Here is a 55,153-nt window from a genome sequence, read left to right as displayed (position 1 = left end):
TTATAGTGAAAGTTATTAACAAAACATGTAATTAATTATAAAACTTATAATAGAAGCTATATGATGATTTTTATAGATCAATTTAGTTTTTCTTTAAAAAAGAAAATAAAAGCAACTAACATACAAGAAAAACTGCATGAATCAGTACATTGACATAGAATAAAAATATATATATTTACTATATCTATAAAGTGTAATGTATTTCAAAGACTCAAACTAAATAAGAATTTATACTTTAATATCGTATAAATAAATAATTAAACGAGCGTAAAAAATGAGCATATAACAAGAATAGTCAAAGTATAACGCACGTCATGAAAAAGATTTATAAAATAAAATATCTTTATGAGTTATGTTCCTTATGATTTATTTTTACCATTTAGCATGCAATTACTTGCACCATCTAACATCCATATTTTGAATATTAATAAAATAAGCATCATTATCAAATCAGCATACTGAAAAAAGTACAACTAAGATTAAAATTATGATTTCACATATAAATAAATATATTATATATACCTTTTAATAATATCTTTTTATGATATGATAGGATATATTTTTTAAAAAATAAATTTATAAATAGAATATACATAATATTTTATTTAGAGAATAGATAAAAATATATATATTATATTATTAATATTTTTTATTTTTGCATGATCTGATTGAATATATTTTTAAATTTTTACTTTTCAAATTTTGTTTTAAATAAAATAAACATATGTGTAAGATTCACGAACAATTTAAAATTTTAATTTCAAAAATATATAATACTTTATTATATATTTATATATCTATATATATTAAAACTTTTTTGTTAGGTGAGTTTTGAAAAGGGTATTATTTTTAATTATATTTTTTTATTTTTTATTTTTATTTCTTTTTCGTTACTAAATAATTTGTAAGTATTATCATTTTTAAGCATTTCAAAAATTTTAAATTTATATTTTTAAATTTATTTCTAATAAATATATATGATAAGGAGATATTTAAAATTTTTTATTTTTTTCAAATATTTGATTATATTTTATTTATAATTTAAAATATTTTATTTTTATCATGACCCGAAACCATAGGCCGGACCGACACTAGAGTCTAAATAAGCTTAATCCTCTCGAAGCCGTAGTAAGCCTCAACCATCAAAAGTCAACTATCTCAATATGATTTCCAATTACTGAGCCCAATATTATCATGCACAAAAATTAATTATCTTATACTTCCATCATTCTTTGGCCCAAATTTAACATCTCAACACTTCATAAATCGAGCCCAATCTGTACTACATTACTTTCATAATATGGGTTCATGAATTATCCTATCTTATTACATGACTAGTGGTGCATATGACCTAAACTGCGGAGTTCAATAACAGATGTATACTGATAAGTTTTTATACATTTATCTATTTAATGAATTAATACTAAAATTAGAGAATTCTTTTCTAGCAGTGAAGGAAGCAGAGCTTTAGCTGGGATTTATAAAAAGCTACTTGAAAGATTAAATAAAAGAGATGTGAGTTTATTAATGAATAGTAATTATTGCACAATACATGCATTCACATGAATGTGTAAATAATTAAATCTAGTCATCCAATTAGTTATATGATCACGCGAACAATCACACAAATGGCATAATAACAGCACTCACAATTATTAACATCTTCACATAATCACATTAAATGGAAATTAGTCTATGGCATCACCGAAATCTCCGATGAGCCGTCCTCTCACATGGCCCATCCTCTCATGACGTGTGTACCAGGGAGCTGATCCCCCATACAAGGCCGACCGATCTAATCCTCACTTGATCAGCTCTCTCAATTTTTTTTTACACTCTCTTTTCTTTTCCATACCAACAGAAGGCCACCCTGTGGTTTTCCATAAAATCCATATCATCAGGTGCACACGGAGGCGACGACCTCCTCATACATGGCTGACAGTATCGAAGACCGCCCTCACAAACTCATGGTGACCCACTTCATCCAACTCCACACAAACAAGGCATAGCAAAGTCACAACACAAATAATCAAACAATGCAAGTATATCAATCAATTAAATATCATAACGTAAATACATAATTAGACATTCATAATCAAATACAAATAAATACACGGGTATTAATTAACAATATAATATAATTGATTCTTGAAAAATAAATAAATAAATAAGTAATAAAAATAAAAATAAATAAAAGGGCTTATTTTATTTTAAATATATCTAGTTAAAGAATTAATCTAAATAAACCTATTAACTTAATTATTAATTATGACTAGCTTAGATTCCATCGAAATTTCAGCAGAATCTACCCTAAAACTTTACTAAACCACAATTCTCCAGCACATCCATCGTGCAATCAATCAAACTAAATTTCCATCCTCCTTCAATAGCAATATCACCATCCAACCCAAAATTACAATTTAAAATGACCTTCAATTTACAACTTAAAATAATCTCACAACTTATTCCGACAATATTATCAATAGTTCTTTGCTGCTCAAGTTATAAGCGATGTCTTTGAACATTATCATTAGCCATTTGCTATTTACACGTACATATCTTTAACTATAGCTTACTATCTAAGGTTAGGCAAATAAATAAGTATCAATTAAATGTCAGCTATAATTGTCATCTCAATATCAAATTTTCTAATTATAACTAATGTTCATGAAATTATATTTAACAATATTCTAAATTAATTTTGCGTCTTACATTATCCCACTAGCTAATTCCTAGCACAAATTATATCTAATTAATTATTTATTCGAATTCAATTTAATCAACTATTAGTCTTATATTTAAAATTTATGCTAAAATAGTAAAATAGGTCTTAGGTCGTACAGATCGAAAATCGAACCACGTTTCCATGATTAAGGAATCCGCCTCTTGGGACCTGTTGGAGTGTCGCCGGCCGGTCGCCGAACCGACGTCGCCGCCACTGTACACGGTGTCCGGGAAATCAAATATACCCGGAACCAAGTACTTTTCACACCATCTGACTCGATTTGCTGTCAGAAGCCCGTTTCTGTTGGTTGCGTAAGATTGGTCCTCCATCTGGCCGGAGCAAGCTTGGTTGTTGCTGTGCTGACCGGAACAAACAGAGAGAGGAGGAGAAGAGTTACGCCATTGGGGAAGTGCTGGAGCCGCCGACTGCGACGGAATCGACGGAAAACCAGTGGAGGCGCTGCTGCGCCGTTCGCAAACGAAGGGCCGCGGCTTGCCTGGCTACTGCGTTCTCCAGAAACGAGAACCGAAAGAGGAGAGGCGCTACAGAACGATGGTGGCGCGATGGAGGAGGAGGTTCGGTCGGCTCAGGTGGCGGGAAACGGAAACGGAAGAGGAAGAGAGAGGCATGGCGCTGGTGGTGGTGGCGTGCGTGCTGGCGCTGGCCAAGAGAAGAGAAGAAGAGGAGAAGAGAAAAAGAAAGAAAGGTTCCAGAATTTTCTGAGCTATTCCAGTTCGACTCAAACCGGTTTGGCTCAATTCAATGATTTGGCTCAATTTTATTTGGTTTTCAAATTTTTCACTTGATTTTTGAAAAATCAAAGCTGATTTACTGCTTCGGTTTAGTGATAATAAAATATTTTTCCGTTGATTTTTATTGGTTTTTATGATTCTATTTTTAAATGAAAAATTTTCAAAAAAGATTTTTCGGGTCATTTCAATCTCCCCTTATAAAAATTCGTCCTTAAATTTTTGAAGTAGACAAGAGATAAAAATGCATCTGGAAAAGAAAGCGTATAACAAAGGATAAATCATTGTAATGTATACTAGATATCCTAAGCCGGATTACACGCAGGTCATCCATACTAGATATCCTAAGCCGGATTACACGCAAGTCATCCAGGTAAAAGAACTGAGATAAAACACGAATATTAGATAAGTATATGAGAACCTACAAAGAAAAACTGGATGGATATAGATGGATTCCTGTAGCAAGATTCAAGGAAGTCGAATATTTATAGTGTAGGAAATTCATAATCCTGAAATAACTGGTGGAAAGGCATTAAGGAAACCAAAACTTCCTCCTCTAACAGTCTTACTGAGGGTTTCAATAACAACGCATTTAGAACAAAATTTGTTCGACTACTTATCGTCACTTAGCTAAACTTAAACTGATTATTTTATCTTCCAATTGCCTGATTACTTTATCTCCCAATTGCTATCATCAGTCAGCTACTGAAATCTTTAAAAAATCTTTTTTTGGTAAAAATTTTACAAATAAATCAGGTTTAGCATTAAAATGCATAAAATATTATTTTTTTTTTCTCAAGATTATGTAATTCCATTTAAAAATTTACATTTTTTATTAAGCATTTCTTCGTAAAAACCAAAAACATAGTTTACAAAAAGCAAAACAATTAAAAATTAACTCATTTAATTTACATATGTTATTACTAAAACTTTTCTTAATCAAAAGTTTGAAAACTATTACTTTAATCCAAAATTTTAAGAAAAAAATATCATCTTATAACTTTCATTGTCTATAGTATCATTGGGCGCTTTGAGCTTACTCTCTTGGTTCTATCTATACAAGTCTTATTTTTCCTATAATATTCCTACCATATACCAGTTCAACTATCGGACACCTCTTGGACTAAAGGATCTCACTACACTCTATAACTATCTTACCTCTACAGAAATTTTAATGCTTTCTACATAACCATCAATCTCTCTCTAATACTTATTCCTTAAATTACCTTAATTACTTATCTCAAAAAAAAAAAAAAATTGACTTTCATAATAACACCTTTTGCCAATTCACCTTTCAGCTCTCTTAACTCTTTTCTTTTTCATAACTTTTCATTAGACCTATGTTGCTTATTAGCTCATCCTAAAGATATTAAAATACTCTTATTAATTATTTCATTCTCTTGGTTTCTTTTGTACTACTAATCATCATTGTTCATGATTTATCTAATCACCAATATTTTAATCTAATTTTTTTTAACTAATACCCATCAATACTAAGGTCTTCAATAAAATTTCTTAAGTCCCGACCTAATACCTAATGTTATCTTACCACCCCAATATCACATCAAATCAATCTCAATAGCTGCTTATTACCTAATTTATATATACTATTAACTTCTCACTTTTCTGTCCATATCCTGGACTAGAATTTTCCAGACTATAGCCTTTTTGAAATTATATTAACGTAACTGTATTAAATAAGTTTGATTTTAATCAACTTCTACAGATTGAACTACTAATATTTATATTGTAATTATTTGAAAACAACAATTATCATGAATTTTGATTGGCTAATAAATAAATAAATAAATTATTATTTTAAGAAATTTGTAATTTAATTGGTAAAGGACTTATAACAACTTAATTGTACAATAATTACTAACCCTAATACCGTTGTATGCATAAGCATTTAAGGTATGAATTATTTTTTCGTAATTTTTTATCTTCTTCATGTTTGATAGAATAAATAGAATTATCTTTTTAATACAGAGGAAGAAAAAGGCTATTGGCAAGGAGGTGAAATTGTATTTGGTGGTATGGACACAAAAAGGCTATTGGCAGGTTGGCTGGTCATTACCTGTTCAATGGTTGCGCTTAATAAATGTTGCCAATGTATCCTTTAATTATTTTCTAATTTTGTTTAATTATGCCTTTATATATATATATAGCTTGAAATGTGTGATATTCTTATTGGTGGCAAACCAACCGGCATGTTTTTAATATTATTATATTATATTCTACACCCTAATTGATTTTGAATTTAGAGTGACAATATGTATAATATTTTAAGTTGGTGTGTAAAGGGGATGAATGTCAATTTAATGTGTCATTGCAACAAGTTACAAAACTCGAGGTATTTTTATAGGTTAGACCATATATTTATAGTCTATAATCTATAATATATATTAAAATATAGATAACACTGGCTTTTTAAAATGTCTATGCTAAGTTTATAGATTGATAAAAATATCATTGATGACTTTAGTTTTATTAGTTGAAAAATAAAAATAGTTTAATTTTGATTGGTTATGTAAGTTTTCTATTTGAATTTAAATTTTATTAGAAAGTTTAATCTAAATTTTTATTACCTTAAAAATTTTCATTATATTTTTTCACTATTTTGCGAACATATTTAATGCATAATTCATCATCATAATAAGAATTCTTTTATCTATGCAAGAAATGAAAGAATAATTAGATGGATAAAAGTAAAAAATTAATATTAAATTTAATTAAAAAGATTAATATTTATTATATTGGTAATGTTCATTGAAATGCTTGAAAGTTGAAACTAAAAAATAAAAGAGACGCAAATATTTAAAAGTTATTGCATAGTTTTAGTTGAAAATTTTATTATACTTTAATTTTAATATTATATCTATTATTATAATCTTAAAGGATAAATATTTAAAGTATAACTCAATTGGATATTTAGTCTATCAAATAATTATATTTTCTTTGAATACTATTGAGAATTCCTTTACTTTTATTATCAATACTTCGATGAAGACTTTGTATCGTGAAGAGTTTCTTTTCTATTAAGGATATTGAAGACTTCTTATTAATGATTAATGGTACTAATTTTAATTTTTGATATTTTTTATTTTGGGACACTATCAGAAAATTTTGTTTGAATTTGATTACCAAAAATTTTTGTATATACTTATTTTTATATGGGGCGAGACCTCGGATCAACTGTTTATGATTATTTATTTTTAACTTTATAACTATTTCATTGTGTGAAAAAAGTCTCTATCGTAAAAAAATTATTAAAAATTTTTATCAAATACAAGATATGTACAGTGGTGGTTTGCACCAATTTTTATATATGTGATAATTATGACTAAAAATATTGAATTTCTATATTGTCATTGAAAAAATAATAAAAAATTATAATTAGAAGCAATTGTTCAAACGAGTATACTCAACGAATGACAACGTGTATCGCATGTTTTTGAATGCTAATGTGTGTGTCTATATATATATATATATATGGGATTGGCATGGGGAACTTCCGCCAGTTCTGGAGCTAGAGGGTTCTTAATGACCTCCCTCTCGCGAGACTCTGTACATATAAAGGCGTAGTATAATGGTAAGTGCATATATGATTTGAAAATTGATTTAGGTTCGAATTTCCCTACTCTAATACTCAAAAAAATTTAAAAAAAATTGAGTGAGTCTCCATTAAAAGTATAATTGTTTATATATATATATATATATATATATATATATATATATATAGACACACATTATCAAATAGATTCAATTGAAATAAGAAATGCAATATCGTGAGGTCATATGTTAACAGCAATCAAAAGCAACTTTTTTTTTTTTTTATTAGGTGCTATTCGATTTATATTTATATTTTATTTGAACTTCTTTTTATCTCATAAAAATAATTATTGATAAAATAAATTTTTTCATATTAATATTTTTTATCATTTTATTTAAAATTATTTTTAAAAGAATAATTTTCTCTTAAATATTATCATATTAATATTTCGTTTTAAGAGCATTTAGAAGGAATTAATAAACTTTTTTTCAAATTAACCTTATTTATATTAAATACAATAACTATTTTTATAATTTTTTAAAGTGTAATTTAATAAAATTAAATAAATTTTTTTATTATAATTTAGAGAAATTAAATTGTTTCATTAATCATTGTATAACAACATTAAATGATTTGGAAATGATACAAATATATGCATTTGTGCTCCGTATGATACAACCTTAGCATCATGGTTAATCAAATGGAGCACAAATGCATATATTTCAGTGTTACATTAGCACGCAAAATCGAAACTACATTTGATAAAAGTGAAATGATAAAATATAATTCAATTATGAAAATTAGTGTAAGGAAAATAATAATTTAGTCTCTAAAGTTTGACAAAATTAATCGCTTCATCTTATAATTTGGTAAAATTATAATGACATCTTTGCTTCCATCTAATTATATAGTCCTTCCGTAAAAAAATATTGATTTTTCCATTACCTTATTATAAAAAGAATAAAATACCCATGTTTTGGACCAACACCTATCTTTAATTTTGTATTTTTTTTTTCTATTTTGGGATCCACACCCATAGTAATTTAGAGAAAAAAATTTTTTTTTTTTTTTTTTTTCATTTTGGAACCCACACCAACAATGGCAAATCCTATTACGTGGTGCAAGCTCTCATTTCACTGATTCTGAACTTTTTGGCATTGGTATTATTTTGTATCCAGACTCTGTCACATATCCAACTGGTCCTCTTCCTCAAGGACCATCCCTAACGGATTATGGCTTCTCCTCAAATCAAGCCCGTTCAATGAGGTACTAAGAACAATATATGCATATCCCTAATTAAAAAATGAAACATTAATTAATTAAATTTGTAAATTATTTTCTTTATCAGGTGGGACTTAGGAGTAGAAGCTGCTAGGCCAAATCCTCAAGGTTCTTATCACCATGGAAGTATAAATGTGTCACGGACATTAGTGCTTGAAAATGCCGTTATGTTTGATAGAAAGTAAATAGTGTATACTACCAATGGAGTCTCAAATGTGTATCTAAACACACCAGAAAAATTATTAGATCATTTTCGGACCAACGATGTGGTTAAGCCTACACTCATTTTTGAGAGACCATATCCTAGCAATCTCCTATTGCAAGGCATATCAATATTCCAGGACATATTACTAAGGTTGGAGATGTTATCTAGAGATTGGCAACAATGAGAATAGAGGAGACAGATGGAGAGGGAAAGAATGGTGTATAATTATAGTTTTAAATACTAAAATATAATATAAAATCTGATGTTAAATTAAACAAGGTACATGATATAATGTCAAGTTATATTTTCTTTTTCTTTTTTTTTTTTTTTCACAATGCACACCTATCTTATATCAGACAATATACAGATGTCAATAAGTGGGTTTACCTGAAAAATAATTAGACTTGCATGTATCAGTTCTCATAAAGCACATGTGCTGCATAAGTCTTGACTAGGATATATAACACTCTATATACAGCTTGCCAGGCTGCTATAACTAAAAATTGCCTATGTTGCTTTAGTTCTTGAAAAATAATGGGCTATGGTCGAACCACGTTTAACTACAGTGGGCCGCTTATGAGGGCGAAGCCAAACCCGAATTTCATTTTGGATTTCTGGCGGTAACTCATCAATCACGGATGGATCAATCTCATCAATCTTGTAATTCCATGCTTCCCTCTGTAAATTCTGACTTGAACTGTGTCTGTCACCATTTGTCCTGCAATCTGCAAGAAGACCAGGTTTTTAAAGAAAGGAATTAGAAGAAGAAATAAAATAAAAAAGAATTTAAAAATAGAAATAATAAAATATGTGAAATATTAAGTTGATAGCTGATCAAAACATGAGAACTGCTCATTTCTTAGCAATTAGCGAGTAACATAATGGATAAAAATTCGGTTACAAAATGACCAAAATTTTAAAAAACATGAATCTCCTTTAGCAGCTCCACTTGGTTTTGTTTTGAATCTAAATTCAACTCTGGGTAAGAAGAAGAAATTAGATAAAAGTAGAAAGTAGAAATGGGATTTCAAGATAACCGCAGATGAAGAAACTTTAGTACCTTTAACCATGTCAACGTTTTCAGATTTTGGTGAAGAGTAAGTGGGATTACCACTCTTGAAAAACTGGAAGATTGTGCCCTGTTATAAAATAATAAAAGAAACCGAAGAGATAAAAAACATATTAGGAAGAATGGATATACACATGGTATGGAACTAAATTATCCGAGCAGTAGAACTAAATTAATGCAAACTTTACAGAAGCACAAAAATAAATTTGCAAACTTAACAAACAAAGCACACTTACATAGAAATCACAAAATAAATAGACATGTAGGTAAAAGTAACTCTAATAGTGCATATGATAGCAAACCTGATAAAGGAAAAGTTTTGGAAGTATTACAGTTATGCCTAATGATTTTACCAGCCAATTAAAGCGAGAAATTGAGTTAGAAGGCAAAATCAGCTGTGTGAGCAAGTGTAACAATTTACCTTGACTTTCGAAGCATTTGCTTTCTGTTCTGGTTGTTCCAAGCTAGGCAATATAACCCTAGGGTCATCCCTAGAGAAACATCCCTGTGAGTCACTTCGGTTTACTCCTGGGCAACTTTCACTCCCTGAATGAACACTTAACCTTGATTACAATTTGGAACACAAATTTAAAGGTCACTGGAGGAAACATAAGCTATTCCCATTACAATGAGATTACACCTGAGGGCAACAGTTGTGAAGTTTCTGTGGCAAAACCATCTTTTGTTTGTTTGAGTGAAGAGCAAAATAAATCCTGTAAATGTCAGAACCACATATTTTAGACATTTATTAACATTCAGAATATGGAGGAAAAAAGTGAATAAAGTTTCTTCTTTGATCTTGCATTAATTTGTTCACACCAGTTCTCATTTTCAAATTAAATGAGATAAACGAAGGATATCACTCTTAAGAAGTTGGAATTGGTGAAAGACTTATTACTGGCTTTCATATATACATAAGCATGAAATTCACTCCAAACATGGTAAATCAATTTGAGATCTCTCTTCAAATAATGAGACTTACAATATCTGAACAAAAACCAACATATGCAGCAACTGATATGAAAGTTTCCTAATAGAAGAGCATTTAGATATGCAAAATAGATTTTTTTTTTTTTTTTTTTTTTTCCTTCCTATTCAAAGAACCAATTGAATTAAATCATAAAGATGAGACATTTCTATCATATGTAAATATAAAGAGTAAAATGAAAAAGTGAAAAAAGTTTAAGAATTGAAATTATTCTACCAAATGTGAAAATTTATTTCACTTGGACCACAAAACATGAAATATATTAAAACACATCAAAGGTTCAAACTTCTACACCAACAAAATCACATGACTCCATATTTTGATTGTTAATTGAAATGAACTGCAAAAAGAAAGTGCCCAAGTCCTGTGCAAGCATGTTTTTATGATTTTTACAAGTTACAGCTGATTTTCTGGAAATCATATGACATTCCCCAACATGTTTTATATTCAACCAGTATCTATAACGTTCATGAGACTAGCATTCTTCTTTAAAAGCAAAATCATTTATATTCCTATCTAAAAGCACAATCATCAAAGATATTTTTGTTCAGTTAAAAACTAATGAAGCTGCTTTCACTGAAACCTTATCTGTCAATATGATGTTTTCCTTTTCTTGTTGCTCCAAATAGGGGAAATCAATTTTCGGCTCAGTTGATTCTGGTTCTAAATAGTTTTCAGTACCTGAAATGAAATCTTCATTAAATTGTGAGAGGAATATCAGAAAATAAAAAAAAATAAAAAAGAGAGAGAGAGAGAGAGAGAGAGAGAGAGAGAGAGAGAGAGAGAGAACTAAAAAACTAAAATGCACAAATGCCAATGCATAAAATGAGAATCACTTGAGGATGACACTGGTGTAGCTTCTTGAATGAAAGTATTTTGCATTTGTTTTGAAGACGAGTGGGATGGGTGTTGGCCTTGAAAATATTTCGTGATTGAACATGTTCCCTACAAGAAAGAAACATTTGATCAAGATCAAGCCAATCATTTCACTCAAATGAATTAAATTTTCAATACTTGTATCCAAAAAATAACTAAAATTTCTTGTCATTTTGAAACTTCAAATCACTTAATGCACCCTAGGAAAGCTTTAAATCTTTCTGAGCTGTAGGACCATGTTTTATGCTAAGAACACTAAGCAACAGATAACATTTGATTTAGTTATGGAAATATTTGTCTTGTGAACAAAAAGAAAAGGCAGAAAGCAACAAGTAACCAATAATCATATGTCAAGCAAAAGCTTCTTTTCCTTGGATAGGAAACCCATCCGCATGATTTCTTTTTTTTCTCTATAATGTGGGCAAATACCAATGAGCATAACTTGACAGGGAATCCACAAATCACCAAAGTCTAGAAAAACCATTAGATCCAGATATATGACAGACTAGATATTATCTAACTTACGCAAGGTACAGCAACAATTTTACTTGCTGATATAGAGAGAGCTGTTACTCCCCATCCCTTTTGATGACTTCCTTGAATCTTGGTTCCATATGATCCCAAATATTCACGTAATCCAGCTTGAAAAAGGTTGAATGCATCTTCTTGAATCTTGGCAGTCCCATACCTCAAAGGACAAGATTTTGAAGGGAACTTTTTATGTGAATCTGAGTCACTAGACTGCAAGACACCTCTTGATGAGGACAAAATTTTATTGGTAACTTTGCATGGTATTTGATGGGTGAAAAGAAAGTGAAAGCAAGCTACAATAGGCAAATATCATATAAAGTCAATAAACAGGTCAGGTAGAAAAAGCCACTACCTTGTATGCATTAGCATGCAAAGTAAGGGTATGCGCCATCCGCTTGTTTTGGTCCAGATCAGAACACAGCCGTTCACTAAGTTCCTCACAAAGTTGATTGAGCCAATGTTGAACCTGAGATGGAGCAATATGATGATATGCCACGAAATTAGATGGATTTTGTTAATGATACAAAATGCTAAGGTGGAATATGGAAAATCAGAACCATCCCTTACATAAGATTGCCCATCAAAATTCTGTAAACTTATTTATCAAAATTTATACGTTCACTAAATTTAGAAACAAAAGGTAATTGATTTAATTGATCAAGAGGGAGTCATCATGTCAATCATTATTTGAAGAGGTTCCTTAATTAGTAGGGCATATTGTGAGATATGACTGAAGGAATCTATATGAGAAAGAGAGAGACTTTACAATTTTCATCAAAGAAAAAATATGATGGTGCCATATATTTCCCAATATAATACACTTTCCCAAATACCAAGCACGCTTCCAAAGACATTTTGTTTTTTGTTTTCATATTTCCGTGTAGCAAATTATCTAACTTTATAATATAGGAAGCACCCAATAAGTTTCAAACCCAGAGTGGATATTTATGAAATTGGCAGTATCCATGCCACATAGTGGTGACTGGGGAGCAGGCATTAAGATTGATAACAACGGCACAAGAATACAATAAATCTTGCAATGCCAATACTTCAAGCCAAGGGAAACTATATTTAACCAAATTGTGAACTAAAGCAAATTCCAATAAAATTCATAAGAACAATTGTGAAATTACAAAACCTAGTGAACACATTATTTCTTTTGTTTAAAACTTGAATATCAGCAGGAATTAAGATTCATAACAACGGCACAAGAATACAATAAATCTTGCAATGCCAATACTTCAAACCAAGGGAAACTATATTTAACCAAACTGTGAACTAAAGCAAACTCCAACAAAATTCATAGGAACAATTGTGAAATTACAAAACCTAGTGAACACAACTATTTCTTCTGTTTAAAACTAAATATCAAATTAATAAACTTCACATATGATGAGTGAATGAAGAGACGACATACAGCATTGCCAAAAAGAATTTATAGCACTCAAATAAAATCCTTACAGAAACAATTGTCTTTAAAGCCCGAGGACCAGGAAATGACTTTCCAGAACCATGGCTCTTAGGAAGAAGGCGTCCCTGAACTTCTTCCCCATTGATTCCTCTAGCAATGTTCCACAGCCACAAACTGGAGTTCAGGTGAAAATATAGGAATTAGGAATACAATTTTGACAATATTTTGATAACTATGTACACGAAAAACCAACTTGTATTCATCATGCTTAAGATTTGTTCCACAGTATAGACTCAATATAAATAATTTGAAAAAAAAAAAAAGTTGTTAAGAACATCAAAATGTTTGAGAAGAAATGAAGAATTGAGAGCGATGTATATGTTACAATGGTGGATCCAAGCCCAAGGCCCTACAAAGTATATTCTAGAAGAATTAAAAAGGCTGGGGCCAATGATGTAAATACTGCCACAGGGATTGGAGACCAAGGCACCCTGCCACCTCAGCAAAGTAGTTATGGGAGGCTATAAATGGAAGGCACGAGGATGGGAACAGCATCTTTTGAATCATTCAGTTTTTGGCAGAATATTTTCTGCAACGGGCTTGGGTGCGGATGGAAGTTGGGTTGATGTGTTTTGGGCCAAGTCCAAAACGCAGCGTAGAGATAAAATCACCAGATTGGATTCGACATTTTGTTATGCTCATGCCCAAAACAAGAATGGAGCAGCAATTGGAACAGTTAGAGAAGAATGCAGCAACCAATGAGGCATCCTTTACCTCTTTCAAACTTGATAATACCCGTCATTTTTCAGAATTCCAACAAAATTTCAACGAACTCAAACAAATCCTTCTTAAAGGTAAAACCCAAACTGATGAAACGCCTCCATCACCTTCTTCATCCTATCACACCACTTCACCCACTTTCCTGGGGGTTGCTTGCAACCATTTTTCTTTTCTTCTTTCTTAATTTGCTCATTTGTTTCCTGGTTCTTGATTTCCAGAATCGATATTGTAAACAGTTACTTTCATTAATAGAATTTCCAGCTTTTCCATCCCAAATCTCAGTTTTCTGTTCCTATTAAATTTACTGTCTTTTTCTTGCTGCATCTTCACTCTAACAATATATGGCATATGTATCCTAAAAAGAGTTTAGAAACTCCATGTGGAAGACAACATTGTGCTTTAATCTATTCAGAACTGACAGTACAGTAGAATAGAAGTACAATTTCCAAATTTTTACATTTTACCAAAGCTTTGTGCACACATAACAGAATTCTTTAATCCAAGAAATTAAAACACCTATATTCTTCACACTCATCAATATTTCTTACCCTGTATTTATGCCATAACGGTCTTGCAGTTTGGCCTCTGAAAACTGCAGCAGATCTCCAACTGTGTTTACACCCAGATCAAATTGTAAGGAAGTCCCCAGTTTCCCACCGAGTTGTTTCCTACAATCAAATAATGAATTATGTTCCACGTCAAAATATCGAATCAACATCAAAAGGAAAAGACACAGAAAAGGGAAATGTTTTTGATTTATGCATCAATGATTCTAGCCACATCCAGTATCCAAACTTAACATTCTTAGCTATTCAATACCGCATTTGTGAGTAAACAAACTTACATTTTCTTGATTGGTAAAGAATCGAGCAATTCTTTCACAGATGAGAAGGGCACAACAGTTTGTTGAGCGGGTTTATTCATACCACTTACAAGTTTGGCCAGCATCTATTAGAAATCCATATGCAAGCATTTGCACAATGTTATTTAGTAAATAAATAAATAAATAAGAACTGAGCTTATAGAAGATCATACTTATTTGAGAAGAAACCAAACTTTCCTACCTTATTATGAGCGATGCCAGCAGAACATGTAAATTCAGTCTCCTTCAAAACTTGCATTCTAAGTTCTGCAACTATGAGGGCTCCACATGCTAATAACTTGTCACGATGATCAGCATCATGCCGACATAGCCACTCCCTCACATTTTCTTTGGCATCAATTCCATTCTGAATTCAGCGCAAAATCAAGTGTAACAATATTATGTGAGAGAGGAAAAAAATAGAACTCCAGGATGATAAAAACCGTTAGATATCATTTTCTAACAAAAGGATTCTGTTCCTGCGATTCACTAAATTATAACTTTACATTTGAATTTGTAAGAAGAAAGCAAAACAAAAAGTCAGTAAGTTAAGACCTCTAAAGCTTTCTCTTCTTTACTTTGTTTGCTATATAGAGAAGCTAAGGAAAGTAATATAAAATAAGCTGAAAACTGGGTTGTGTAATGTTTTTTGTCTTCAAAGGAATTACAGAATCAGATAATAAAACTTTGCAAAGAAGATCATTTAAGGAAAGAAACCAGTATACTTTCGCAGTTTCAAATTCCCAACAATTCTTCTTTTACAAGAAATGACATAAAAATAGTTCCACACCTCATTCTTAAGTCCTAAAACATGTGATTTGAGAGCTTCATCATGAATCATTTCCAAGCTCTCAGGAGGGTGTTCTTTCAGCATCGCTTCTGCAGAATCAGTAAGGTCAAGATAAACTTCATCAATAGAAGCTCTCTCACATCGACCCTTCCTTGCAAGAATAGAAACCACCTACAAATGTAATTATCAAAACAATGAAAGTGATGAATTTTCAATATAAAATCACAAATTACAATGTTTACACAGTCAAAATAGCAAAATCCACATACCTCAGAACCTGCATTGCGGTAAGCATTTAAATCAGCTTTACCACGAGCTACAGGGACCTGTACAAGTTGAATCTGAGGGCAAACTTCTTTTGCTTCATCACCTCGCATAAAACTACAATTAAATTGTACAAAAATTGTTATCAAAAAAAAAAAACCGAAAGAATCAGCTGAAGCTTTCTACATACCGTTTCACTCCAAGTTTTCGAGCTTCGTAACTAACAGCGATCAAGGCTCCACCTTTCCACTCATTGTACTGCACAACAGCAGTAGGCAAACCCCTTAATTGTGGCTGCTTTCGCTGCTCGACTACATTCGAAAAATTGCGAAACAATTAGGCTATAATAAGGAAGCTATTGATAAAATCAGAGAGGAAAAGAGTACAACAGACCTTGAACATAGAAACAATCCATGTCAATGTGAGCGATGATTCTTGAATCGGATGATTCCGGTCTTGCCACCGGCATTTTCTTCGCTTTTACTTCTTCTCCTCTTTCACTCCACTGAGAGCAGGAAACGATAAGCAGAAAGAGAGAAAAGTTTATTTAAAGGTAACGTATGTGTCACGACCCAAATTCATGCGCTGACCGGCACTAGGGCCCAGGCCACCGAGACTTGTAATAACTCCAAGACAATCTAATATTCTCTAAACCCATTATTAACACGGCGCAGTTTAACAAATGTCAGTTTCAGTTTTAACAAAAATCTCAGGAAAATGAAATGAAAAAAAATAATAAAATTACTTATAATGTTTTTGTAAAATTTTAAATATTCTAAAATAATTTTATTAATGACTAATTAAATTTTACTTTAAATATTATACTTGATAAATAAATAACGTTACGATAATGCCTTTAATGAAATTTAAAATGTTCTAAAATAACTTTATTAAAGACTAATTAAATTTTATTTTAAATATTATGCTTAATAGATAGTTAACGTTAACTATAACCTTATTAATGACTAATTAAATTTTATTTTAAATATTATATTTAATAGATAATTAACGTTAACTATATACCAATTCAATTTTATTTTAAATATTATGCTTAATAGATAATTAACGTTAACTATAAATTAATAAATATATTTTATTTGTAATTAGTTTAATGTTACATAATAAGGCTATACATGAAAATTAAATATTCTTTTATTTACTATATATGTTTTTAATTTATTCAATTTAGGATTTAAATAATTAAATGTTAGAGGTAAATACATATTATACATTCAGTATTTATTATATACATTATTTTTCTATTAGACTTGAATGTACCAGTTTTCATAAAGCACATATGCTTCATAAGTCTCGACTAGGATATATAACACTCTATATACAGCTTGCCAGGCTGATATAACTAAAAATTGCCTAAAGTCCAAAAAAAAAAATTGCCTATGTTGCTTTAGTTCTTGAAAAATAATGGGCTATGGTCGAACCACGTTTAACTACAGTAGGCCGCTTATGAGGGCGAAGCCAAACCCGAATTTCGTTTTGGATTTCTGGTGGTAACTCATCAATCACGGATGGATCAATCTCATCAATCCTGTAATTCCATGCTTCCCTCTGTAAATTCTGACTTGAACTGTGTCTGTCACCATTTGTCCTGCAATCTGCAAGAAGACCAGGTTTTTAAAGAAAGGAATTAGAATCATAAACAATAATGGAAACAGAAATGGTGTCACAGAATCATTCTGGATAATATCGAACCATTCTGAATCAGCCACTACGCTGTGAATTTTCGAAGCCATTTGCAAAATAACTCAAATAAAATAAACAAGAATTCAGTAAAACACAAGTTAAAAATAGAAATAATAAAATATGTGAAATATTAAGTTGATAGCTGATAGCTGATCAAAACATGAGAACTCTCGTTTCTCATGTTTTGTCCACCATTTCTAAGCAATTAGTGAATAACATAATGGATAAAAATTCAGTTACAAAATGACCAAAATTTTAAAAAACATGAATCTCCTTTAGCAGCTCCACTTGGTTTTGTTTTGAATCTAAATTCAACTCTGGGGAAGAAGAAGAATTAAGATAAAAGTAGAAAGTAGAAGTGGGATTTCAAGATAACTGCGGATGAAGAAACTTTAGTACCTTTAACCATGTCAACATTTTCCAATTTTGGTGAAGAGCAAGTGGGATTACCACTCTTGAAAAACTGGAAGATTGTCCCCTGTTATAAAATAATAAAAGAAACCGAAGAGATAAAAAACATATTAGGAAGAATGTATATACACATGGTATGGAACTAAATTATCCGAGCAGTAGAACTAAATTAATGCAAACTTTACAGAAGCACAAAAATAAATTTGCAAACTTAACAAACACTGCACACTTACATAGAAATCACAAAATAAATAGACATGTAGGTAAAAGTAACTCTAATAGTGCATATGATAGCAAACCTGATAAAGGAAAAGTTTTGGAAGTATTACAGTTATGCCTAATGATTTTACCAGCCAATTAAAGCGAGAAATTAAGTTAGAAGGCAAAAATCAGCTGTGTGAGCAAGTGTAAAAATTTACCTTGACTTTCAAAGCATTTGCTTTCTGTTCTGTTTGTTCTAAGCTAGGCAATATAACCCTTGGGTCATCCCCAGAGAAACATCCCTGTGAGTCACTTTGGTTAACTCCTGCGCAACTTTCACTCCCTGAATGAACACTTAACCTTGATTACAATGTGGAACACAAATTTAAAGGTCACTGGAGGAAACATAAGCTATTCCCATTACAATGAGATTACACCTGGGGGCAACAGTTGTGAAGTTTCTGTGGCAAAACCATCTTTTGTTTGTTTGAGTGAGGAGCAAAATAAATCCTGTAAATGTCAGAACCACATATTTTAGACATTTATTAAGATTCAGAATATGAAGGAAAAAAGTGAATAAAGTTTCTTCTTTTATCTTGCATTAGTTTGTTTTCAAACCAGTTCTCATTTTCAAATTAAATGAGATAAACAAAGGATATCACTCTAGGAAGTTGGAATTAGTGAAAGACTTATTACTGGCTTTCATATATACATAAGCATGAAATTCACTCCAAACATGGTAAATCAATTTGAGATCTCTCTTCAAACAGTGAGATCTTACAAGATCTGAACAAAAACCAACATATGCAGCAACTGATATGAAAGTTTCCTAGTAGAAGAGCATTTAGATATGCAAAATAGATTTTTTTTTTTTTTTCTCCTATTCAAAGAACCAATTGAATTAAATCATAAAGATGAAACATTTCTATCATATGTAAATATAAAGAGTAAAATGAAAAAGTGAAAAAAGTTTAAGAATTGAAATTATTCTACCAAATGTGAAAATTTATTTCACTTGGACCACAAAACATGAAATATATTAAAACACATCAAAGGTTCAAACTTCTACACCAACAAAATCACATGATGAGCAGTTTACTTGCTCCATATTTTGATTGTTAATTGAAATGCACTGCACAAGAAAGTGCCCAAGTCTATGCAAGCATGTTTTTATGATTTTTACAAGTTACAGCTGATTTTCTGGAAATCATATGACATTCCCCAACATGTTTTATATTCAACCAGTATCTATAACGTTCATGAGACTAGCATTCGTCTTAAGCAAAATGATTTATATTCCTATCTAAAAGCACAATCATCAAAGATATTTTTGTTCAGTTAAAAACTAATGAAGCTGCTTTCATTGAAAGCTTATCTGTCAATACGATGTTTTCCTTTTCTTGTTGCCCCAAATAGGGGACATCAATTTTCGGCTCAGTTGATTCTGGTTCTAAATAGTTTTCAGTACCTGAAATGAAATCTTCATTAAATTGTGACAGGAATATCAGAAAATAAAAAAATAAATAAAAAAAAGGAGAGAGAGAACTAAAAACTAAAATTCACAAATGCCAATGCATAAAATGAGAATCACTTGAGGATGATACTGGTGTAGCTTCTTGAATGGAAGTATTTTGCATTTGTTTTGAAGACGAGTGGGATGGGTATTGGCCTTGAAAATATTTCTTGATTGAACATGTTCCCTACAAGAAAGAAACATTTGATCAAGATCAAGCCAATCATTTCACTCAAATGAATTAAATTTTCAATACTTGTATCCAAAAATTTTCTTGTCATTTTGAAACTTCAAATAACTTAATGCACCCTTGGAAAGCTTTAAATCTTTCTGAGCTCTAGGACCATGTTTTATGCTAAGAACACTAAGCAACAGATAACATTTGATTTAGTTAGGGAAATATCTGTCTTATGAACAAAAAGAAACGGTAGAAAGCAACAAGTAACCAATAATCATATGTCAAGCAAAAGCTTCTTTTCCTTGGATAGGAAACCCATCCGCATGATTTGTTTTTTTCTCTATAATGTGGGCAAATACCAAAGAGCATAACTTGACAAGAGAATCCACAAATCACCAAGGTCTAGAAAAAGCATTAGATCCAGATATATGACAGACTAGATGTTATCTAACTTACGCAAGGTACAGCAACAATTTTACTTGCTGATATAGAGAGAGCTGTTACTCCCCATCCTTTGTGATGACTTCCTTGAATCTTGGTTCCATATGATCCCAAATATTCACGTAATCCAGCTTGAAAAAGATTGAATGCATCTTCTTGAATCTTGGCAGTCCCATACCTCAAAGGACAAGATTTTGAAGGGAACTTTTTATGTGAATCTGAGTCACTAGACTGCAAGACACCTCTTGATGAGGACAAAATTTTACTGGTAACTTTGTATGGTATTTGATGGGTGAAAAGAAAGTGAAAGCAAGCTACAATGGGCAAATATGATATAAAGTTAATAAACAGGTCAGGTGGAAAAAGCCACTACCTTGTATGCATTAGCATGCAAAGTAAGGGTATGTGCCATCCGCTTGTTTTGGTCCAGATCAGAACACAGCCGTTCACTAAGTTCCTCACAAAGTTGATTAAGCCAATGTTGAACCTGAGATGGAGCAATATAATGATATGCCACAAAATTAGATGGAATTTGTTAATGATACAAAATGCTTAGGTGAAATATGGAAAATCAGAACCATCCTTTACATAAGATTGCCCATCAAAATTCTGTAAACTTATTTATCAAAATTTATATGTTCACTAAATTTAGAAACTAAAGGTAATTGATTTAATTGATCAAGAGGGAGTCATCATGTCAATCATTATTTGAAGAGGTTCCTTAATTAGTAGGGCATATTGTGAGATATGACTGAAGGAATCTATATGACTTTACAATTTTCATCAGAAAAAAAATATGATGGTGCCATATATTTCCCAACATAATACGTTTTCCCAAATACCAAGCACGCTTCCAAAGACATTTTGTTTTTTGTTTTCATATTTGTGTACAGCAAATTATCTAACTTTATAATATAGGAAGCACCCAATAAGTTTCAAACCCCAGAGTGGATATTTAAGAAATTGGCAGTATCCATGCCACATAGTGGTGACTGAGGAGCAGGCATTAAGATTGATAACAACGGCACAAGAATACAATAAATCTTGCAATGCCAATACTTCAAGCCAAGGGAAACTATATTTAACCAAATTGTGAACTAAAGCAAAGTCCAATAAAATTCATAGGAACAATTGTGAAATTACAAAACCTAGTGAACAAATTATTTCTTTTGTTTAAAACTAAATATCAGCAGGCATTAAGATTGTTAACAACGGCACAAGAATACAATAAATCTTGCAATGCCAATACTTCAAGCCAAGGGAAACTATATTTAACCAAATTATGAACAAAAGCAAATTCCAAGAAAATTAATAGGAACAATTGTGAAATTACAAAACCTAGTGAACACACTATTTCTTTTGTTTAAAACTAAATATCAAATTAATAAACTTCACTGTGATGAGTGAATGAAGAGACGACATACAGCATTACCAAAAAGAATTTATAGCACTCAAATAAAATCCTTACAGAAACAATTGTCTTTAAAGCCCGAGGACCAGGAAATGTCTTTCCAGAACCATGGCTCTTAGGAAGAAGGCGTCCCTGAACTTCCTCCCCATTGATTCCTCTAGCAATGTTCCACAACCACAAACTGGAGTTCAGGTGAAAATATAGGAATTAGGATTACAATTTTGACAATAGTTTGATAACTATGTACACAAAAAACCAACTTGTATTCATCATGCTTAAGATTTGTTCCACAGTATAAACTCAAACATAAATAATTTGAAAAAAAAAAAAAAAAAAGTTGTTAAGAACATCAAAATGTTTGAGAAGAAATGAAGAATTGAGAGCAATATATATGTTACAATGGTGGATCCAAGCCCAAGTCCCTACAAAGTATATTCTAGAAGAATTAAAAAGGCTGGGGCCATGATGTAAATACTGCCACAGAGGTTGGAGACCAAGGCACCCTGCCACCTCAGCAAAGTAGTTATGGGAGTCTATAAATGGAAGGCACGAGGATGGGAAGAGCATCTTTGGAATCATTCAGTTTTTGGCAGAATATTTTCTGCAACGGGCTTGGGTGCGGATGGAAGTTGGGTTGATGTGTTTTGGGTCAAGTCCACAACCCAGCATAGAGATAAAATTGCCACATTGGATTTGACATTTTGTTCTGCTCATGCCCAAAACAAGAATGGAGCAGCGATTGGAACAGTTAGAGAAGACTGCAGCAACCATTGAGGAATCCTTTACCTCTTTCAAACTTGATAATACCCATCAGTTTTCAGAATTCCAACAAAATTTCAACGAGCTCAAACAAATCCTTCTTAAAGGTAAAACCCAAACTGATGAAACGCCTCCATCACCTTCTTCATCCCATCACACCACTTCACCCACTTTCCTGGGGTTTGCTTGCAACCATTTTTCTTTTCTTCTTACTTAATTTGCTCATTTGTTTCCTGGTTCTTGATTTCCAGAATCGATATTGTAAACAGTTACTTTCATTAATAGAATTTCCAGCTTTTCCATTCCAAATCTCAGTTTTCTGTTCCTATTAAGTTTACTGTCTTTTTCTTGCTGCATCTTCACTCTAACAATATATGGCACATGTATCCTAAAAAGAGTTTAGAAACTCCATGTGGAAGACAACATTGTGCTTTAATCTATTCAGAACTGACAGTACAGTAGAATAGAAGTACAATTTCCAAATTTTTATATTTTACCAAAGCTTTGTGCACACATAACAGAATTCTTTAATCTAAGAAATTAAAACACCTATATTCTTCACACTCATCAATATTTCTTACCCTGTATTTATGCCATAACGGTCTTGCAGTTTTGCCTCTGAAAACTGCAGCAGATCTCCAACTGTGTTTACACCCAGATCAAATTGTAAGGAAGTCCCCAGTTTCCCACCAAGTTGTTTCCTACAATCAAATAATGAATTATGTTCCACGTCAAAATAGCAAATCAATATCAAAATGAAAAGATACAGAAAAGGGAAATGTTTTCGATTTATGCATCAATGATTCTAGCCACACCCAGTATCCAAACTTAACATTCTTAGCTATTCAATACCGCATTTGTGAGTAAACAAACTTACATTTTCTTGATTGGTAAAGAATCAAGCAATTCTTTTACAGATGAGAAGGGCACAACAGTTTGTTGAGCGGGTTTATTCATACCACTTACAAGTTTGGCCAGCATCTATTAAGAAATCCATTTGCAAGCATTTGCACCATGTCATTTAATAAATAAATAAGAAATGAGCTTATAGAAGATCATACTTATTTGAGAAGAAACCAACTTATTTGAGAAGAAACCAAACTTTCCTACCTTATTATGAGCGATGCCAGCAGAACATGTAAATTCAGTCTCCTTCAAAACTTGCATTCTAAGTTCTGCAACTATGAGGGCTCCACATGCTAATAACTTGTCACGATGATCAGCATCATCCCGACATAGCCACTCCCTCACATTTTCTTTGGCATCAATTCCATTCTGAATTCACCGCAAAATCAAGTGTAACAATATTATGTGAGAGAGGAAAAAAAATAGAACTCCACCAATGATGAGGCTGATAAAAACCCTTAGATATCACTTTCTAACAAAAGGATTCTGTTCCTGCGATTCACTAAATTATAACTTTACATTTGAATTTGTAAGAAGAAAGCAAAACAAAAGGTCAGTAAGTTAAGACCTCAAAAGCTTTCTCTTCTTCACTTTGTTTGCTTTATAGAGAAGCTAAGGAAAGTAATAAGCTGAAAACTGGGTTGTGTAATGTTTTTTGTCTTCAAAGAATTACAGAATCAGATAATAAAAGTTTGCAAAGTAGATCATGTAAGGAAAGAAGCCAGTATACTTTCGCAATTTCAATTGCCAAAAAATCTTCTTTACAAGAAATGACATTAAAAATAGTTCCATACCTCATTCTTAAGTCCTAAAACATGTGATTTGAGAGCTTCATCATGAATCATTTCCAAGCTCTCAGGAGGGTGTTCTTTCAGCATCGCTTCTGTAGAATCAGTAAGGTCAAGATAAACTTCATCAATAGAAGCTCTCTCACATCCACCCTTCCTTGCAAGAATAGAAACCACCTACAAATGTAATTATCAAAACAATGAAAGTGATGAATTTTCAATGTAAAATCGCAAATTACAATGTTTACACAGTCAAAATAGCAAAATCCACATACCTCAGAACCTGCATTGCGGTAAGCATTTAAATCAGCTTTACCACGAGCTACAGGGACTTGTACAAGTTGAATCTGAGGGCAAACTTCTTTTGCTTCGTCACCTCGCATAGAACTAAAATTAAATTGTACAAAAATTGTTATCAACAAAAAAGAACCGAAAGAATCGGCTGAAGCTTTCTACATACCGTTTCACTCCAAATTTTCGAGCTTCGTAACTAACAGCGATCAAGGCTCCACCTTTCCACTCATTGTACTGCACAACAGCAGTAGGCAAACCCCTTAATTGTGGCTGCTTTCGCTGCTCGACTACATTTGAAAAATTGCGAAACAATTAGGCTATAATAAGGAAGCTATTGATAAAATCAGAGAGGAAAAGAGTACAACAGACCTTGAACATAGAAACAATCCATGTCAATGTGAGCGATAATTCTTGAATCGTATGATTCCGGTCTTGCCACCGGCATTTTCTTCGCTTTTATTTCTTCTCCTCTTTCCCTCTACTCAGAGCAGGAAACGATAAACAGAAAGAGAGAAAAGTTTCTGTAATGGTAACGTAGGTGTCACGACCCAAATCCATGCGCTGACCGGCACTAGGGCCCAGGCCACCGAGACTTGTAATAAGTCCAAGACACAAATCTAATATTCTTTAAACCCATTATTAACATGGCGCAATTTAACAAATGTAAGTTTCAGTTTTAACAAAAATCTTAGGAAATGAATAATCCATGGATCTATCTATATACTATATATAAAAGTGAGAATAGTATATATAAAAGTGAGGATGAGAAGAATAATGAAAATATCTATAATACTCTTAATAAAATTTTAAATATTTTAAAATAATTTTATTAATGATCAATTAAATTTTATTTTAAATATTATGTTTGATAGATAAATAATATTATGATAATGCCCTAAATGAAATTTAAAATATTTTAAAATAACATTATTAATGACCAATTAAATTTTATTTTAAATATTATGCTTAATAGATAATTAACGTCAACTATATACCGATGCAATTTTATTGTAAATGTTATGCTTAATAGATAATTAACACTAACTATAAATTAATAAATATATTTTATTTGTAATTATTTTAACGTTACATTATAAGGCTATACATGAAAATTAAGTATCCTTTTATTTACTATATATGTTTTTAATTTATTCAATTTAGATTTAAATAAATGTTAGAGCTAAATACATATTACATATTTTCAGTATATATTATATGCATTATTTTGCCCTATTTAATTTAATAGATAATAAAATAAATTTATAATCTATATTATATCTACCTATCTATCTACACTATATATAAAAGTGAGAATTGGGGAGGAGGTGTAAAATTTAAAATACTCTAAAATAACCTTAGTCATAGCCAATTAAAAAATTTTTAACATAAAATTATATATAATATCTCTATAATTTGATTGGATTTTTTTTAACTTTTTTTAATAGATAAATACATATAGATAATTAAGCCTTTGAAAATTTAAAATTTTACTATTATATCTTACTATGTATAATTATGTTTTATTTCATTATATTATTGTATAAATTATTAATAATAATTAAATAATTTTAATAATTATTATTATTATTTATTATTTTATTTTTATTTATTATTATGGTAATTTATCTTCAACATTATTATTTTAAATGAGTATGTGTAAATATGAGGCATTTGAAATTTTTCTTTTTATTTTTAAATAAATATATCTAGATGATTAAGATTTTGATTTAAAAAGGGTAAGGTTAAATTTCTTTAATTACAAATTGTACTCTAATTTGGTTGGCTAAAAATAAGATAAAAAATTATTATTTTTAAACATCTCGAATTTGATTAATTATATTGATATCTTATTTAATTCAAATTCTATTCTTTGTATTAAAGAATACGATTTTAATAATAAATTTTTTAAATGATTTCGTGATTTTGATTGGCTAAAACTATAATAGTAAAATTTGTTATTATTTATAAATATTTAATTTGATTTATTAGATTAATTTCTTATTTTATTGTTGAAGTATATTTATTTACTAAAATAGATTATAATGAAATTTATTAACAAAATATGTAGATTAATTATAAAACGTGAAATAAAAGCTATATAATGATTTTTATAAATCAATTTTGTACTTAAATAAAAAATAAAAGCAGCTAGCGTATAATGAAAACTATATGAATCGGTATGTTGAAGATAATATAAATGACATATTTCATATTTGAATTGCTATTTTAAAGAGAGAAACAAATATATTAATTTTTTTCAATGAGATATTACAGTGCAAAATATATAATTAAAAATAATATTTTACTGTATATATAAAAACCACTATATCTATTGCAATCTAAATAAGAATTTATAGTTCAATTATATAAATAAAAAAGCTAAACAAGTATAAAAATTGAGCATATAACAAGTATAGTCAATATGCATTGCACATCCTAAAAAGAACTAGTCTATATAAAAGCTGAAATAAATAAGAAGTTCAACTTTCTTTCTTTGTTTAACATTGTGTTTTTTTTTTTTAGAAATTTTTTATTTTTCTGTGTCGTGATTAGATAACTTAAGTATTTTGATTAATATTTTATTATAAATTATCTATATCCAATTATCTAAATTACTGAATTTTACCTATATATAATTATCTACCATAAAATAGGGTTTGAGTTATTTAAATTATATACTCTACCTAAAATATAGCCCGGTTAGTTGAATTTTAAATTGAATTACAAATTATACTTTCTATATAACACTACACTTCTAATGATTGTTATCTCATCTATATTAATTGAAGCTACTTTTATTTAGCTTTTTATTTTTTATATTTTGATTGGATGCTTTAATTTTTTAATTTAAAAAATAATTAATATTTAGTAATAATAATGATTCATGCAATTAATCTATTAATCTATATATTTTAAATCATTAGAAAAAATATATTTTATAGTTAATAAATATGGATATTTATAATTTTGAATTTTTATTCATAATTATATAGTATTCTATATAAACAATCTTTCTACACCTCCATCTTTATCACTACACATCCATCTTTATCACTAGCTTTATTTTTTTATTTGGATATTAAGAGAAAGAGACGCGGAGTAAGTAAGGAGAAAAAGACAATAACTAAGATTTTTTATTTAATTTCTTTTATTTGCTCGGCTTAACCTATAAAAAAAATCCCGACCTGTACGATTCGTTAGGATATCACTTTAAATTGACATCAGTCTCCTGGGCACCTAATTTAAAAGGTTTGTATTATTATCAACTTAAATCAATTTCAACTGGGGTTTGTAATAAAAAATTAATAAAGTGGATCCCTCGTAACCAAGGTCGGCTAACTTTAACCTAACCTATCAGAACGACCCCTTTTTTTTTTACCAATATTCACCGTTAACTTTGTCCAAAACCCACTGATCAATCACCAAAAACCACCAACAAATCAAAGTCAAGAAAACAAATTTGCGTTCTCCTTATTCAATTTCACAGCCTGAGTCAAATTTGAATCGCTGCGTCAAACTGCTCGCTCCGATTCGTCCCCACCACCAACTCAGCTCTCCTGAACAACGCGTCTCCTTTCTCACTCTCTGTCAACGACTTCAAGGCGAGCGGCGATAGAGCCACATCGAGCGAGTCAAGCGCGAAGGTCTTAAATCCCTGTAGTAGATCCATAGATAAAGCTTTCAGTATATGAACCGCGACATCTTTGGGATCGAGTGAGATGGCTTTGTCGGCTTCATCTTCAGCCTTTTTGGCTAAGGAGATAGTAGTAGAGTGAGAGTTTGTTAGTTGTTAAACTTGTTTTTTATTTTTAGTTTGCTGTCATAAGCTTCAGCTGGAAATTGTAGCTGTAAGCATTTAAGTTTTTATTTGTTTTATTTCTCCATAAAATAAGGACTAGTTAGTTAATGTGTTGAACTAGTTTTTAGGAAGTGGCTTAGTGGAAGTAATGTGTTGCTGAATTGTAGCAGGAGATTTGTTATTTTTCATTATATAAGAAAAACGGTGTTTGTTACTATCTGTAACACACCACAAAAAGATTGTTAATTCTGAGTGTCTTTGCTTCTTCTTTATCTCTGTTGTTTACATTTGGTATCAGAGCCTCAAGATCAAGGCCTGATTTTAACAATATCTCATTTAGAAATTGAGCTGTCAAGAAGAGAAAGAGAACAAAAAACAGAGAGAGGAAATGAGTGAAACAAGCCAAAACACAAGTGCGACTGGAGATGATATCTCGAATGAAGTTGGTGTACGAATTCAAGAGAAGGAGGGATTCGTTACACTCAAATACCCAATGCTGACGAGATGTAATTATGCAGCTTGGGCAATTAAGATGGAGGTATTCATGATGGCACAAGGTGTTTGGGAGGCAATTGAGTCACTAGAAACTGTTGATAATCGCAAAGATAAGATGGCATTGGCAGCCATTTATCAAAGCATTGGAGAGGACACACTGCTACAATTGGGCGCTAGGAAAACAGCCAAGGAAGCTTGGATCATGTTGAAAAACATGAATCTAGGTGCAGACAAGGTGAAAGAAGTGAGGACGCAGACACTCTGGCGAGAGTTTGAAGCATTGAAAATGGGAGACTCAAAGAGTATTGATGAGTACTCTGGGAAACTCACCATAATTGTCAACAAGTTGAGAGGCCTCGGCAATACTGTGGATGACATCCAGGTAGTAAAGAAACTCTTACGATCCACCTCTGCAAAATTTCTTCAAATTAATTCAACTATTGAGGAGTTCAGTGATCTCAAAACAAAGTCAGTCGATGAGATCATTGGATCACTCAAGGCTCATGAAGAAAGGTTGCAAGGGTTTGGAGAAAAAGAAGAAACGGTACTCCTCACTCGTGCAGAATGGAAGGCACGAGAGAATGCAAAATCCTTTAAGAAAGAAGGAAAGGATCAAGGCAGTTCTAGAGGAGGCAGGGGACGCGATCGTGGAAGAGGTAGAGGTCGTGGGCAAAGTGACTCACATCGTGGAGATGAAGGGGGGTCACAAACCCAGAAAAAGAAGTTTGACAAAAGTAAAATTAAATGCTACAATTGTCAGCAAATGGGACACTTTGCATCGGAGTGTTCTTCGAAAGATGAAAAACTCAATCTGACAGAGAAGCAGAAGGATGAGGAGTCTTCATTGCTGATGATAGAAACGTGTGAAATAATGAATACACGTGACGAGGAGCCAGACGTTGTTATGCTGAATGAAACCATAGTGCCGCCACCAGCAAACGTTGGAGCCGAAAATTCCTGGTACCTGGATACTGGAGCGAGCAACCACATGTTAGGAGAAAGGAAAGTGTTTCGTGAGCTTGACACATCAGTTGTTGGAAAGGTAAGATTTGGAGACAATTCTGTGATAGACATCTGTGGACGAGGGATAGTGCTTTTCAAATGCAAAACTGATGAGCATTTGATATTGTCACAAGTCTATTACATACCTAAACTCAAAAGCAACATAATGAGTTTGGGACCACTTGATGAGAGTGGAAATAAAACTATCATAGAAGATGGTGTTATGAAGATATATGACAGGGCCAGAAACTTGATCATTATGGTGAATAGACAGTCTAACAGATTGTACGTGGCAAAACTGAAGCTTGCGGAACATGTGTGTTTGATGGCAAATATCAGTAATGATGGATGGCGTTGGCACGCAAGATATGGACATTTGAATTTTCATTCCTTAAAAAAATTAACTGACAAAAGAATGGTTGAAGGCTTGCTTAAAATAACCCAAGTCAATCAATTCTGCGATGGGTGTTTGATTGGAAAACAGCACAGAACTCCTTTTCCACAATCAGCAACATATTGTGCAAAGGAGCCATTGGATCTCGTCCATGGAGATTTATGTGGTCCTATCTCACCAGTCACTTGTGGAGGTAATAAATATTTTATGTTATTGGTGGATGATTTTTCACGATTTATGTGGGTGTTTATGTTGAAGAACAAGAGTGAAGCACTGGTGATATTCAAAAGGTTCAAAGTCAGTGTGGAAGTTGAGAAAGGCAAGAAGGTTAAAAGTTTCAGAACTGATCGTGGCGGAGAGTTCATGTCTGTCGCTTTTAAAGATTATTGCGAGAATGAAGGTATAAAGAGATTTTTTACTGCACCATTTTCACCGCAGCAAAATGGCGTAGTAGAAAGACATAATCGAACAGTTGTTGAGATGGCCAGATGTATGTTAAAAAGCAAAGAAATGCCTGCAAAGTACTGGGGAGAAGCTGTTAGAACTGCCGTGTATATACTGAACAGGTCACCAACAGAAGGAGTTGAAGGAGGTACCCCATATCAAGCTTGGTTTGAGAAGATACCGAAGGTTCATCATTTTAGAATCTTCGGGTGTCTTGCTCATGCTAAGAATATATCTTCACATCTTCCTAAACTTGCTGATAGGAGCGTGAAGACTGTTGGGATACGAAGATGGGACCAAGGCTTACAAACTCTTAGATCCAAAGAAGAACAGACTTATTGTGAGCAGGGATGTGTCTTTCGAAGAAGAGAAGAAATGGTGTTGGGAAGAGAATGCAAAAGACGAAGATGAGCAAGGAGGAACATTTACCGTTCAACTTTCAGAAAAACAGAGCAGAACAGAGGAGGAGAATTATGAACAAACTGAAGTTGATCGAGGTGAAAGACAAATAGAGAATTCGTCCTCAACCTCATCAACGCCAGACAGTACCTCAAAGGCGTCATCATCAAGCACTTCAACTCCTAAAAAATTCAGATCTTTAGAAGAGATTTACAAAGAACTGAACGAAGCAGAGGAGGAAGCTGGCCTTTGTTTTCTTTCTATAGAGGAACCGACCTTATATGAGGAAGCCTCTAAGAATGAAAATTAGAGGAATGCTATGAAGTCTGAAATTCTGTCCATAGAGAAGAACAGAACGTGGGAACTTGTTGATTTGCCGAAGAATCATAGAGCAATCGGCATTAGATGGATTTTTAAACTGAAGAAGAATCCAGAAGGAAAAATAGTGAAGCATAAGGCGAGACTCATGGTGAAGGGTTACGCACAGCAGTATGGTATAGATTACAGCGAAGTCTTTACACCTGTGGCTAGATTAGAAACTGTGAGATTAATTTTGGCTTTTGCAGCAATCAAAAACTGGGAAGTACATCATATGGATGTGAAGACAGCCTTTCTGAATGGAGAACTAGAAGAGGAGGTGTACGTAGCTCAGCCAGAAGGGTTCGTCGACGAAGAAAATCCAAACAAGGTACTAAAACTTCGTAAAGCCTTGTATGGATTAAAACAGGCACCGAGGGCTTGGAATTTTAAACTTGATCAGTGTTTGCAATCGATTGGTTTTATTAGATGCCCACAGGAATATGCTCTCTACAAGAAAATGAAGGGTGCTGAAGCTATGATAGTTGGAACTTATGTGGACGATTTAATTATAGCCGGCTCAAACAAACAGTTTATTGCTCAATTCAAAAGGGAGATGCAGCAGAAATTTGAAATGAGTGATCTTGGGCTGTTGAGTTATTATTTGGGTATAGAGGTGAGGCAAAATGATGAGTCAATCACCTTATGTCAGGCCGGGTATGCTCGAAAAATCCTAGAGAAGCTAGGAATGGGGGAGTGCAATCCTTGCTCAATTCCCATGGAACCAAGAACGAAAATGAGTAAATTTGGGAATGGAGAACCTGCTGTTGATGAAACACTATACAGAAGTGTTATCGGGAGCTTACGTTATCTGGTGAATACACGGCCTGACATAGCCTACTCGGTTGGTGTGATGAGTAGATATATGGAGACACCAACGACTTCACATCTCACAGCTGTGAAGCAGATTTTGAGGTATGTGAAAGGTACTCTTAATTTTGGCTGTATTTATGAAAAGAAGCAGTCAAATATGGAGCTTGTAGGCTTTAGTGACAGTGACATGGCAGGAGATATCGATGATAGAAAGAGTACAACTGGTGTGCTGTACTATCTGGGAGAAAATCCTATAACTTGGGTGTCGCAGAAGCAGAAGGTTGTGGCTTTGTTATCATGTGAGGCCGAGTATATAGCTGCGACTGCTGGAGCATGTCAAGGTGTATGGTTGGGAAGAATTTTGAGTGACATCAGTCAAGTACAAGTGAAAGGCAGGCTTAATGTTGACAATAAGTCAGCTATTGCGTTGGCGAAGAATCCTGTTTACCACGATCGAAGTAAGCACATTGATACCAGGTTTCATTTTATTCGTCAATGTGTGCAAACTGAAGCTATTGAGTTAGAGTATGTGAAAACAGATGAACAGTTGGCAGACATTTTGACAAAACCTCTTGCTAGGCAACGTTTCCTAGAGTTAATGGAGAAGATTGGTGTAAAGAAAGTTGCTTCAGCAAAGTAAAACAAGTTTAGGGGAGTGAATGTTAGTTGTTAAACTTGTTTTTTATTTTTAGTTTGCTGTCATAAGCTTCAGCTCGAAATTGTAGCTGTAAGCATTTAAGTTTTTATTTGTTTTATTTCTCCATAAAATAAGGATTAGTTAGTTAATGTGTTGAACTAGTTTTTAGGAAGTGGCTTAGTGGAAGTAATGTGTTGCTGAATTGTAGCAGGAGATTTGTTATTTTTCATTATATAAGAAAAACGGTGTTTGTTACTATCTGTAACACACCACAAAAAGATTGTTAATTCTGAGTGTCTTTGCTTCTTCTTTATCTCTGTTATTTACAGAGTTATCAGGAGATCTAGCTAGCGATAGGGTCCGAGCGGTGATGAAAAAGTGGCGCTTGGATCAATGCCAGGACGATTGTGATACTCCGTTGATGATTGACACCTCCGTTGACGATTTACGCTTTTGCTAAGGTTATCGCTAGAGATGAATGAAGAAGGAGAACAAGGGGAGGAGAGAAACGAGAGGACCGGTGGAGAGATTAGGGATAAGGGATTTTGGATTTTTGGACAAAGTTAAACGATGAGTACTGGTAAAAACGGTGCGTTTGGTAGGTGGAGTTAAGTGAACCCACCATAATTATGTGGGACCCGCTTTGATTAATTTTTTATTCAAAACCCTAATTGAAATTGAATTTTGATTGATAATAATACAAACCATTTAATTTGAAGGAGTGCACGGAACGAAGGTCAGTTTAGAGTGTTAAGGTCAGTATAGAGTGTTATTATAACAAGTCACAAAAGTCCAAATTTTTTTGGAGGTTAAGCCTTGTTTGCTCGATAATATTTTACTTTTGAAAATTCTTCTTCAGCTTAATTTATATAAAAAAATTCATTAGAATATTTTTTTTCTTTGTCAAAACTGTATATATTTATATTAGTAACGCGGATATAGTATTCCACACACTCTAGTTGTATTGTTATGCTACTCATTTATTTTTGTATTTGACTTGCATTACAAATACAAATACAAGGCTTGACTTTCTCATGATTTGGTGTCATGAGCATATTGATATGAACATCCGATCTAATACAAGGCTTCCTATTTTTTTTTTTTTTCAGAAAATTAATACAAGGCTTTTTTTTTTTCAGAAAATTTCATTTAATTCTTTATTTTATGTTATGATTTTAATTTAAAATTTAATTAATATTTAGTAATAACAATAATTCATCCAATCTAATCTATTAATCTATATATTTTAAATTACACAGAAAATATATTTTATAATTGATAGATATGGATATTTGCAACTGAAAGTTTTTGATATTTTTTCTGTAAAAAGAGCTAAGTTGTACAATAAATGATATCAATTAAATAAGTTAAATAAGTCTAATAAGTTGTTTTGTATAACTAGCGTTGGAGTCACATAATAACTCCTAGAGCAAGCAGTCCCATGAGTTTGAAACTAACTCTTCTCCATCTTTTTAGCTATCGTTCTAGCAGGAAAAAATAACTCGTATTTATTATTTTTTTTCTACTTTTAAATATGAGGTTAACATGTGTTTAAGTAGTATATGATACTTCTACTTACTAATTGTAAGTATTCAACTTTAATTTATTAATGGCTTGGTGATTATTCTCTCATAGGTAACTACATGCTTTTATTTTTTTTATTCAGTCTATATATATATACACACTTGGCGACAAAGTCATCTATAGTTTTCACGAATTATTGAAAAATTGCAATCAAGTGCATTTTGCCTGAATATTTGAAAAAAAAAATTGGCCACTTTACTCAATAAATAATATCAAATATAAACATTCATTTAATTAATCTGTTTTCTTTTTTTAAAAAATTTTTAATTGTCTTATATCTCCTCTCTCTATAATTTTCTTTTAATTTAAAAATAATATCAAAAGAAAAGGAAAAGAAAATAAATAAAAAGAAGGGAACCACTTATCGTAGAAAATTCAGTAAATCTATTGATAATTATAATTAGAAAATGACTTTATCAATTTAATTGACGCTCATATCTTTTTTTTTTTTCTATTTTCAATTATATTTGATGATACATATTATCATTGTGTTTTGTATTTGTTCTCTAGCAAACTGAAGAAAAATACTATCAATTTTTTAGTATTGCGAAACAAATTGGCTTAAAAAATTAATAACTAAGTAATATGTTTATCATATTTCAATATTTGACACATTAATACTTATTTATATCTAAAACTCAAATTCAAATTCATAATACATTTCAAATTCAAATTCATGGTCTATCCAAATAGAATAAATAAGAGATAAGAGTGTACAAAGCATATTTTGATCTTCAAACACTTAAATTTTTTAAAACTCAAATAATTTGGATTTTGAACAGCCAAATAAGTAAAAATTAAATATTATTATTAATCAAAACTTTAATTAATTTAATATTTTCAATATTTTTATTCACAAATAAAAAACTTTTATAAATAATTATTTAGAAAATATATAAACGCGCGTGTGCGAAGCGCGAAATAACGACTAGTTATTAAGATAATAATAAATTCGGTCAAAAAATTTTTTTCAATAATGTCAAAATTGACCTTACAAATAATACCAAATTGACCTTGTAAGAGAAATAGAAATTGTTGAATAAGAGTAACAGTGTGAAACTCTAAAATTAACTGATCCATTTTAAATCAAAACCTAATAACCGACAGCACAATAAAACTTCTCCGCCGATCACCAAGTAGAAAATTCTTAGAAAAATTTCAACCACAATTTTGAATTCGAACATCTAGAACCACCATTTAAGAAATATGTAAGAGCAAATCTCTATACAGCTTATGTGATTTAACCACAATGATGATGACCAGTGATGGTAACTGACAACTGATGACAACGACAATCGCGACAGCTACCGATGACAACAGCAATGGTAAATATGATAAATATGGTATATATAGGGTATATACAGTAAATACAAGGTATATATGGTAGTACATATACATATGTAAAATCAATTAAATACATTATACAGACATACACCCCCCCAATTAATACATTGGATATATCAAACAAAGTAAATACGATGTGTGTGTGTGTGTGTGTGTGTATACACACACCAACTAACACATCGGATCAAACCAAATAAATATGGTGTGTAATATATAAATATATCAATCCAAACAAAATCGAGAGTCCTATTTTGTCTCTTTAAAGTATAAATAATATCTATAGCTGTGATAGTTTTTCAATGAAAATTAAGACGCTGATATGCTTATATAAAAAATAAAATCGCAGAAGAGAAACAGAATCCAAAAAAATAAAAAGAAACTGTAAAAGAACAGAACAAAATCGTAGAATTGCAACCAATACCAATAGAGAAGAAGACAAGAAAAACAGAAATAAAAATGAAAACAAAATATGAGAAGAACATAAATGATGTCAATTTTCCAGTGAGGGCTCTCACGTTGATCCTACATGCAACGACGACTCTCACGCCAATCTCATCAATGGAGACAAAGTTCATGAAGAAGAAGAAGATCACTCTACTAATGGCAATACAAAACATGGTTCTTGTTCTCGATTGAGCAGCTATTGAAATAGAATTCTTCTCAAAGAAATTTTCCCAATACAAAAAGGAAAGATAGTGAAGTAAAAAAGGGTAACACTTGAAAAAAAATTAATACTACAAAAACTAAAATATTGAAATGGTAAAAAATGTAGCGCCCTAACAAAAAAAAAAAAAGTCACAATAATAAATGTATACCATAAATGACAATAATTTAAATCTCATAGTCAAACTAATACTTTTTAAAATTAAATTTCAAAAACTGACATTTAGTATAATATCCTTATTAACATTTATCTTGCAAGGTTGATAATGATTAATTAAATATCTTCTTTTTCCAAGTCCCAACTCAAATATAAATGTGTGTGTATATATATATATACATCATTCATTAATTTCAATATTTTCACGGGACTGTTTCGTGATTTGATAAAAACATGTTTTTGACAAAACTATTTATCAATCTAATGCCAAATGAAAACTATTTATCATGTATCCTCCCATGGAGAGAGAATGTTACACTGGAACTACCAACTCAATTGATATTTTCAGTACAATAGAAAAGGTAACCCGTACTGACAAGTAGTCGATAAGAAATAATTAGAGGAACGAAGAATAATTTTTATTTTGTATTAAAACCACCGATTCTAATTTTTATTTTGTATTAAAACCATCAATTGAATCAGTGGTTTTAATAGAAAACATAAATTTTAAATTGTTAAACAACCTTTTTACTAAGACAAACAATTCATTTGATGGTTTTAGTGTAAATATGAGATATGAACACTAGTCAGCAAAAAGTGCATGAGAGAGTTCACAGATCAACTAATGGTTTCGATAAAAAAAATATTTATTTACATAAAGTATTTTTTCCACCAAAACACGCATATCATCTGGTAGTTTTGGTGCATAAATATTTCAAGTTAAGTAATAAAAATATAAGTTTCCTTATACAGTTATAAGGTACCAAGAGTAATTAAGTATTTCTAGTTGAATTTGTACTATGTAAAAAATCTCTTATTAATACATGAAAAAAATAGTCATATTAATGTCTAACCACGTATCCTTCTATATCACATTTTGGAGGCCTCCTATTACGATGCGGGTTTCAGTGTAATGCATCTTCTCTAATGCCTTGATATTCTTCTCCATGCTCAATATTCATATTGAATCTCATGCGAGGAACTTGCACCATATTCAAAGATAGTTGTTGTGCGTTGGGAATAAGGTATATGGTAGTACATATACATATGTAAAATCAATTAAATACATTATACACGCACACCAATTAATACATTGGATATATCAAACAAAGTAAATACGATATGTGTGTGTGTATACATACACCAATTAACACATCGGATCAAACCAAATAAATACAGTGTATAATATATATATATATATATATATATATATATATATATATATATATATATATATATCAATATCAATCTAAACAAAATCGAGAGTCCTACTTTGTCTCTTCAAAGTATAAACAATATCTATAGCTGTGACATTTTTTCAACGAGAATTAAAACGCTGATACATTTATATAAAAAATAAAATTGCAGAAGAGAAACAAAATCCAAAAAAATAAAAAAAAATTATAAAAGAACAGAGCAAAATCGTAGAATTGCAACCAGCACCAATGGAGAAGAAGACAAGAAAAACAGAAACAAAAATGAAGACGAAATATGAGAAGAACATAAAGATATCAATTTTTCAGTGAGGACTCTTATGCTGATCCTACATGCAACGACGGCTCTCACGCCAATCTGATCAATGGAGACAAAGTTCATGAAGAAGAAGAAGATCACTCTACTAATGGCAATACAAAACATGGTTCTTGTTCTCGATTGAGCAGCTATTGAAATGGAATTCTTCTCAAAGAAGTTTTCCCAATACAAAAAGGAAAGATAGTGAAGTAAAAAAGGGTAACACTTGAAAAAAAAGAAATACTAAAAAAACTAAAATATTGAAATGGTAAAAAATGTAGCGCTCTAACAAAAAAAAAAGTTACAATAATAAATGTATACCATAAATGACAATAATTTAAATCTCATAGTCAAACTAATACTTTTTAAAATTAAATTTTAAAAATTGACATTTAGTATAATATCCCTATTAACATTTATCTTCGAAGCTCGATATAAATATGATTAATTAAACATTTTCTTTTTCCAAGTCCCAACTCAAATAGAAATATATATATATATATATATATATATATATATTCATCATTCATTAATTTAAATATTTTCACGGGACTGTTTCGTAATTTGACAAAAACAATGTTTTTGACAAAACTATTTATCAATCTAATGCCAAATGAAAATTATTTATCATTTATTCTCTCATGGAGAGAGAATGTTGCATTAGAACTACTAACTCAATTGATATTTTCAGTGCAATAGAAAAGGTAACCCGTATTGACAAGTAGTTAACAAAAAGTAATTAGAGGAATGAACAATAATTTTTATTTTGTATTAAAACCATTGATTCTAATTTTTATTTTGTATTAAAACCACCAATTGAATCAGTGGTTTTAAGAGAAAACATAAATTTTAAATTGTTAAATAACCTTTTTACTAAGACAAACAATTCATTTGATGGTTTTAGTGTAAATATGAGATATGACCACTAGTCAGCAAAAAGTGCATGAGAGAATAGTGTTTTATTAAGAGTTCATAGATCAATTAATGGTTTCAATAAAAAAATATTTATTTACATAAAGTATTTTTTCCACCAAAGCACGCATATCATCTGGCAGTTTTGGTGCATAAATATTTCAAGTTAAGTAATAAAAATATAAGTTTCCTTACACAGTTATAAAGTACCAAGAGTAATTAAGTGTTTCTAGTTGAATTTGTACTATGTAAAAAATGTCTTACTAATACATGAAAAAATAGTCATATTAATGTCTACCCACGTATCCTTTTATATCACATTTTGGGGGCCTCCTATTACGATGCGGGTTTCGGTGTAATACATCTCCTCTAATGCCTTGATATTCTTCTCCATGCTCAATATTCGTATTGAATCTCATGCGAGGAGCTTGCACCATATTCAAAGATAGTTGTTGTGGGCTGGGAATAAGGATGGCAATTTTACCTGACCCGATGAGTATCCGATATGATTTGATTTTGGCAGGTTCAGAGAGTCAATAGATCGATTTGGGACAAATTCAGGTAGTATTTTTACTACCCGTATCAGGTTTTGATCGCGTTCGGATTCAAGAACTCAAGTATCACTATCTATTTATTAATATTTCAAAAATATTTAAAATAATTATTTTTTAAAATAAAATTATTTATATACACACCTTTTTTTAATTATAATTAATCTTATAATTATATTTAATATCTATATTATATTTTTTATTAAGTCAAAATACAAATTTTATTTTGAGTTGAAGTGACAAAAGAAGATTCTTGTCTATAAAAATATAGGATGCATATGAAACATAAACATAAAAATAGACTACTGTGAGTTATGCGTATATCTGATACATGGATCACTATGCATTCTTTTCATCTGTGGAGCATTTTTCTTGCATCAATTTCACTACTATTGATCCCGAAAATGATGATTTTGAAGAATAGGCTAAGGACTGCCCTCTCGCTGTCACCAACACCCCCACCATGTTAGGATTAATTCAAAATAATATTTTGAGATTTCAATTTTATTTAGTGCAGATTTTTTACATAGAATTTGATATTTTTTGTTATTAGGATTAATGATTTTGAGGAGTATTTTTAGGTATTATTTGATTTATTTGTAAGCCTATAAATAGACATATCCTTTTGTTAATTTATGAAGTGCAAAACATTGTTAATCATCTTGTGCATTTCCATTCTTCCTTCCCTAAAAATCTCAACATGGTATCAGAGCCTGTCTGTTAAATGGCCACAAACACTATTCCATTTTCTTCCCCTCCAATTTTTGTTGGTGAAAATTATCAGCTATGGGCTGTTAAAATGAAAGCTTATTTACAAGCTTATGACTTATGGGAGCATGTTGAAACAGAAAAAGAAATCCCTCCATTGCCATCCAACCCAACTATGGTTCAAATTAAGAATCATAGCGAAGAAAAAGCCAAAAAATTCAAAGCAAAAACCTGCCTTCATTCTGCTGTTTCGGATATAATTTTCACAAGTATTATGACTTATGAAACAGGAAAGGAGATATGGGACTCATTAAAAAATGAGTATCAAGGCAACGAGCAGACGAAATTGATGCAAGTTTTGAATCTTAAAAGAGAATTTGAGATGCAAAAAATGAAAACATCTGAAGATGTCAAAGAATATGTTAACAATCTCATGTCCATTGTTAACAAAATTAGATTACTTGGTAAGGAATTTCCTGAAAGAAGGGTGGTTGAAAAAATTTTAATAAGTCTACCCGAAAAATTTGAGTCCAAAATTTCTTCTCTTGAAGACACAAAAAAATCTTTCTGAAATTTCCGTTGGTGAACTAACTAATGCACTACAAGCCGTGGAGCAATGGAGAGCATTTAGAGAAGATAATACTATAGAGGTTGCTTTTGTTGCCAAGACAACGAATAAAATTTTATCAAAAAGAGGAAAATTTCCACCATGTGGCATATGCAAGAAAGATAATCATGGTGAAAATGATTGTTGGCATAAAGGTAAACCTCAATGTTTTAATTGTAAGAAGTTTGGCCATATTCAAAAAGATTGCAGGTATAAAAATCAATCAAATTTTGTGCAAGAGGAAGGAACTCTTCTTTGAACATTGGAGAGATGTGCTCCAAGAGAACATTGGAGAGATGTGCTCCAAAAATAAAGAACGTGATGAGAGGTGCATCAATAAGAGAAGTGCTTCAAAAAAAAAAAAAAAAAGAATTCATTTGCTAGTTTGATGAGAAGTGCATCAATATTTGATGAGAAGTGCATCAAAATGATGAGTTGGAGAGAAGTGCTTCAACAAAGTTAATTGAAGAGAGGTGCTTCAAATGCTAGATTAAAAATTTTAATTGTTAATTATTGTAATAAAAAAAAATATTATGTTTGAATTAAGAGAGAATGTTAGGATTAATTCAAAATAATATTTTGAGATTTCAATTTTATTTAGTGCAGATTTTCTGCATAGAATTTGATATTTTTTGTTATTAGGATTAATGATTTCAGGAGTATTTTTAGGTATTATTTGATTCACTTGTAAGCCTATAAATAGGCATATCCTTTTGTTAATTTATGAAGTACAAAACATTGTTAATCATCTTATGCATTTCCATTCTTCCTTCCCTAAAAATCTCAACACACAAAAGCAAAGACAACGACGTCTCCAACCACCAGTTTGATCATTCGATCATATATTTTATAAGTATTGTTAGTACCAGATAACTGTATATCCCCTCTCCAAAACCTTCAATCTCCCAAGTTTCAAAATTTATCTTATGTTTGTGGATTTTATGGGTTTTATATAGACAAATCATAATATTGTGATTATATGATGAGTTATGCATACATCATTGGCTTGTTTTTGGATATGATCCCATGAGTCTTCTCCTGTATGTGAATTTATAATGTATGCTTTTGAAATTTGGTCCTACGTTACCTTGGAATATAGGAGATAAAGTTTCAATTCAACTTATGACAATAACGAAATTGGCAAATGAGAGGGGAAGTGAGAATAAAAAATGGAAAGGAAAGATCGTGAAGGTCCATTGAAGACTAAGAAAGGGAAGTGAAGATGAAAGAGAGTGTGAAGATCTAGTTGAGAAACCACTATTTATAGATAAAAAAGATACACCCCAAAAGTCACAAATACAAATAGAATATAAATACAAGAATAAATAGCTTCATGGGAAGCTAAATAATTCATTAAGAAACTAAATGAATATCCATATAATTATCATTTTCACAACAATATGGACATTTTAATCTTTGTACTAATTTTTTATTTTATTATTTCTTTTATTCTTATTAACTAAACACATGAATATAGTAACTCAAGGTTTTTTAAATTTTGAAAGAAGAAAAGGTTGGTTTTAACTCTTATGATGTTGTGGAGTCTTACTTTATGCATGAGGGTTTTCTTCTAAATGCATGAGGACCTTTTATGAGCCGTTTCTTTCATTTTACAAAATATTTTACCTTTGTACCATCCACATTTATTCTTGAGATACGATGGCTGATTTGGAAAGAGAGATGGAAAATCCGATGGTGGTTGATGATGAAGATTCTCCTTTTGACCTTGCTTACATACCTCGTACTGTAGTGCAGAAACCTGATTATTTTTATGCCTTGTTGGTTAACTCCTTACAGACTGTAGGGTAAACTATGCTGCGATGAAGAGCACGTTTGCAAGTCTGTGGAGGCCGAATTAAGGGATTTGCATTTTCTGTTTTAGTTTTTCCATAAGGTAGATATAAATCATGTATGGAATGGTGGGCCTTGGGCATTTAATAATAACTTGCTAGTGATTCAAAAGTTCCCGGATGGAACTGAGCCATTGGAAGTACCATTATTTTATGTGGTTGTGGGTTCAGATACATGATTTGCCCACAGGTTTGATGTTTGAAGTTATAGCGAAGCAGTTTGGGAATTTTCTAGGCATGTTTGTTCTATACGATCCCAATAATAAGGTGGGTAGTTGGAGGAGGTATATGAGGATAAGGGTAAGTTTAGATGTTAGAAAACCACTGAAGAGGTGGAAGAAGATTAGAGATTCGAATGGGGTTGTGAAAACTGTGAATTTTTGATATGAAAAGTTGTCTACTTTCTACTTTATTTATGGCTTACTTGGCCTCCAATTCTATGAGTAGCTTTTTACTATGGAGGCAGGAGAGGTCCAACGGCGGTGTGAGGTTTGTTGAGGGCTAAACTCTGGCATTTGGGGGTAGAGAACGAAGATTGTGATGGTTTAGAGATCCACAAGGTAGTTTATTGCGTACGGACTGTGGACTTGGGGAGACTTTCTCACCAAGGCATATGGTAGAACCTTTGGGTGATCAAAGTAAGGTTGGAAACAATGATTTGTCATGGTAAAAAGGTGTGCAGCCAAACACTTTTCGTAGTGGGTCTTGTTCTAACTAGCCCGACCTAAATGATGATAGGTTAGAAACTCTAGAAATGGCGGAAAGGAAAAAAAGGCCCAGAGTCTTTATAGAAAAGAGATCCAAACTGGTGGTTGATGATATGCAAATTTTTGAGCAAGATGGGCCAGTCCCAGCTTCTCATGGTTTAGCTAGCAAAAGTTTGAATGATTTATCGGCGGGACCGAAGGCTTTGGCCCGTCAGAGCCAACGAGTTTCCTAAGTTGGAACTGTTGGGGCTTGGGCAATCCCCGGGCAGTTTTAGCTCTTAATGAGCTAGTTCGCAAACATAAGCCCAATATGATTTTTTATAAAGACTTTAGTTAGTAATAATAAAATTAAAGAGATAAGGGCACGACTTAAGTTTGAAGGGTGTTTTTGTATGGATAACCTTGGCAGGAGTGGTGGTCTTGCACTTCTTTGGAAAAATAAAAATCAGGTCCAAGTTGAGGCTTTTTTTCCCCATTTCATTGATACAAAAGTGGTCATGGATAATAGTGTCACTTGGCGAATAACATACTTCTATGGTTATGCCAATAGAAATCGGAGGAGCGAATCATGGGACTTGCTTCATAATCTTGCAGGTGTATTGAATCTACTATGGGCGTGTGTTAGAGACTTTAACGACTTGCTTTGTATTGAAGATAAGAAGGGAGTTGTTGAACACCCCTCATTTGTTTCGAGGCTTTAAAAAAGTTATTAATGATTGTAATTTATTTGATCTCCCACTTTTAGGTTATCCGTTTATCGAGTCAGTGGAAGGGGAGCTGGTAAAGTCCAAGAACGGTTAGACTGTGCCATGGTAACATAGGAATGGCTAGAACTATTTTTGACATATTAGCTCATTAATTAGGTAATGCTTACATCAGATCATTCACTGTTACACTTGATCCAGGGTCCCATTTGTAGACGACCTTTTAGGTTTCATTTTAAGAATGCATGGACGACAAAACTAATTTCTATAACAAGGTGGATGGTTGGTGGAAGGAAGCAATAAAGAAATTGGATGTGCAGGAGTGTATCGAAGGGGTTGGTAGCCACTTTTCAAGTTGGGTTAACTCTTTGCATAAGCATTTCAAGCAGGATATTGTGTGTTTACAGTCTAAATTAGATGCCTTACGCAATATCCAAAGTGATGAAGCAGATGAAAGAATTGCTTCCAAGCGAGAGGACCTAAATCGATTATTAATTCAAGAAGAATAATACTGGAAACAACGAGCCAAGATTGATTCGAATAGCAGGTTCTTCCATGCCACTGCCTCAACTCGTGCTGGAGTTAACTGCATATCTCCTCTTAAAGATTTGCAAGTTAATTGGTGTAAAGATGCAACTAAGTTATTAAATATGGTAAGGGACTATCTTATGCAGCTTTTTTTCAAGGTTTGTGGTTGAATATTGTGAGGTTATTTCAGTTGTGGCTCCAGTTATCGGAAAAAGACAATGAATCGCTTATTGCACCATTTCGGGAAGAGGTGTAAAGCAACATTATTTCAAATGCATCTTGATAAGGCGGCGGGTCCAGATGGGACGACTCTATATTTTTTTCCAAAAAAATATGGGGAGTGGCGGGCATTGATGTTGTTAAGAGTTGTAAAACACGGCTCCATTATGTTTCCTCCTCTCCTAAACAATACTACTATTGTACTCATCGCGGAAGTAGCTAGTCCTGAAACTATACCTTAGGTCTATATCCATATGTAATGTGATTTAATAAAATTGTAGCAAAAGTCTTGGCTAATAGGTTGAAAGTTTTGTTTGAAAAAGTTATTTTTATCTTTCAATCGACATTTGTGATACGGATCCACCACCACCAACCACCTATGGAGCTCAAGGGAACAAGGACCACAACAATAGCAATCCATTAGCACTTCCTAGTGGACCAATTACAAGGAGCCGTGCAAAGAAGTTTGGAGCAACCATGTCCTTATACATTCAAGGGCAAATCACACAAGAGCTCCATGACCTTGCTTTCAACAAGTGCTATGAAGAACTTGAAGGAACACCTAAGTTTCTCACATTAATAGAAGCACATGTTGAGTGGGAACATGAATTGGTTAGCACGCCCGTGCTAGATGGCATACCTCAGGCCGTGCCCTCGTCTGACTTACTGAGGAAAACAACTACCTTGAAGCACCCCCGTGCTAAATAGCACACCCAAGCCGTGCTTCCCTCTGACTCTGAAGCACCCCCGTGCCAAATAGCACACCCTGGCCGTGCTTCCCTCTGACTCTCACGAGGGAACTCCTACATTGAAGCACGCCCGTGCCAAATAGCACACCCAGGCCGTGCTTGTCCCTGCCTCTCATTAAGTTAGTTAGCTTATTTTGAGTTTTTGCTTTGTTAATGGGTTGGGTCTCCAATATCTCGGCCCCCCTTGATTAATTAGCCTTATTTTGTTTAGATTTAGTCAATCTTTAGTAGATTTGGATTAGATATCCAAATCCTTAAGTTGTTATGATTTTGTTAAGTCTTTTCCTTGGTTTAGATTTGCTAAATCCTACTCCTTAGCTAACTCTAAATCCTTTAAGGATATGGACCTCTTAGATTAGTATAAATAGCTTGTTATTTTGTAATTATAGACAATTATTCAATGAATTAAAGACTACTTCTTCATGCTTAGGCGTGTTCATGTTTTTAGAGAGTGTGAGATTGCATTCTTCTAATTGCATCAAGAATCAAGGTAAACTTATCAATTCTTTATGGCGTTTATCTTATTCTTTTACTCTATTATTGGTGTTCTTGCTTCTTTAAGCTTTGGGTGCCATAGAGGGGAATTTATTCTAGATCTTTGATCTCTTCCAAAACTTGTCATTGAGTTCATGAAATTTATTTTCATTGGGTTCCGCGTCAGTTTGGTATTAGAGCCAAAGATTAAGGTAAATTCTTATTTATCTTAGCTCTAGGATTTGTTTTTATTTGTTTTCTTATTCTTATTGTTCTTGTGTTTGTTTTTCTTCTTCATCTTGTTTCTTTGTGTGTTTGTTTTCTTTTGTTTAGTTTCAATTCGTTTTTGCTTCAATTAAATTTAGTAATTTCGTGCTTGTTTCAATTCTGGAAGTTTAGATCTTGGATCTTGTTGATAAAAAAAAAAAAAAAAGAGTATAGAAAGAAAATTTCGTCCACCATTGAAATTGCTTGTGTGGATCTTGATTTTGTTCCTGAATCCAAGGGATTTGATCCTAATCCAAAGGGGTTCTACCTTATTTTGTGGGATTTTGCCATATTTTGTGGGATTATTCCTAATCCTTAGGAGATTTGACCATATTTAGTGGGATTGTTCTTAATCCTAAAAGGATTTGACCATATTTTATGGGATTTAGTTATCCACTATAATCTTGTGATAAAATTCAATCTTAACTACTTGTGGATAAGATAACAAAAAAAATTAGTTGACCATATCTTTTGAGATTGAGCAAAATCTACTACAATCCTTGTCAAATCTAAGAATCCTACTTAAATTGGGTTGCATTAAAAGGGACACAAGGCAGCACGCCCGTGCTACACCTCAAGCACACCCGTGCTAGATCTTGCCTACCATTTGTTGGACTAGGCCTAATCACCACGCCCGTGCTCCATCTAGCACGCCCGTGCTCTGTTCTGACCCTAGTTAAAACATTGTTTTTTTTTGTTTTTCTTTGATTGCTTGCTTTGTTTTGGGTAGAATTAATTAGGTCCATATTTGGTTTGCTTTGTAGTAAGCCAAATTCATACATTATATCCTAATATTGTCTTTTAAATTCTAGTTTCTTTGTTTTTGTGTGAGCTTTCTATTGCTTCTATTACATTGTTAGGGTGTGTTTGCTTGTTCACTACACTCTAATTAATCATTAAAGTAGTACATTATTTATGTTCTTGTGCTACTGTCCATATCGTTTTGAGTCTTCTTTCTAGAATTTGTGCTTGCTTTTCATTGTTAAGTTTTTATTCCTTGTTCTAAACGTGATCTTTGAGTTGGTTGGTTGAACTAAGATTCTGAAGTTCAATTGGAAGAATTGCAAGGAGTGATTCAAGAGTGTAAACACGTGAGGGAGTGAAATTACCATTAAATCAAATCTTCTTGTGTTTTCTTTTGAAAACTAACCATGAGTACAGGCAAATCTGGAGATGGTAATGATGGAATTCCAATTAAAGATCCTCAATTAAAACTCTTCATGGAAGCAATTCAAGGACAGTTTAGAACCTTCAATAATCTTGTCCAAGACATGAGGGAGGAATTACAAGAGAAAGCTTCACAAAGCTCTAATACAACTAGAACTCGTCCACAAACCAGATTTCAAGACCATGATGTTGAAGAGAGTGAAGAGACCAATCCTAATAAACTTGATGGGGACTTGGGATCAATTAAGATGAGGATTCCAGAATTCAAAGGCAACAACAATGCTGAAGAATATCTTGAATGGGAGAGAAAAGTAGAACAAATTTTTGAATGCCATAACTATTCTCAAGAAAAGAAATCCCATCTTGCTGCTGTTGAATTCAAAGGGTATGCTATGTTTTGGTGGGAACAATTGCTATTGAAAAGAAGAAGGAAGGGATTACGACTCGTACCACCATGGGAGATCATGAAAGAGCTAATGCACCAAAAATTTGTCCCTACTCATTACTTTAAGGATTTACACAATAAATTAGCTAGAATGGTGCAAGGAGGAAGGAGTGTGGAAGAGTACTACAATGAGATGGAGATTTGCATGGCAAGGGCCAAAATTGAGGAAGAGGAGCAAATCACCATGTCATGATTCCTTGGGGGTCAAAATAAAGACATTGCTGATGCTTTAGAGATGTATAGGTATGAAAACTTAGAGGAGATGGTAGATATGGCCATGAAACTTGAAAGACAGAAAAAGGGGAGATCCAACACCACTAAGTATTCCAACAACACATGGGGATCTAAATGGCCTAAAGAAGGTGAGAAGAAGGAATTTAGAGGTTCTAATTCTCAAAGGACAGATTCAACTTCAAAAGGTAAAGAAGCTGTCCAAACTCCATTTAAAAGCAACAAAGGTACTTCTAACTCTACAACCCCTTCTAGAGAAATTAAATGCTTTAAATGTTTGGAAAAAGGGCATTATGCATCTCAATGTCCTAATAAAAGGGTTATGATTGCTAAAGATGATGGGAATATTAGTTCTGAATCTGAATGTAGTGATTATGATGATATGCCTAAATTGCTTTATGATAATGATGATGATGATTCAGAAAATTTGATACTTCCTGAACATGGAGAAGCTTTGGTTGCTAGACGTGCTTTGAACATGCATGTTAAAGAAGAAAGCCTTGAGCAACGTGAGAATATATTTCACACTAGATGTTTGATTAGTGGGAAAGTGTGTACTCTTATTATTGATGGGGGTAGTTGCACTAATGTTGCTAGTGTAAACATGGTAAACAAACTGAACCTGACTTGTCTCAAGCATCATAAACCTTATAGGTTGTAATGGCTGAATGATTGTGGGGAAGTGAAAGTGACTAAACAGGTACTTGTGCCATTTTCTATTGGATGGTATGAAGATGAAATTTTGTGTGATATAGTACCTATGCAAGCTGGACATCTATTGTTGGGAAGACCATGGCAATATGATAGCAGAGCACTTCATGATGGATTCCACAATCGATATTCTTTGATTCATAAGGGGAAAAAGGTGGTTCTTGTACCTTTATCACCTCAAGAGGTTTATGAAGACCAAAGAAAGATAGTTGAGAGAGAGAGAGAGGTTTCGGCCTTGAGAAAAAAAGAGAGTGAAATTACGAGAGAACAAAAGAGAGAAGATAGTAAGAATGAGGGAAAAGAGACCACAAAAATAACAAAACAAATAAATGGCCCAATTGTGAGTGAAAAACAGAGAGTAGAGAAAAAGAAACAGACTTTTTATGCAAGAGTTAGAGAGGTTAAATGTGCTATTGCCTTGGAGAAGCCCATATTGCTTCTAAGGTACAAAGAGGTTTTATTTGCTGAAACTAACACTAACCTTGATAGTTTGCCTTCTATGTTTGTTTCTATGTTGCAGGAATTTGATGATGTCTTTCCTAGTGAACTACCAAGTGGTTTACCACCTTTAAGAGGAATAGGACATCAAATTGACTTCATTCCTGGATCCACCATTCAAATAGGCCTGCCTATAGAAGCAATCCAATGGAAACAAAGGAGTTGCAAAGGCAAGTTGATGAACTTATGGAGAAAGGTTTGGTGAGAGAAAGCATGAGCCCGTGTGCCGTTCCCGTGCTTCTAGTACCTAAAAAGGATGGAACATGGCACATGTGTGTTGATTGTAAAGCGGTCAACAAAATCACTGTAAAGTATAGACACCCTATCCCTAAACTTGATGATATGTTAGATGAATTGCATGGGGCAACTTACTTTACTAAAATTGATTTAATGAGTGGTTACCATCAAATTAGAATGCAACCAGGTGATGAATGGAAAACTGCTTTTAAAACTAAGTATGGTTTGTATGAATGGTTAGTTATGCCTTTTGGATTATCTAATGCACCTAGTACTTTTATGAGACTTATGAACCATATATTACGTGCCTTCTTAGGAAAATTTGTGGTTGTATACTTTGATGATATACTCATCTATAGCAAGTCTCTTAATGATCATATTGAGCATGTTAGGATAGTGTTACAAACTTTAAGGACTGAAAAAGTTGTATGCTAAACTTAACAAATGCACATTTTGTATAAATAGACTTGTATTTCTTGGTTTTATTGTGAGTGCACAGGGTATTGAAGTAGATGAGGAGAAAGTGAAAGCTATCAAAGAGTGGCCAACTCCCAAATTAGTTTCTGAAGTTAGGAGTTTTCATGGGTTGGCAAGCTTCTATAGAAGATTTGTTAAAGATTTCTCTTCAATTGCAGCACCACTAACAGGAATAATCAAAAAGGAAGTTGGGTTCAAGTGGGAAGAAGAGCAACAAAAGGCGTTTGACACGCTTAAAGGGAAGTTAACTTCTGCACCTATACTTTCTTTGCCTAATTTTGAAGGTACTTTTGAGATTGAGTGTGATGCTTCTGGTGTGGGAATTGGGGCTGTCCTAATGCAAGAAAAGAAGCCAATTGCCTACTTTAGTGAGAAGTTGAATGGAGCACAACTCAACTATTCAACCTATGACAAAGAGCTTTATGCCTTGGTAAGAACTTTACATGTTTGGCAACACTACTTATTACCTAAAGAGTTTGTCATCCATACTGACCATGAGGCCCTAAAACACTTGAAGGGTCAAGGTAAGCTTAATAAAAGGCATGGTAAGTGGGTTGAATTCATTGAACAATTTCCATATGTGATTAAATACAAGCATGGGAAAGATAATATTGTTGCTGATGCATTGTCAAGAAAATATACTCTAATTACTGCTCTTAGTTCTAAATTGCTTGGATTTGAGTATGTTAAAGAATTGTATGTGAATGATTCTGATTTTGGCAATATATATGTAGCATGTGAACATGGAGCATTTGATAAGTTCTATAGACATGATGGATATTTGTTTAAGAACAACAAACTTTGTGTGCCTAAATGTTCTATGCGTGAATTGCTTGTACTTGAATCTCATAGTGGGGGATTGATGGGACACTTTGGGGTACATAAGACTTATGATATGTTAAATGAACACTTTTATTGGTCTCACATGATTAAAGATGTAGAGAGGGTTTGTAACTCTTATATTACTTGTAAACAGGCCAAATCTAAGTCTATGCCTCATGGATTATACATGCCTTTACCTGTTCCCAGTTCTCCTTGGATTGATATATCTATGGACTTTGTACTTGGATTACCTAGGACTAAACGTGGTAAAGATAGCATATTTGTTGTTGTTGATAGATTTAGCAAGATGGCTCATTTCATTCCTTGTCATAAAACTGATGATGCCAACAATATTGCTGAATTATTCTTTAAAGAAGTGGTAAGATTGCATGGGGTACCAAGTACTATAGTTTCTAATAGGGATGCAAAGTTCCTTTCACACTTTTGGAGAGTTTTGTGGGGTAAGCTTGGAACTAAATTGCTTTATTCTACGACTTGTCATCCACAAATAGATGGACAAACTGAAGTTGTAAATAGAACTTTAGGAACATTGCTTCGTGCCATTGTGGGTAAGAACTTAAAAACTTGGGAAGATTGTTTGCCATTCATTGAGTTTGCATATAATCGTAGCATACATTCTACCTCAGGTTTTAGTCCATTTGAACTTGTTTATGGCTTTAATCCACTAACTGTATTAGATCTTGTTCCTTTACCTTTGAATGAACTTTCTAATTTAGATGGTGATAAAAAGGCAGAATTGGTGAAGTCTTTACATGAGAAGGCTAGAGCCAACATAGAAAAAAGGAACAAGCAATATGCTAATAAAGCAAACAAGGGCAGGAAGAAACTTGTGCTTATGCCAGGTGATTGGGTTTGGGTACACTTTCGTAAGGAAAGATTTCCCAACCAAAGGAAGAATAAGCTTGATGCACGTGGAGATGGTCCATTCCAAGTCTTAGAGCGCATCAATGACAATGCCTACAAAATAGACTTGCCAGGTGAGTATGGTGTTTCTGCAACTTTTAATATTAGTGATTTGTCTCCCTTTGACATGGATGCAAATTTGAGGACAAATCTTTTTAAAGAAGGGGGGGATGATACGGATCCACCACCACCAACCACCTATGGAGCTCAAGGGAACAAGGACCACAACAATAGCAATCCATTAGCACTTCCTAGTGGACCAATTACAAGGAGCCGTGCAAAGAAGTTTGGAGCAACCATGTCCTTATACATTCAAGGGCAAATCACACAAGAGCTCCATGACCTTGCTTTCAACAAGTGCTATGAAGAACTTGAAGGAACACCTAAGTTTCTCACATTAATAGAAGCACATGTTGAGTGGGAACATGAATTGGTTAGCACGCCCGTGCTAGATGGCATACCCCAGGCCGTGCCCTCGTCTGACTTACTGAGGAAAACAACTACCTTGAAGCACCCCCGTGCCAAATAGCACACCCAGGCCGTGCTTCCCTCTGACTCTGAAGCACCCCCGTGCCAAATAGCACACCCTGGCCGTGCTTCCCTCTGACTCTCACGAGGGAACTCCTACATTGAAGCACGCCCGTGCCAAATAGCACACCCAGGCCGTGCTTGTCCCTGCCTCTTATTAAGTTAGTTAGCTTATTTTGAGTTTTTGCTTTGTTAATGGGTTGGGCCTCCAATATCTCAGCCCCCTTGATTAATTAGCCTTATTTTGTTTAGATTTAGTCAATCTTTAGTAGATTTGGATTAGATATCCAAATCCTTAAGTTGTTATGATTTTGTTAAGTCTTTTCCTTAGTTGGTTTAGATTTGCTAAATCCTACTCCTTAGCTAACTCTAAATCCTTTAAGGATCTGGACCTCTTAGATTAGTATAAATAGCTTGTTATTTTGTAATTATAGACAATTATTCAATGAATTAAAGACTACTTCTTCATGCTTAGGCGTGTTCATGTTTTTAGAGAGTGTGAGATTGCATTCTTCTAATTGCATCAAGAATCAAGGTAAACTTATCAATTCTTTGTGGTGTTTATCTTATTCTTTTACTCTATTATTGGTGTTCTTGCTTCTTTAAGCTTTGGGTGCCATAGAGGGGAATTTATTTTAGATCTTTGATCTCTTCCAAAACTTATCATTGAGTTCATGAAATTTATTTTCATTGGGTTCCGCGTCAATTTGTACCGAGTAAGCTGATTACGGATAATGTCTTAGTAGCCTTTGAGATAATTCACTCCATGAAAAGGAAAGTATCAGGTAAATATGGGTCTGTGGCTATGAAAATAGATATAAGTGAAGCATATGACAGAGTGGACTAGGGCTATCTTTGGGCTAGTATGTTGAAGTTGGGTTTTTGCTCTAGGTGGGTGGATTTAATTATGATGTATGTCACTTTGATGAGCTATGAGGTGGCTTTTAATGGTTCGGAGATTTGACTGATTTTTCTAGCAAGGGGACTAAGGAAAAAGTACCCTTTATCCCCCTATCCTTTTATCTTATGCGCTGAAGGGTTGTTCGCAATCTGTCTTCTCTTTTAGTGAGTGTCTTCAAAGCTAAATACTTTCCGTTGGAAATTTCTTAAAGACGACCTTAGGGTCTAATCCAAGCTTTATTTGGAGAACCATCTTGGAAACTAAAAATGTGTTAGAAAGAGGGGTTAGATGGCAAATAGGATCGAGTGAGTTAGTTCGGTTTTCGCATGATCCTTGGATTCTTAAATTGCAGATTTTCTTGTGCATTTGCACAGGTTGGAGGATTTAAGTGAGATGGTGGTGGCTGATTTGTTTAAGGAAGGTTCTTTAGAGTGGGATGAGAAGTTTATCGGAGGGATATTTGCTCCTGCAAAAACAGATAGTATAATCGCTATTATACTGAGTTATAGAAATCTCCAGGATGAGATTGTGTGGCATTGGACAAAGAGGGGCATATATAAGGTGAAATCAGGGTATAGGCTTGCAAAACAAGTAGCTAGACCTAGTTTGTTGAGGGAGCACAAAGTGGAGTAGAAAAAAGTATGAGCCTTGAAATTGCCATAAAAGGTTAAAAAGTTCTTGTGAAGGTGGTTAAGGAATAATCTCCCTACTTACTATTCTCTTAACCAATAAGGCATAGCAATTTTTTATGCCTGTGATACATGTGGAGCTAGTGAAACTATTGGTCATGCATTGCTTCAATGTACTAAGTCTGTTATGTGTATCCAAAAGTTATCCATGCAGGTTCTTGATATGCTTTATGGTGATTTTTTGGGATGGCTGGGGACCTTTCTAAATCGCAAACTCAAAATTGGTGGAGGTATTAGTTTTACTTTGGTTCATTTGGTACAATAGAAACCTCCTTGTCTGGAAGGGTACAAACAATTCGACAAAGGTTATTATTTTGTAAGCAAATCGATTCTTGGCTAAGTGGAGGTCAGCACAAGCTATCACCCCCGTCTCTTCAAGTTGGAATAGATCGCATGTCCATCATCAATGGGTTCCACTGATTCCAGGTGCATTTAAGCTCAACATGGATACGACAATTTTTGAAGACCACAACAGCACATGGTTTGGAGCTCTGTTACGTGATTCAAGAGGCAGTTTCATTATGGGTATTATCGGTATTGTTGTTGGTCTGAGATCCGCTAGGATGGCTAAAGCAGTGGGTTTGAGGGAAGTGCTTTCCTGGCTTAAAACATAATGGTTTGGTTCGATCCTAGTAGAGTTGGATGCACAAGAGGTCTGTCAGGCAATTTATGGTGCTACATATGATCATTCTGAGTTTTGATTGTTACTGTATATTCTTAGGTATTGAAGCTAATGTTAGCTCTTTTAATTAGGTAAGGAGGCAAGCCAATAATGCTACTCATGCAATAACAAGGATGACTTATTTATATGCTGGCCTTCAAATTTGGATTTCTCCTCGAAATCAAGTTTTTGTGACAATTATATATGATATGCAAAATTAATATTATTTCCTTTTCAAAAAAAAAAAAAAAAACACATGAATATAGTTAAAATTTTTATTTTACCGTGCATATCAAACA

The 55,153-nt window shown here is 32.7% G+C and overlaps 2 protein-coding genes and 1 long non-coding RNA gene across 7 annotated transcripts; all 3 read right to left on the bottom strand.

The window, feature by feature from the left end:
- Positions 1 to 1,500: 1,500 nt before the first annotated feature.
- LOC149493146 (uncharacterized) lies at positions 1,501 to 2,965 on the bottom strand. The gene is made up of 2 exons (XR_016322869.1): positions 2,842 to 2,965; positions 1,501 to 1,978 (listed from the first exon to the last, which is right to left on the bottom strand). It is a non-coding gene; the product is annotated as an uncharacterized LOC149493146 (long non-coding RNA).
- Positions 2,966 to 8,797: 5,832 nt separating this feature from the next.
- On the bottom strand, positions 8,798 to 16,638 carry LOC105628345 (DNA polymerase eta). The gene is made up of 16 exons (XM_089726860.1): positions 16,478 to 16,638; positions 16,275 to 16,395; positions 16,090 to 16,201; positions 15,821 to 15,991; positions 15,233 to 15,397; positions 15,013 to 15,116; positions 14,717 to 14,836; positions 13,439 to 13,562; positions 12,330 to 12,443; positions 11,972 to 12,187; positions 11,407 to 11,515; positions 11,154 to 11,251; positions 10,223 to 10,295; positions 10,004 to 10,128; positions 9,574 to 9,652; positions 8,798 to 9,238 (listed from the first exon to the last, which is right to left on the bottom strand). Exons 1-16 carry the CDS (start codon positions 16,551 to 16,553, stop codon positions 9,021 to 9,023), a joined length of 2,025 nt encoding a protein of 674 aa, XP_089582986.1. The 5' UTR covers positions 16,554 to 16,638; the 3' UTR covers positions 8,798 to 9,020.
- A 653-nt stretch (positions 16,639 to 17,291) lies between these two features.
- On the bottom strand, positions 17,292 to 25,260 carry LOC105628335 (DNA polymerase eta). Of its 5 annotated transcripts, none has more exons than XM_089726856.1 (16): positions 25,057 to 25,247; positions 24,854 to 24,974; positions 24,669 to 24,780; positions 24,400 to 24,570; positions 23,810 to 23,974; positions 23,577 to 23,680; positions 23,281 to 23,400; positions 21,998 to 22,121; positions 20,903 to 21,016; positions 20,545 to 20,760; positions 19,989 to 20,097; positions 19,770 to 19,865; positions 18,835 to 18,909; positions 18,616 to 18,740; positions 18,185 to 18,263; positions 17,292 to 17,697 (listed from the first exon to the last, which is right to left on the bottom strand). In XM_089726856.1, the coding sequence occupies exons 1-16, from the start codon at positions 25,130 to 25,132 to the stop codon at positions 17,480 to 17,482; spliced, it is 2,025 nt and encodes a 674-aa protein (XP_089582982.1). In that variant the 5' UTR covers positions 25,133 to 25,247; the 3' UTR covers positions 17,292 to 17,479. The 5 variants fall into 5 exon arrangements, 4 of the variants coding, with proteins under 4 accessions (XP_089582982.1, XP_089582983.1, XP_089582984.1 ...); XM_089726857.1 differs by having other exon boundaries at positions 18,835 to 18,907; positions 19,783 to 19,865; XM_089726858.1 differs by having other exon boundaries at positions 19,794 to 19,865.
- Between the last annotated feature and the right edge of the window lie 29,893 nt (positions 25,261 to 55,153).

Source organism: Jatropha curcas, chromosome 10, assembly GCF_041381405.1.
Source record: "Jatropha curcas cultivar XTBG-Jc1 chromosome 10, XTBG_Jcur_1.0, whole genome shotgun sequence".
Lineage (NCBI taxonomy): Eukaryota > Viridiplantae > Streptophyta > Magnoliopsida > Malpighiales > Euphorbiaceae > Jatropha > Jatropha curcas.
Note: the sequence above shows the minus strand (reverse complement) of the source record. Positions and strands in the feature narration are given on the sequence as shown.

Excerpts from the sequence above, each read along its gene's own strand:
- LOC105628345 (XM_089726860.1), bottom strand. The coding sequence starts at position 16,553 with ATGCCGGTGGCAAGACCGGAATCATCCGATTCAAGAATCATCGCTCAC. Across the intron at positions 16,202-16,274 it reads CGAAAACTTGGAGTGAAACG|TTTTATGCGAGGTGATGAAG; the intron begins GTATGTAGAAAG and ends ATTTAATTGTAG. Across the intron at positions 10,296-11,153 it reads ACATCATATTGACAGATAAG|GATTTATTTTGCTCTTCACT; the intron begins GTTTCAGTGAAA and ends TGACATTTACAG.
- LOC105628335 (XM_089726856.1), bottom strand. The coding sequence starts at position 25,132 with ATGCCGGTGGCAAGACCGGAATCATACGATTCAAGAATTATCGCTCAC. Across the intron at positions 23,975-24,399 it reads TTTTAGGACTTAAGAATGAG|AATGGAATTGATGCCAAAGA; the intron begins GTATGGAACTAT and ends CGGTGAATTCAG. Across the intron at positions 18,910-19,769 it reads AAACATCGTATTGACAGATA|AGGATTTATTTTGCTCCTCA; the intron begins AGCTTTCAATGA and ends TCTGACATTTAC.